Here is a 72,089-nt window from a genome sequence, read left to right as displayed (position 1 = left end):
GGTCCAGGACTGAAGAACAGTTTTGGAGCTAAGGGGCACGTTTGGCTTCACTCTGACAACTCAAGAACTGTGTTGAGTGATTTTCCTGAAAGATACAAAATTTCTGAAAGAAAGTGAATTCTTAAAGGACTAATAGCACAGAAGGGATTGTAATGAATACATTCTCACAGCACTGAAGTAAGAAAGCAGAACTATCTTGACTTTTTCCTTGTTTGTAGATAGTTTTGAAACTTAATTTTATTAAAAATAAACATTTTAAAATTACAAAGTAGTACACCTATATAGTAAACATTCACTCATATAAAACATATAAAATGAAAACCTAAAGTCTCTCTTCATTCTCTCTCAGAGCTTCACACTCACATCCATGTGGCTTCTTATAAATCCTTGTTATAGCCCACTTTTTACATATCTTTCTAGAAATTTCCTACATGCATTCATTTATCACAAGTGGGATTCTACTGTATTTAATGCCTGAACTTTAAGAAGTTTTTATTGTATCTTAGAGAACATTCTACTATCAGTACCTGAGAATTCGCTTACTCTCTTAAACCACTGCACACAATTCCATTTCCTAACCAGATCTGAAAAAATGAACATCACATTGTTTCCATTGCTTTTGTTCACTGGTTTCCTTTGCTAGTATACATACTCACTGTTAAACTAAGTATGTTCTTTGCTTAAGATGCCGTCTCCCTAGATCTGCTCATGGTCCTATGTTCCAAAATTTAGATTTTTGTTCAAATGTCAGCGTCTCAGAGGGAACCTCCCTCTGTCATTCTTTTTCCTAATTTATTTCCTATAGCACTTTTCACCATCTGAAATTATATTTCCTTACGTGTTCATGTAAGCAGCCTGAGGGCAAGGTTTCATCTGCTGTTCTCACCACTCTATCCCTGGTAAGGCCACCCATACTTTGTCATATACAGGGACTCAGGAAATATTTGTTTAATAAATGAGTAAGACTCTCACACACATGTCTTCTCTGTAGGACAGAGTTTTAAATGTGGCAATACAAAGGCAAAGGCTATGTGCATTAAATGTTTTGTTAGGTAGTGGCAAATTGCTTTAGGAAGGTTGTACCAATGTATGTATCTGCTAACATTCCTGTTTCCTCTCCCTCTTATCAACTTCATGTTTAGAAAATACTTTTTCAGTCTTCAGCTGTTTTATTTGCATTTTTAAGTATGACATATATTACTATGCAGGGCTAGTTTTCTGTTGTATGAAGTTTGGGAAGAGGGGGAGAAAGGGAGTCAGAAAGTGAGGTCACATTACAAGTTTCCTTGCTCCAGAGTTCTCCATGAGCTACTGGCTGGATCTGACAGTTCAGTGCCACCACACTTGTGTGACGACTGCGCCTTTAACCTGGAGATTTCATCACCCCTCCTCTCCTATCAACATCCCATGCATTCTTCATTCAGGACCAGCTCAGAGGCCATTTTCTTCAAGAAGACTTTCTCTGTCCCCCTTCTCTAATCTCACCCAGTCAGAAGGAACCACCCCTCCTCAGTGTTTCCCCAGCATATCACTGGGCACCCTAGCTGGTCTGATGTACCTTGCATTAAGGTCCAGTCAGTTGAGGGCACACCTGACCTTCCACATGACTATCTGGTCCTTGTGTGTTAGGAGAAGATCCTATCTATAATTCCTCCTTCTGTGAATGTGTCTTCACGTGATGACATGACGTGACATTTTGAGACCAAGGAGCACTTCTTCTGGGCTGAGAGTCCTGCTAACAGACAAGCCCCCAGGCTCTCACTCCACTCTTCCTAGAGCACCAGCCACCTAACCTGGCCCTGGATGGCTCTACCAAGCTCTGAGATAAGCAAAACAAATACAGTAGCAGGCCAGCCCCAATGTCACCTCCCCCCCCCACACACACACTTGTCCCAGGCAAGAGGAGTCATTGTAAACCCACCTGGGGCTTTTGCCAGCCCCTTATCTTTGTCACCCATATCTCCTCAAAGTAAGGCAAACAAAGCCCCAGTGCTTTATCAGGAGTTGTAATTCCTTACATCTCTCTTATCACCTAAGATTACCCAATCCTACCAGAGCTTTCAGGATCTGTGTGGAGGATAACAGGACCTTCTGGTAGCAAGTGGTCTTATCACCCTCACAGCACTTGAAGGGTTGGGGGAGGTTTCATTTCCACCCTGGTATTTTTCCTGACTTTTCTAAAAGGCCTGGCTTTGTGACATGGTTTAACTGTCTTTAGGAAACTTCTCAACTCATATTTCTATGGCGTTTATGTCTGAAGCAAGTAAATAATAATAGCTGTGATTGAGCAAGTTTTCTATGTTTCCGACTCCACAAGATCTCATTTCATCCTTCCTGTGAGAAAGATACCACTGCCATTTTATAAATCAGGAATCTGAGGCTCAGGATGGAGAAATGATTCCTCCAAAGTCATAGAGCTTTTAAATGCTGAAGCATGAATTTGAAGCCAGGTCTTCAAAGCCTAACATACATACTGTGCTTTGCAAGAAGCAATACCAAGTGGTGGCTGAATACTGGATTCCAGAACCTGGCTGCCTGAGTTTGAATCTTGACTCTGCTACTTATCAGCTGTGTGACTTTGGGCAAGTACCTTAACATCTCTGTGCATCAGTTATTTATTTGTAAAATGGGATTCACTAAAGCCTCTATTTCATAGAGTTATGAAAATAAAACATTTGCATGTGTGTGTATGTGTGTGTACACTTGGGCCAATCAATTTCTACTCTGTAAATGATACCTATTAATAATTCTATTTCGATTATAACTGCTGCCTCTCTGAAACTAGGCAAAGGATAAATGAACAATTATCTCACTGATTTGAACATTAAATATAAGGAAGACAGGAGAAAGATATAAGACAAAAGAATACTGTTTGCTTGTTTCATTGTCTTGTTTGTCTTTCTTTTGTTCTTCCTTTTCCAAATATATCTAGCTTCCTTTTTGCTTTGATAATAAAAGTCTGTCCTTCTTTTGACCTTAGAATGCTCTATACATTGAAAAAAGTTGCAACACCCTGAAATGTAATTATTTACACATTCATGTACTTTTCTCCTTGGTATCTCCTTCCCTCACATATATATAGACACATAAAATATATAAAGACACACATGAAGGCATACCCTGTCTTAGCTCAGGTTATGCCACTCAACTGAGCTCCAGTTATCCCACTTCCACAAGGGTGGGTGGGTGTGTGCGTGTGTGCGGGTGTGTGGTGTGTGTGTTCATGATAGGAATCAACTCACTTATTATCACTGGTGCAGTGGCTTACCTATCATGAAGTTTAATATTTGTCTCACAAACTTCTATACTCTTAGGGTTGGAAGGGATCATAAAAGTCACCCAGTCCAACCACCCTTATGATGTTTGACTCACCTCTTACAATATCCTGACCAAGTGGCAAAATAGCCTATATTTGAATATTCCCAATGACAAGAAGTTCACTAGCTCCTAAGGTAGCCAATTCCATTCTTCCCATCTCATTAGAGTCTGTAGACAAAGATGACATTAATATTAACTCTTTTAGGCTAATAAGGAACACCTACTTAAACTAAGATTTAAAGCCATTTTTGGTAGGAAAAACTATTTTCAATATATCTGATAAAGGATTAATGTCCCTACAAGAAGAACTTGAAAATTATAAAAAGATAACAAATATTCCAACAGAAAAATGAACAGGTACATACGTAAGTAATATACAAAAGAAGAAATAACCAAATGTTAAAAGATCTGCGCAAGATATTCAACCTCATAATAATCAAATATATGCTTTCAAATTGGCAAAGATAAACTCAGGATACTCAGTACGGAGGATCAAGGTGTGAATGAGGGAAAGTGTAGTCTCCATCACAGCTAGGGGTGGATTTTAAACTGATCAAAAAAAAAAAAACTTCTAAAAGGCAATTTAGCAATATGGATCAACATTAAAAATGCACATTGAGGAGTTCCTGTCATGGTGTAGTGGTTAACGAACCTGACTAGTAACCATGAGGTTGTGGGTTCAATCCCTGGCCTCGCTCAGTGGGTTAAGGATCCAGTGTTGCTGTGAGCTGTGGTGTAGGTCACAGATGCAGTTCTGATCCTGTGTTGCTGTGGCTGTGTTGTAGGCCGGCAACTACAGCTCTGATTTGACGCATAGCCTGGGAACCTCCATGAACCATGGGTGTGGCCCCCAAAAGACATAAAAAAAAAAAAAAAAAAGCACATTGACCCAGAAATCTCACTTGTGTGAATTTATCCAGGAGATTTTTGTTCAGCAGATAATCTTCTTTTTATGAATGGAGGTGATGGGTATGTAAGTTGAAAAAATGAATATAACTTGGGTCCTTAAGAATAAGACACATTTTCATTTGCACTCAACAAATGTCTCGTCCCTTCTTGCTACATTTAATCCCTTCACCAGTACCTTGGATCTCACCCTTTTTAGGGCCAGGAGATCCTTTCTCTTTCAATACGAGGTCATCCCCACTCTGCCCTAATCTCACTCCAGATGTTCTATTTCTGCAAACTGTTGTTCAAAGGAGTTGCTAGCCCTCTCCAGGCCTGACTCAGCCTACTCACTTATAACTCTGAAGAGCATGGATGAAAGCCAGGGGAAAGATGCATCAAGAGAAGGAATATAATACACTGGCCACAAACTTAAGCCATGGACCCTGTCTTACAGAATTAATATCCTGGTTTTACCATTTACTAGCCTTGCCTCAGTGTCTCTGTCTATAAAAAGTTCCAGATGCAGGGATTCACAGCTTTAGCAGTGGAAACAAGGCATATTTGTTGAAAACAATTAGTGGCAACTGTTTAATAGTACACCTTCCTAAGGCTGCATTAACAACTGAGGCAAACAAAAAGTTGATCCCCCCCACAAAATAGTAACAATCTGGAAATAAAATGACAAGAATGAATTTCAAAGCTCTAACATATTCTTGAGAATCTATAGGCTATATGAATGTCCAAAGTTGTGCACATGTTCAGGGCTGTGCAGTAACAAGGAAAGACCTAAAAAAGCCTAAACTCTCACCTCTTGCTAATCTTTAGGCTCTGTGCAAAGCAGGACATACAGGCTAAGGCAGAGGTGTAAACTGCCTGCCAGAACGTTAGAAGGCACACACCAACACTCACATAGAGCCTCTCAATAAAGCCTGGGAAAATTATTGGTTCCAGGCATTTAAGGAATCTTTGTACCATCAGCTGACCACTAATCTAATCAAGCAGAGACTTCTGGTGGCCACAGTGAAAGAAAATACAGACTTATAGAATATTTTAGGAAAACCACTTTAAAAAAGGCAACAATAATAAATAGCAAACCCTGGAGTAGGTGTAAATATGATTTCCAGAGTTGCCACATTATTTTAAATGTCTGCTTTTCAATAAAAAATTATGAGACCGCTAAAGAAAGAAGAAAGTATGACCCATACACAGGAATTTATATCCACATGTAAAAATAAAGACCATTAGTAAAGGTAACTAAATATGTAAATATAAAAAACAGTATTGAGATATTTTTGCTTGTAACTCTATTTTTCTCCTATCTGATTTAAAATACAACTGTATATAGCAATAATTTTAAATCTTACATTTATAGGCATGTAATATATAAAAATGCAAATTTACGACGATATTAGCACAAAGGATGATAAAGGGAACAAGCTCTATAGAGGCAGTTTTTGGATACTATTGAAGTTAACTAAGGTTTTTGTATACTATTGAAATTAACTACTATTTAATAGTCTTGTATATTATTTAAATTAAAATTAAATTGGTATTTATTTATCCAACCTAGATTGTTATGTTAATTTTAATCTCCAAAGGCAACCAAAACAAATTTTTTCATTATAGTAAAAGAAACAGGAAATTAAAATGGTACACTAGAAAATATGTATTTAGCATAAAAGAAGCCAGTAATAAAGGAATAAATTAATTTAAAAAATACATAGAAAGATAGGCCAAATGGCAGACACAAAGACTACCTTATGAATATTTATATTAAGTATATATGGATTAAACTCTCCAGTCAAAAAGCAGAGATTGGCAATTTGTTTTTTTGTTTGTTTGTTTGTTTGTTTTTGGTTTTTTTTGTCTTTTTGCAATTTCTTGGGCCACTCCCACGGCATATGGAGGTTTCCAGGCTAGGGGTCTAATAGGAGCTGTAGCCGCCAGCCTACGCCAGAGCCACAGCAATGCAGGATCCCAGCTGCATCTGCGACCTGACCTACACTACAGCTCACGGCAACGCCAGATCCTTAACCCACTGAGCAAGGGCAGGGATCGAACCCGAAACCTCATGGTTCCTAGTCAGATTCGTTAACCACTGCACCACGACAGGAACTCCTGATTTTTTTTTTTTTAATTATCAAGCTATACACTATTTATAAGACACACAATTTAGATTTAAGGACACGAAAGGTTGAAATATATGAAGTAAAAACTGACATAACTGAAGGAAGAAACAGACAATTCAGCAATAGTTTAAGGCTTCAACAGCCCACTTTCAATAATGGATAGAAAAACTATATAAGAATTCCTGTCATGGCTCAGTGGTTAGTGAACCCAACTAACATCGATGAGGATGTATGTTTGATCCCTGGCCTCGCTCAGTGGGTTAAGGATCCGGTGTTGCCATGAGCTGTGGTGTAGGTTGCAGATGCGGCTCGGATCCCGTGTTGCTGTGGCTCTGGTGTAGGCCAGCAGCTACAGTTCTGATTGGACCTCTAGCCTGGGAACCTCCATATGCTGTGGGTGTGGCCCTAAAAGACAAAAAGACCAGAAAAAGCAAAACTATATAGAAGATCATCAAGGAAATAGAATACTTAGAAAACACTATAAACTTATCACTGAAATGCCTATATAAAAAAGATGAACGATCTCAAGTTAACTACCTAGCATTCCTCCTTAAGAGACAAGGAAAAAAGAGAGCAAACCCTAAAGTCAAAACAAGTAGGAAGAAGGAAAGGAAATAAATAAAACAGTGAATCAAAAAACAACAGAGAAAATTTATAAACCATTTCTTGGTTTTTTGAAAAGATCACCAAAATTGACTAGTTGTTTGCTAGACTGGCCATGAAAAAAAGAGAGACTGTCCAAATTACTAAACTCAGGATGAAAAGAGAGGACATTACTACCAACTTTGCAAAAATAAGAAAGAAATTATAGGGGGATAATATGAACAATGTGTGTCACAAAATGTAGTAATCTAGAAAACAGACAAATTCCTAGAAAGACACACACTGATGAAACTGACTGAAGAGGAAAATATAAACAAGTAAAGAGCTTGAATTAGTAATCTGAAACCTTTCCCCAAAGAAAAGCCCAGACCCAAATGTCTTCACTGGTGAATACTATCAAATAGTTAAAGAAAAAATTAAAACCAAACCTTCACAGACTCTTCAAAAAAACACTAAAGGAGAGAAAACTTTCTAATTCATTCTATGAGGTCAGTTAAATGGATAAGACAGAAAATAAATTAGTAATTGCCAGGAGCTGAGGAGAAGGGGCAATGGGGATTGACTGCCAATGAGTGTGGGGTTCTTTTGAAGTGCTAAAAATATTCTGGAGTTAGAGGGTGGTTATGCTATAGGCTTCAAGTCCCCTTCAGGGAGATTAAACCCAAAAGCCTCTGGCCATGTCTCACTGTAATGCCTTCCCCGACCCTGACCAGCCTAGGCTGCTCACTCCCTGCTAGAGAAGGAATGTCACCCATTCCTCACCCAACCACCTAGAACTGGTTCCCCAGGCAAATACGGTATCCTGCCCAAGTCCAATGAAAAGATCAAATTGGGTCTCCACTCAGGTGGCATCATAGAGTATAAAGACTATTGCAGACCAATCAGGCTCTCTTTTTTAACCTGTGTGCATGTGAATTCTCTCAATCCCTCTCTGAAAATGTACTTCCACTTTAATAAATTTGTAAAAGTCTGCCATTCCAATGCTTTGTTACAGTGGGACAGGAACCTAGGAAGCTGTGACAGTATCAGTTATGTCTGCACAGTTCTGTGAATGTAGTAAAAGACTTTGAATTATACACTTTGAAAGGGTGAGTTTTATGATACGTGGATTATACGCAAATTTTAAAAATTAAATGACTTGAAATAAAATTAAAAGTTTTAATTTCTCAATAGCACTAGACACATTTTAAGTGCTTAATAACCATATGTAACTAATGGCTACTGTACTAGTGCAGATATAAAGCATGTATACCATCTGAGAAATTTCTACAGAATATGCTGCTGGAAGGACTGCATATGGAAATGGACTTCAAGAAACACCAGGGCATGGTAGGCACTGTAATATTCCACCCCGATACCCTTTTAGAAATGAAGGACTTACTCCCCATGTGCTGGGAGTGTTTCTAGTAGACACTCTCAACTCTCAATCCATATGTATATATGTCTCAATATATATAGTGTTTGCTGAAGAGAATCACTTAGCCCAAGCTTTCACCTCATCCCAGATCAGAACACATGCAGGGGGAGGAGGTATGTATGAAGGTCTGGCCCCTTATTCCAATGTGGGAAACTCTGAAAAGTCCTCCCACCCTCTAAACTCCCCATAGGATCAGCTGGAGCCTATACTAACACTGTACCACAATCCAACCTCTTTCACATCCTGCTTTGTCACCTTTCTTTTCCTAGGTGTTAATAACAAAAGCAGACTCTTAAATTCCTACATGCTAATCTCCATCTCAATGCTTGCTTCCTGGGAAAACCAATCTGCAACACTCAGACCAATTCACACAGTCATTCATTGTGAAACAGGATCTCATAGCTAAGACCTCATCTCGTCATCATCTCATGATGATGGTGCCTGATTTCCCAGATAGAAAGGATAACGCTGACCTGAAAAATATCTGTATCTGCTTCTTGGATGAGGATTCACAGGAATCCCCTAAATGAGCATACTGAGACCAGCTATAAAACCCTGGCTGTGGGCCACCTCAGGTATAAGTCATTATCAGCTTGAGCATTGTATTGGAAGCGCTGGAGTGGGAAAGTCTGGATGATCCAAGAGGTCCATGTTGCTGGAGTTCCCAGGGCTCATCAGGAATGATCATCTCCCACTTCTCAGCCACAACTGCCCCAATAACCAGTCTCCTTGGGAAAGGGAAGACGTTTACCTGATTCTTGGTCTGGTTCCATCTTTCCAGCAGCTAACTATCCTCTCCCATTCCCCAATCAACTTAACCACCCAACTCAATCAACTACTCAACCCAAACCTACTCCTGAAACCAGTTTCTTAGTAGGGAACTGCTGAAGTGAGGAAAAGTATCATGCCATCAGCTAAAATCTCTGAAGAACTGGCTTGCTTGATGTGCTGCTGGTCACTGCTTTATACATAACTGCAACTGCTCTTTCAAAAATCCAATGAATGTTCCTCAGTCCTCACATTTAAGGGCTTCCTGTGGTTGGAATTCATGCCTCTGAAATCTATAGGGGAAGCTTTGTGATTGTTGGTGACAATACAGTCACTCCATTGTTCTCCTCCCAATGTTGATCCACTCATGTTAAGAGGAGAGGGTAAAGGACATGGACCTTTCTAGGGAATACTGCACAGACACTCAGGAACTCCGCTCTTGGATCCTCCCAACAAGCCCTGAAGGAAAAAAATCACAATGGGAGTGAGGTCATCCATTCATGGCATTGCCTTCGCTATTATTATATTTTATTGTTTGCTGCTGTGCTGATGTTCCAACTAAAAGAAACAGCTTGTTCTCTGAGATGTTGTATTGTCTTTGAGGTGACTGGAGTCATCCAACCTCCACAGTTCGAGTGGAGTGGAGATAAGAGTCCTTGGTTGTTGGGTGCTGTTTGAGGTGGGGGGTAGGAAACACAGGGCAGGTAATACCTTTTCAAGACTTGGGGCTGGGCTGAACAATACCAATTCCTCCAGCTCTGCGTGAGACAGCTCTCCCTTTTATTACAGAAGATTTTCAGCAACAAACAAATCCTTAGCAATTCTGACTAGATTTCCAATCATTACAATAGCGTGTGAATCAAACAAAAGGAACACACACGTCCTCATTACGTGCACATTTTTTTTGCCTAAGAGCAACAAACACATCTGTGTGTTTTCCACAGAAAAGAAAATACCTGGAAACAGTAGGGAAAGTCTGGTGGTTTCTTAAAATTCCCCAGACAAGGTTTTTCAGACACAGCTATGATTGCATGTGCATCATCTCTGTTCTCTGGCTGCAAGTGTACCTACTCAGATTTTATACTTGCAAACCTGTCAAAATTGTCTTGGATTCACAACTGAGGTCTCCATTTATATGTTGCAACATGCTCCATCTGTACCCAGGATAGTACTTGTCCTTATCAGGTCATAAATGGAAACTCACCTAGTCATTGGTGGCTTGCCTACCATTGGTGGGTGTGTTTGACATCACTCACTGTTACCATAATGGAAATCTTCCATGACACCTCGCTTACTCCACTGGAAAGTAATCAGGGAGGGTCAGGGGAAAAAAAACTGTGGATAAGGTTGCCTTTCTTAAAGAAAGTCAGGATCAAGAGCCAGCACTCCTTATTAACATATTGCTTGATTCAAATGAAGTATAGAAATGTAAAAGAAATTTTAGAATATTCTAACACACATGGCAGATAGAAGGCTATAGATTATTTATTTATTTATTTATTTATTTATTTGTTTATTTAATTTTATTTTTTGCCATTTCTAGGGTCGCTTCTGCAGCATACAGAGGTTCCCAGGCTAGGGGTCTAATTGGAGCTGCAGCCGCCGCCGGACTACACCAGAGCCACAGCAAGGCGGGATCCAAGCCACGTCTGCAACCTACACCACAGCTCACAGCAATGCTGGATCCTTAACCCACTGAGCAAGGTCAGGGATCGAACCCGCAACCTCATGGTTCCTAGTCAGATTCGTTAATCACTGAGCCACGAAGGGAACTCCAAAAGAAGGCTATAAATTTTTATGGTAGAAAGGAGTCTAATATGCACTTTTACCAAAATCTTTTTTTCTTCAAAAGGGAAATTTCCGCATGTTTATATTTTATGTTTATTACAAAGGTAAGATTTGAAATTATATGTAGATCTTATTTTAGGGAAAAGTTTATGGAAAAGATGTTTTCATCTATAAGATAGATTTGATAGATAAAAATTCACTTGGCAAAATAGATTTTTGTATTTCGAATTTACCATGAGATTTCTTCTGAAAAAACACAGATAAAAGAGTTAACAAAAATGGGATTTGTGAAATGACAGAAGAGAATAGAGAATGGCATCCAACTGCCTGGGTTCAAGTTCCATCTTTGGCTATTCTTCAGTTTTCTTATCTTAAAATAGAATTAATGGAAACAATGCCTAACCCTTAGAACTGCTTTAAGGATTAAATAAGTAAATAGTTGTAAAACCCTTAAAATATTTCCTGATACATAGGAAGTGCCATATAAATGTCTGCTAAATAAATAAGAAAGTTTTCAATAACACATCTATTTCAGAAATTAGGGAAAACTTATATGTTATACCTAATTGTGTGTTAAGATGTCAATATAAGGATATCTCATATTTTTTAAATTCCTAAATCTACCCCTGTATTTGATTTTTTCAAAAGATATCTCTCAGACAGTAATAAGTCTTGGGGAAGTTTTCTTATTGTGCTACTGAGATGACTTTTTTTACTACAATCATAAGCAATGAAAGGTAACACTCTTCCAAATATTTACATTTCAGGGGATTAGAGCATGTTTTCCTATGACCCTAAACACAGTGGTGCTTGCTTTAATGATAATAATAGAGTTGCATTCATTTATTTTGTTTGTAAGCTCTGCCTCTTTGCCTCTCCAACCACTCCCCCTACCTTTCCTATTGTTATCTGAAAAATAAAGAGGGGAGGGAGGGGCAGAGGAAGAAAAAAAGTGGTACAAAGCAAAGGAGGAAAGCAAAGAAATAGTTTTCAGTAAATGGGTACTAGCATTGCATTAACTATCAATATGACTAGAAAAATAAAATTTAAGCTTACATATTTTGTTTAGCTAGATAGCATATTTCTGGAATACACACACACACACACACACACACACACACACACACACACACACACTTTTTTTTTGTTTTTTAGGGCCGCACCTTTGGCATATGGAAGTTCCCAGGCCAGGGGTTGAATTGGAGCCACAGCTGCTGGCCCACACCACAGCCACAGCAACACTGGATCCGAGTTGCATCTACGACCTACACCATAGCTCACAGCAAAGCCATATCCTCAACTCACAGAGCGAGGCCAGTTACCGAACAGGCAACATCATAGTTACTAGTCAGATTCATTTCCACTGCGCCACAACAGGAACTCCGAGAACTCATATATTTTTAAAACTACATCCTTCAGTGGTCCAAGGACACACCAAAGGAATCCAATCCTCAGTCTCACATGGGAACTTGGAAGAATAAGGAACACTTCAGCACTCAGAGGGAGCAGGAAGTTCAAGCGTAAATCATCATCTGCTTGAGAGATTCAACTTGTCTTTTCTCCTTATAAGAAGACTTTGAAGTCTTGTCCAGATTTACTTTTCTGAGGGAGAAAGACAAAAAACAAAAACAAAACCAAAAACCTTTCTACCCTTATGTGTTCACTTGTGAAAGGGTTAAGATTTATCCTGCAAAAACTGACCTAAGTGAACAAGTGAGCAAAATTTAGGAACTTGTCATGAAAAACAAGTAAGAAACTGAGTTTCTATACTATACTCAGCATGTAGAAATTATGATATAAAAATTCCCTTTCTAAACATAGGGTTGCTGAAATTGGACAAGGAAGCTTTCATTTGTGTACTCATCTAAATCATGGTTTTCCTGTCCAACTTCTATTTATCTTCATCTTATTCACTCATCTAGACTTTTCTTATCCCTTAAGGCTTAAGAAATTCATTTTTGTTACCTTTCACATAATCATTTCTCATTTTTATCCTGTTCATTGTTTGTTTATTTAATTGCTTTTTTTAAAACCCTATTTCCAAGCCAATGTTTCATCTTTAACATACTACCTTAAACCATGAAAGGATATAGGAGAAAAATGAATTAGTACAAAAAGATGTGTGGTAAACCAAGGAAGTTTCAGGAAAGTTGGGCTTTGACAGAAAAATAGAGATTTAGGAAAACGAGGAAGAATCTCTATGGGTATAATTTCTATTCTATCAAATCTATAGGTTTTGCATTACTGTATTAGTTTCCTAGGACTGTTGCAATAAAGTTCTACAAAACAAGTGGCTTAAAATAACATAAATGTATTCTCCCACAGTTTTAGAAACTTGAGATCCAAAATCAAGGTGTCACTGGGGCCATTCACCCGCTAAACCTTTGGGCAGCATCCTTCCTTGCCTCTTACTGCTTCTGGTAGTGCCCAGAAATCCTTGGCATCCCTTGGCTTGCAGCTCCATGACTCCCATCCCTGCCTCTCCTGCCAGATGGCCTTTTCCCTCCGTGTTTGCCTCCACACCTTCCTTCTTATAAGGACATGAGTCATATTAGAGTAAGGGCCCACCCTATTCTAGCATGACCTCATCTTGGTTATCTCCACAGTGACACTATTTCCAAGTAAGTCATATCTTATGAATGTTTCCATCAATGTCACTAAAAAAGTAACACAAGAGGAAGTTCATTTTATGTTTTGAGTTTGCACATTTTTATGCATACTTTCTGTAAAACATGAAAAGACAAAAAAAGAGTCATATCTGAGGTACTGGAGGTTATGATTTCAACATACCTTTTGGGAAGGCAGGGACACAATTCAACCCATAACAGTTATTAATAGTGATAATAACCAAGATTGCATATGCTCTACATATTTATCTCACTTAAGCTAATAATAACAGGTATTATCTCTTATCTTAGAGACTGAGAATCTTCCAATATAACAGGTTAGGTCCCTTGCCCCAGGTTACAGAGCTGATAAAGGGTGGAGTCAAGATTTGAGTAAAGACACTGGAGCTTGAATCTTTAACACATTTTATCAAAGGTTGTGGTTTTATCATGAACAACCCTCAGTACTGGCTGGGTTTAAGTGTTTTATTAAGTCTTAAAGGTCTCTAACACTGTTAATATAACAAGTTGACCCGTAACAATAATAAATGAGATGGGAGCCTAGGGTAGTCTCTAAATGTGTCTGCTTTGTTGGGGAAGAGTCAATACCCTTTAGTCCCTGGGCTCTGGGGGTTTAGATCTTACAGTTGGAACAGCTCTCATGCCTATAAAAGAAACTGAAACAAAAGAATTTGAAGACTTCCAGATTCTTTGAATGGTGCACACATACTCTTGAGCTTTCAAATGCCCATCTACATTTTTTTATAAGTCAAGAGAAAAAAACTCCGTTAAAAAATTTTATGATTATTTTCCCAAACTATTATATAGTACTTCAGAGTAGTCCAAGATTTCTAAAATATGAATCATTTATGTTTAAACTTCAAAATCTTGTTTTATCAGCCTACCACCTATTCTGATATTTTTCTTATTCACTTATTTTATTAATTACTTTATTTTAAAAAGGTAACTTTTAACACTTTTATAAATTGAAATCCAGTATTACATACTTTAAGTAGTAGTGTAACTTGTAGTTATTTTCAGACATAAAAATGTAATTTAAGTTAATAATATCATCAAGTTTTTAATAAAACTAAAAATAAATAATGGAATAAAAGTTTAAAGAAAAGGTAGTCAATTTCGAAAATGTGCATCTACACTATAAATTAAGTTTCTCAATGAGAAGACCTGAAAGGATGTAGCATCAGTAGTATAGGGTTTGTTAACTCTGTGTCATGTGGTTCAAGATCAGGATGTGCTCTATATCAACAATAAAATTCATTTTTTAGTTTTGATGACAGCTGGTAGGAAGAACCTTAAATCATATGAGTAAATATTTGGAAAGGGGAAAAGATACTTAGCCAACTTTCCTGATAAATTGGATACTCAATACTAATTCCTAATCAAAATCATTTAGGTGACTTTGCTCCAACAAACCTGTGTTTCAAGAAACCACACAAATACACCTCCAATGTCTATTTTTCTAATGGTATCAAAAGATTTACTTATGTCCCCAAAATGATAGAAAATGGATTCATGAGATATCCTGACAATGGGTGCTGCCTCAGCCCCAGAATTATTCTGGGATATAAAATCAGGTGGCCAGGAAGCCTGTGGGTAAGTTAGTGCCTTAGGGACTGTAAGCCCCAAGGGAGACCCTCAGAGGCCCACTGTAGTTCATCCTGCTTCCTCCATCCTCAGCTTTGACTCCCCTCTGACCACAGACCCTGCTCTGGCAGTCTGAGCGATTTTCAACATGTTCTCTAATATCAATTCATAGGCTGCTACTGTTACAGGTGCCACAAAGCTGTGTTCTAATGAACATCCTATTTTATTAGAGGAAACAAGCTTTCAGTGATTACTTTTTCAGGATTATAGTCATTCTTGGCGCCATTCAACTCAAAATTTACAAGCACTTATTATGCACCAGCCATGGATCAAAAGACTGAGTGTACAGCAGCAAATAAATTATATTTGACCTCACTCTCCCTTTTTATTCATCATAGCTTATAGTCAGGAAAGGAGGATAAGCATTGAAAAAATAATCAATTATAAAGATAATGTGTCTTGAGAGGTATAGGATACTATGGTCACTCATAGGAGGAGACTAACTTAATCTTGAGAATGGGGAAGATCTCCTTGTAGGAGTGCTCTCCAGGTGATAACTGCAGAATAAGTAGGAATTGGACTGATAGAAAGGAAAGAGTGGCTCCCAAAGCAAAGAAGAGTAAAAAAAGATCACTAAGGGCTATGTTAAATAAGAGACCGATGCTAGAAGCAAGGAAAAGCCATTGAGAGCGGGCTAAGTTGGGTACTGTCCTACACATTCTACTTGTGTTGAATCAAGTAGAATTTAAATCATTAGGTTTAATCCTGATGACCACAGGGTAAATATTATTACCACAATTTTCTTAATGGAGAATAAAGATTTTATTAGGTGGAATTAGTGAATGCACAAAGCATCATAAGCTAAAATTCTGGCTCCATATTTTCTAAACAACTTAATTGCAAAAATCCTTTTAAAAAAATCTAGCAAATTCCCACTTCATTTCAAAGAGAACTTAAAATTTTTTTAATAAAAAGGATTAAGAAAATTGAGATCCTTATACCCAAGTAGAAAAAATTCTTTCTGTAATTTCAAAACACTACAAGTTGACAATGAAAAGACTAGGGCAATTTATGCTTGAAATTTTTTGTATTTAATGATCATTGTGATGGACTGCTGGAAATTCTTTTTTTCGTGTTTAATGCATACAACAGGAAATACAGTTGAATCAGTCATAAGCACAGTCCTCAAAACCTTATGTTAACACCTAGCCCCAACCCATCCTCTCAACCCCTGGAAGGCTGCTTCAAAGCAAAAAGAAATAAATAATGCTAGGAATTGCTCCTTACTCTCAAAAGGATTTACTTCCAAAACACTTTCACACAGTTGTTATCACCACCAGTCTCACAACCTCCTTTTCAGTCATTTTTATCCTTTAAGGATACTGTTAGTCCCATTCTATGGATGAGAAAACAGAGACACAAGACTACACAGGATCTTCCCAAGATCAGGAAGCTATGATGGATTTAAGAGAGAGGCAGATATCAGAAGCATAGCCTTGTGATCTTTCTGCCGGGGTTTCTCAGTCTCAGCATAATTGAAATCTTGGGCTGGAACCTTTGTCCTGGGTACTATGGAATATTCAGCAGCATCCCTGGCATCTACCCACTAGACACCAGTAGCAATCCCCAATCCCTAAGCAAAAATGTCTTTGGACATTGACAAATGTCCCCTGGAGAACAAAAATCATACCTTAGTGGAGAATCACTACACTCAATGATTCTGCCTGCACAGAATCCCTCTAAGAATATCTATTTCTATTGTTACAGTTAGAAAAGTATTTTTTCATGGTCTCCTTATTTGTACTATAGATGCATATTTTTATCATTCCACTTTTCATTCCACATTATGATTACAAAATTAATATATATCTGAAGAAGATTTGGAAGAAGAAATTCATAAACACCCCCTTCGAGATAGCCACAATTATCAGTCTGATGCATTTCTTTGGCCCTTGTACACATTAGCATTTATAGTTTTTGATAATATTAATAATAAAACATTTTATAACTAGCATTTTCTAATCTCATTAGATATTTCCAAATAATTTTAAAGGATATCTAGCATTCCATTATATTAACTGTACTGCATATATAAATATATCACACCTTACTTCAAAATTCTCGAAGTCCCATTAGTATAAATAAGTTTGTTGTGAATATGTTTGCACTGAAATCTTTAAGGAGATCTCTGATTATTTCCTTAACATAAATCCCCAAAGTTGAGTTGCCAAGTTAAAGGGAATAAGCCAGTTTATTGTCATATTGTCAAATCAAATTACACTCCAAACAGAGAGAATAAAATACTCCTTTCCCCAAACCTCTGCCAAAATTCAGTTGTTTGTTCTTACTTTCACCAATGTTAGCATTTGAAATTTTTAATTGTGTTATTATTTAATTTGCCTATTTTGGATTATGAGATAGAAGATTTTTTATAATACATTTATTAGTCATTTTGAAAATTGCCTGTAGTACTTGTTCTTTGTCATTTTTTTCTAATGAATTATTCATCTTTTTCCTTCAAGATTTGCAAAAACTCTTCAGAATTAAAAAACTGCAGCTGTTTATCAAAGATAATGTAATTTTTTTCTTCAAATTTTATTTCTTTCAACTATTGGAAATGTCATTTGATTTTAATTTGGGACGTAAATTTTTTTGAAATTCCATTTTGAATTATACCTGAAAATTGATTGTGAGGGAACTGGAATTGGTATAAGACTGAGCTTCCCCATCTATAAATATTTGTTCTTTTCCTTCTTTTTTGAAAATGTCCTTCAGTAAAGCTGTCTTCTTCATAAAGGACTACATATATCCTAATGACTAAAATTTATTTTTCATTGATCTTGGTAACTGGTTATTTTTGCTATGTTCTTTCTCCTTTATCAAATTCTTTAATAATAAAAGAACATCTAGTCCTCTGCACACAGTGGGTATTTTTTAAATGACACTGACTTGCAGTTGTTCTTAACATCTCAAAGCTTTTAAAATTACATTGGCAGTTGGTATGTAGGTGGCCTTTTAAGAAACTGTTCAAATTCACATTCTTTCTTGCCTTATGCTATAAGGCACTTATATGACATAGTACATATCACTCCAATAAAGGTATATTTAGCAATAACACATTAAGAAATCTTCTATAGGAATTCCTGTTGTGGCTCAGTGGTAACAAATTTGACTAGTATCCATGAGGACACAGGTTTGATTCCTGGCCTCCCTTAGTGGGTTAAGAATCCGGTTTGCTGTGAGCTGTGGTTAGGTCAAAGATGTGGCTCAGATCCTACATTGCTATGCCTGTGGTGTAGGCCAGCAGCTGCAGCTCTGATTCTACCCCTAGCCTGGGAACTTCCATATGTCACAGGCGCAGTCTTAAAGAAAAAGAAAAGAAAAAAGAAATCTTCTACAACACAGTTTGATTTTTTAAAAAGCAAACAAAACAGGACTTGGAAAATAAATAAGTTACAGATTTATATAATAGTTTGTTGTTGTTGTTGCTTGCTTTTTAGGGCCACACCTGTGGCATAAGGAGGTTCCCAGGCTAGGGGTCAAATTGGAGTTGTAGCCACTGACCTATGCCACAGCCACAGCAACACATGATCCAAGCCACGTCTGCAACCTACACCACAGCTCACAGCAGTGCCAGATCCTTAACCCACTGAGCGAGGCCAGGGACTGAACCTGAGTCCTCATGGATACTAGTCTGATTCGTTTCTGCTGAGTCACAATGGGAACTCCATTTCTTTGTTATTGCTTCGTTTTTGTTTGAGGACCTATATATTGGTTTAGAAAGTAAATTTTGTATTACCTCCTTGTTATGCTTATTTAAACACTGATGGATAAAAATGGAAATACTAATTTTATATACCAATATAGACTGTTTATGTCAAATTCAGAAATCGTCAAAATAATGGTACTTTATCCTTTTTGGAGGAAAGAGAGTAGACAAAAGCAAAAGTTCTTCAGGAACTTTATTTTTATTGCTTATAATTTTCCAAGTAGAAACCTTTTGATTAGTAAATCTAAATCTCTTCTAATTAGCAAATTTGATGCTTTATATAAAAGGGTGTGACTAAAGGGATTTTAAAAACTTGGAAGCAGGTTAGCCAGGCAAAGTGTTCCTTTTGTAGTCTTGATACTTTGGAAATGCCTACTGTTGGAATCCTTTTATTTTTCATATATGGTGCAAAGATAAAGCAGCTCCCACTCATTAGCATGATCCAGTTGTATGGTACTTACTGCCTCCATGAGCAGGTGCTTTAAATCACTAACAACCTGTGCAACCTTGAGTAAATCACCTAATCTCTCTGGACCTGTCTCTTCCTTCATTACAGGAGAAAGTTAGAATCAATGATTGCTACAATTCCTTTTAAGTTTAAAATTCTAAAAGTCTATAACAATATTGCATGCTAAGGGCTATCTTTTAGCATGCAATTTGTACTCTGCCAAAAATAAACAGGTAAGAGTTCATAAAATCAAACACCCTGTGGGAGTTTTCATGGTCACTCAGAGGAAACGAATCTAGCATCCATGAGGACGCAGGTATGATCACTGGCCTCACTCAGTGGGTTAAGGATCACAGCATTGCTGTGGCTCTGTCGCAGGCCAGCTGCTACAGCTCCGATTTGACCCCTAGCCTGGGAAATCCAATATGCTGTGGGTGCAGCCCTCAAAAGACAAAAAATAAAAATAAAAATAAATTGAAAAATAAAATAAAATGGTGCATATTTTTTAAAAAAAAAAAATCAGACTGCCTAAAATGTGAAACAAAAGGTTAAAAATATGAACTCCGAGTTTTCATTTCAAGATGTGCCTGAATAGCTGGTACTAGTCTGGCTCTCCCACCACCACAAAACTAGACAAATACCTGAGATGTTGGAAAACAAGCAATAAAGGACTGTGATCCTTGAGAGTAGAGCAACTCACAAGGGGAGTTCTGCAATAACTGAGCCCTCTACTGAGGGGCAGCTTCCTATCTGTGGTACATGTTTGATATAAATAAGTTTGGTGGTCCCACTGAAGTAAGGAGGCAGAGATCAGAGCTTGGAGCAGCTGGAGTGACCAGAATGTACAAGGCAGGCGATAATGGATCCCAGTGAGAGGTCCAGAAGTCTATGTTGCCCTAAAAGCCCTTGGTTAAGGACACAGGATGAAACTACTTGAGGCCAACCAGAGAGCAGCTGCAGTGAGGCTAAGAGAGAAACAGACACACTAGCAGTTGAGTAATGATGGGGAAGTTGCATTTCCTGCCAGTCAGAGTGGAAAAATATGTTTAACATCATGTAATACCCTTTGGTATTCAGTTGAAATATTAGCAAGGAGTAAGGACCATGTCCTGAAATAAGTCCCTCTTTAGATCTTCCCATTACAATGGCATCAAAAACATAAAACACTTAGAAATAGGGAGCTCCTGTTGTGGCTCAGTGGTAAAATCGCAGCAAGTATCCATGAGGATGTGGGTTCGATCCCTGGCCTCATTCAGTGGGTTAAGGATCCAGCATTGCCATGAGCTGTGGTGTAGGTCCCAGATGTGGCTCAGATCCCTCATTGCTGTGGCTCTGGTGTAGGCCGGCAGCTGCAGCTCCAATTGGACCCCTGGCCTGGAAACTTCCATATGCCATGGGTGCAGCCCTAAAAAGCAAAACAAAAACAAACAAAACAGGAGTTCCCATCATGGCACAGAGGAAACGAATCCGACTAGGAACCATGAGGTTGCAGGTTCAATCCCTGGCCTTACTCAGCATTGCTGTGAGCTGTGGTGTGGGTTGCAGATGTGGCTCAGATCTGGCATTGCTGTGGCTGTGGCTGTGGCTGGCAGCTACATCTCACATTATACTTCTAGGCTGGGAACCTCCATGTAATGTGGGTACAGCTGTAAAAAGACAAAAGACCAAAGGAAAAAAAAAAAAAAAGAAAAGAAAGAAGAAACAAAACAAACAAACAAAAACCACTTAGAAATCAGTGTTTCCACAAAAAATGAACAAGATTTCTCCACTGAAAAATGGGAAATATTAGTGAGATAAAGTTAAGGCAACCTAAATAAATGGAGAGATATGCCCTATTCATGGACAGGAAGATTTAGTTTTCAGATGCCAATTCTCCCCACAGTGATCTAACAGTCACAGCAATCTCAGGCATAGTCTTATGAGTCCTTTTTGTAGAAACTGATGAACTGACTCTAAAATTCATACAGAAATGCTAAGGGCCTAGAAATACAAAACATTCTTTAAAATATAGTTGGAGTACTTAAACTACTCAACTTTAGGACTTATAAATTAACAGTGATCAAAAAAGTGTAGTACGGGCATAAAAGTAGATAAATAGATGAAACAGAATATAGAGTCCTGAATGGAACCACAATTACACAAATGACTTTTGACAAAACCATCAAAGCAGTCCAGTGAGAAAATGGAAGATTTATCAACAAATAATGTGAAAATAAATGTATATCTATATAAGAAAAAATAATGAAACTCTAACCCTACCTCAAATTGTACGCAAAAATTACTTAGAGATACAACACAGACCTAAATATTAAAATCTAAACTTATAAGCCTCCGGAAGAAAACACAGGAGAATATTTTTGTGACTTGGGATCTGGCAAAGGTTCTTTAGATTGAACACAACAATAAATATATAAGAGGAAAAAAACCTGAAAAATCAGATATCAAAAAATTTTAAATCAGCTTATCAAATAAATAACTATGGAAATAATAGGCAAGCCAAAAACTAGGATAAAGTATTTGCAAAATATATCTCAGGCAATGTACTGGTACCCAGGGTCTATAAAGAATTCATACAATTAATAACAAAATGACAACCCAAATTTTCTTCTCAAGTAGCAAAAACTTGAATAGATGCTTCACAGAGAAAAGAAGCATATGAAAAGGAGATCAACAGCATTAATCACCAGGAAAATGTAAATTAAAACCTCAATGAGATACGACTTCACCACCACTGGAAGGGCTAAAATTAGAGACTGACAACACCAAATGCTGACAAGGATGCAGCACAATCTCAAATTCCACACATTGTTGGTAGGAGAGGAGAGTGTTCAAACTGTTTTGTGAAACAGGCCTATTTCTCATATAACAAAAAATATACCTATTCCAGCAATTCTACTCATAGGTATTTACTCAAGAGATACTGAAGTATATTTCATAAAAGGATATGTACAGAAATACTTATGGTTTTACTCATAATACCAAGAACTACAAATAGCATGGTGTCCATCAATAGGAGACTGGATAAGCAAACTGCTATGTTCATATAATGAAATACTACCAGCAATTTAGAAATATATATGCATGTAACAACACGGACAGCACTCAAAAACATCATGCTGATTGAAAGAAGTCTTCCTCCCAAAGAGTACATGCTGCATGGTTGTATTTATATAAAGTTCTAAAATAAACTAATCTGTCACTTAAAAAAAAAAAGAAAAATCAAAACAGCAGTTGCCTTTAGGGTTGTAGGAGCCAGGATTGACTTGGAAGGAACATACAACACCGTCAGTGTTACACATTTGTCAAAAGGTATCAAATGGTACACTTAAGATTTGTACATTTCACTATAGGCAAATTTTACTTAAAACAAAGAAAATATAAACAGTAATTGAATTCCAGTTAATGATACACATTCTGAAGTGCTTAGAGTGAAGTATATTAAATGTACAACTTATTTAGAAATACATCAAAAAATAAGAATGAAAAATGGATGGATATAAATGTGATAAAGTAAATACAGCAAAATGTTAATTATATTACCTATGCGGTGAGTACTTGGGAGTAATGTAGTTTTATTTCAATTTTTCTGTCCTTTAAAAAATTTTTATATTAAAATGTTAATGTAGCAAAGTTGTAGAACACGAAGTCAATATAAAAATCAACTGTATCTCTGTATATAAGCAAAAATACAATTGCAAAATACAACTGTATTTTTATAATAGCATCAAAACTCATAAAACAGGAGTTCTAGCCATGGCTCAGTGGGTTATGAGCCCAACTAGTATCCATTGAGGAGGCAGATTCAATCCCTGGCCTCACTCGGTGGGTTAAGGATCCAGCATTGCTGTGAACTGTGGTGTAGGTCACAGATACAGCTCAGATCCCGAGTTGCTATGGCTATGGCATAGGCCAGCAGCTGCGGCTCTGATTCAACCCCTAGCCTGGGAGCCTCCATGTGCCACAGGTACAGCCGTAAAAACAAACAGGCAAACAAAACCTCATAAAACACTTGCAAATAAATTTAATGAAAGGTATGTAAATCTATACACTGCGAAATACAAAAATATTAATAAGAGAACTTTGTAAAAGTTTGAACAAATGGAGAAATATACCATAATCATGAATTAGAAGATTAATATGGATTCTCTCATACTGATTTATAGGTTCAATGAATTCCCAATCAAAAGTCCAGCAAGGATTTTTTTTTTTAAATTAACAAGATGATCCTAAGACTTAAATGGAATTTCATAGAAACTAAAATAGCCAAAACAAAACTAGAAAAATTGAGCCACCTGATTTCAAGATTTATTATAAATATTCTAATCAAGGCAGGGGGTAAAAGCAAACACAGACACATAGATTAATGGAACAGAATAGAAAGCCCAAAAATAGATCCGCATAGATCAGGTGATTTTTGACAAAGGTACCAACATAATTCAATGGGTAAATGATGACCTCATCAATAAATGGTGATGAAACAATTGGATATTTATATTTAAAAAAATAAACCCTGACCCTTACATCATCACACACACAAATTTTAATTTAATTTTAGACCTAAACATACAAGCTGAGAAAATTTCTAAAAGAAAACTTTTAGGAAAAAAAATCTTCCTGACTTTGTAGCAGAAGCAAAAAGGCAGCAATTATTATTTTTTTAATTTCTAAGTTGGACTTCATCAAAATTTATACCTTTTGCTCTTCAAAAGCTGTCAGTAAGAGAATGGATTAAGAAGTAAGTAGCATACTGGGAGAAAATGCATATATTTGAAAAAGAACTTGTATCCAATATATATATAAAGCATTGCTACAACTCAATATTAGAAGAAAAACAATTTAATTTTAAAAAGGCAACGAGTTTAACAAAGATTTCAAAAAATGATATATGCATGGCCAATAAAAACATGAAAAGATGGGCATCATTCCATGAAATACAAATTAACACCACAATGAGGTATCATATAACACTCTTAAGAACAGCTGAAAGTTAAAAGCTGACCATGCTGGTCAGAACTCACACACCGCTGAAGATAATTAAAGGCAAGCATCAATCTCTTTAGAAAACAGCACAGGAGTTCCCGTCGTGGTGCAGTGGTTAACGAATCCGACTAGGAACCATGAGGTTGCGGGTTCGGTCCCTGCCCTTGCTCAGTGGGTTAACGATCCGGCGTTGCCGTGAGCTGTGGTGTAGGTTGCAGGCACGGCTCGGATCCCGCATTGCTGTGGCTCTGGTGTAGGCCGGTGGCTACAGCTCCGATTAGACCCCTAGCCTGGGAACCTCCATATGCCACGGGAGCAGCCCAAGAAATAGCAAAAAGACAAAAAAAAAAAAAAAAAAAGAAAACAGCACAGTAGTTTCTTACAAAGTTAGACATAGATTTACCACATGACCTAGAAAAAATATGCCCATAAAAACTTTTATATGCCACAGCAGTTCTTCTGCAATAACCAAATACTAGAAACAGCCCACACTGTCCTTCAAAGGTAAATGGATAAGTAAACTCTGGCATATTCATACAATGGAATACTAGTCAGCAATTAAAAGGAACAACCTAATGATACACTCAGCACCATGGAAGAATCTCAGTAATGTTATGGTGCGAGAAGTAAATCAGACATAAAATAGTGCTCTCTAATTATATAAAGTCATGGAACTAGCAAAATTGATTTGTAGTCATAGATTATACTAGTTGTTCACTGTGTAGTTGGGGGCAGAGGTGTTGTCCTCAAAGGAGCAAAGGGGAAATTTCTGGGACGATTTTTTTTTTTTTTTTTTTTTTGCTTTGGCTAGGGGTCAAATTGGAGCTGCAGCAATGCCAGATCGGAGCTGCATCTGTGACCTACACCACAGCTCAGGGCAACACCGGATCCTTAATCCACTGAGTGAGGCCAGGGATTGAACCTGCATTCTCATGGCTACTAGTGGGATTCATTTCCACTGAGCCACAACAGGAACTCCCTCTAGGATGATCTGATTGGATTGGTGGTTACATGAATACGTATATTCTTCAAAACTTATCAAACTGTGCACTTGCAATGTTTGCATCTTATCATATATAAATAGCGTCTCAAATGTTTAAAAGATTATTTTATTGAAGAAAAACTATTAAAAATTATTTGTTGATGAATAAAAAAGAAAATTCAGGAGTTCCTATTGTGGTGCAGAGGAAACAAATCTGATAAGGAACCATGAGGTCTCAGGTTCAATCCCTGGCCTTGCTCAGTGGGTTAAGGATCTGGTGTCAACATGAGCTGTGGTGTAGGCCGCAGACCCAGCTCGGATCTGGCGTTGCTGTGGCTCTGGCGTAGGCAGGCAGAAACAGCTCCAATTAGACCCCTAGCCTGGGAACCTCCATGTGCCACGAGTGCAGTCCTGAAAAGACAAAAAAGCCAAAAAAAAAAAAAAAAAAAAAAAATTTAAAAAATAAATTTGCTAACGACAACTAAGATTGATTTTGGAGGCCATTTTTCTTGGTAATATTTTGAGAGAATTTAATGGTTTTGCATCCATTTTTCTAAATGTGTATTTTACTGTACTATGTAAAGCTTAAAAGCTTATTAATGCTCAAGTCACATCTTAACCTCTCTGACACGTTAAAACTGTCAATCAACTTTTACTACATGAATGAAGTTCTTTACCTTAAATCTGTCAAGATAATTGCTAAAATTAAGCTAAATGGAAAGGAAAACAAAGGTAAAATGTGAGAAGTTATTCTTAAATTAAGAGCAGTTTCTATAAGGAATTATAAAGCAGTATGACTATATGATATATTGATTTTTCCATATCTTTCCATCTTGGCAAATATTAGGGAGAACTTAACTCCCACAAACATACTCAAAGAACCAAATGCATCCATTGCTGTGCCTTCAACTGCAAAGAACAGGAAACCCTGATTCTACTGACTTAAACAAGAAGGCATTTATTATTTCACATAACAAGAAGTTCCCCGGGCAACAACTTAGCTCAACATCTTCCTTTCACTGTGCCTTTTTCCTCAGAGCAGCACACCTCACAGGTCCCAGATGATGACTGTGAGACTACTACCACATCCAGAGAAGAAAATACCCCATCTTTCTGCTTGCCTCCTTTGTATCAAGTATTCTTTCCTAACCCACTTCCACATTTCTCCAGCTGACATTTCACCACTTTCCCACACCTATACAATTCATCTGCAAGAGAAATGAGACCAACATGGTGGACCTAAACCAGCTCTTGTGAGGGGTGGCCCTGAAAAAATTGCAGAGGAAGGGCCAGGAGGGAAGGGAAGATCAATTGACAGTTTTAAAAGTGAGTGCAACACTGGGCAAAAAAGAAATTCTGTTCTCAAGTTCTATTAAGTGTTTGTGTTACCTTCCCATGAAGGCCTCCCTCTGGGGGCTTTTTCTACCAGTAAAGGAAAATCAGACTGAAAAACTCCAGCAGCCAAAGCCAGTCTCCGAAATCCTCTGCCCCTTTCGAGGGGCTCAAGAACATTTGCTGACTTTTTAGCACAGAGGAAATTAAAGCAATTCTCACTCCTTATGTGCTATTTACTGCTCTCTACATCACTAAACCATATTTATTTCTTGGTTTGTAGCACTGTGATTGTAGAGTTAAGTGCCAGGCAGCAAATAACTTCCTCGTCCCTGAAATTGGTCATGATTTTGCTCTCAGTGGAGCATATTACATGACCGTTTAATGCTGGTAAATGGTCATGGGCTTTTCCTCCACTTCTCATTGCCATGATGTGGGTGATGGGTAGCTGGTTCCATCTCACAGACAGTTAACAACTTTACATGGAAAATTTGTAGTAGTTTCTCTACATAATAGATGCTACTAGCCAATGTCCAAATAGTCTTTGTCTAGCAGAATGTTTATCTTGCAGTTTCACTTACTATTTTTCCATGAGCCAACATGCCTTCTGCCATTATGGCACCACCTCTGCTCACACAGGAAGTAAATATTTGCAAAATTCCCACACTCGAGGTTGTGTCACATGCTATTAATCAATGCTGGTGTCTGATTGTGGTTTGAGCTAATGTGTAAGTCAGTTCATTCCATTTCATTTTTGCCCTTGAAAAAAGCGGGAGGCCACTCCACTATTATCAATATCCCAGCCCAACCAAACTTAGGACAACTTCTAGCTCCAATGTGTCCAGTTACTTCAGACTGTTAAGGTATCCTTATCCCCCGTGGTAGAGAAGTTATGATTGGAAAATCATATCAGTTTCCTCATCTATAAAATGTGATGTAGCTAAGGGATGGCAACAAGTGGCATGTAATCATTTCCCACTAACTCAAGACATGGACCAAGAAAGCTTTCTAAGAACTTTTTCTTGAACATGGCTGTATGGGAGTCATCTAGAGAGCTTTAAAGACTTCTCAAACCATAGTCCCAGCCTCTAGTCATTTAGGCTTAATTAGTCTGGAATGAAGCCTGGGCATGGGGCTGCTTTTTAAGCTTCCCAGGTGATTCTAACATGCATCTAGTTAAGAATCGTGCGTTTAAGTAGTGGTTCTCAAAGTGTGCTCCCTGGAGCAGCAGCAGCAGCATTACCTGGGAACATGTTAGAAATGCAAATTCTTAGGCTTTGTCCCAGACCTACTGAATTAGAAACTCTGGAGCTGAATATCAGTATTCTGTGTTTTACCAGTTTTCCAGGTGGTTCTGCTACACGTCTGAGTTTGAGGAACACTATTCTACAGGTAAGTCTTTCTACTTCTAAAATGTTATGATTCTACCCTGCCTGATAATCTCTACCAACTCAAAACTGTTGTGGACTCAATATTGTTTCATTAAGCAGATATCATGGCCTTAAAAGGAGATGTAAGTCCATGAAAACAATGAATGATGTGACCATGGGATTCCTTGGTATCAGTGTCTGAGTCCTGCCAGCTCCTTGGAACAACCTGGCACCCACAAGACCAGTCACGTGTGGTCTATAAAAAGCAGTCTCTACCTTGTTGCTGCTGGGGACCCTCTCCCAACTCTGCCTCCCAACTGCCTGACCAGCCCCCCAGCCCTGGTGCTCTCTCTTTATGTGAGTATCTTTGCCTCTCTCAGCACCTATGATATTGATGCTTTTGTTCATTTCTTAGGTTACCAAGCCTTTAACTCCTTGTGTATCTTCATAGTCCCTATGTTCTACTGCATGAATTATCAAGGTCGCAAGGACCCACTCCAACCAGGCTCACACATCTGTTTTTCCAGCAGGTGAGTTTTGGTGATACCTTGATTGACTTGCATTTATTCCAAAAAAGAATCTTGAAAAGAGTTTAGGAACCTTCTTTCTCTGGGTTTCACCACTGAAAATCTGCTTGGACCTCTTCTGCTGGCACCCAGTTGTTGTAGCAAACCTCAGGAGTTCCCAGCACTGGCCCTGATCGAGTGTCTGTAGCAATAATCTACCCTCTGCTCCAATCACTGCTCCACTTTCAGCCTCCGGTCCTCTCCGTTGTGGGCTGAGTTATGTCCCTCAACATAGCACTCTCTCCCAACACATTCATAAGTTGAGGTCCTAACCCCCAGGACCCCAGAATGTGCCTATATTTAGGCATAAAGTCTTTAAAAAGATAATTAACTTAAATGGGGCCATTGGAATGGGCCCTGATCCAGTATGAATAGGGTCCTTGTAAGAAGAGATTAGGGCACAGATGCACACAGAGGAAACACCACGTGAAGACATAGGCAGAAGATGGCCATCTAAAAGCCAAGGAAAGAGGCCTCAGGAGAAACCAAGCCTGCTGACATCTTGATCTCAGACCTACAGCTTCCAGAACCATGAGAAAGCAAGTTTCTGTTGCTTCAGCCACCAGGTCTGTGGTACTTTGCTATGCCAGCCGTAGAAAACTAATATGTATTAGTGCCTAATGCTAGTTTCCTGGCCTATGATCCAGCTCCTGGCCCTATTCCCGGTAGTCCCTTAAAACCCACGACAAAATCCTTAGGGAGGAGGAGGAAGCAGCAGTTTCCATCTTTACTGGCATGAAATGAAAGACTTGTGAGTAAATGACTCCTACAAAACTCCTGAGAGGGGAAGGCTTATGATAAGCATATATTGGGAATATTTCTGCTTGTTTTATGCCACTCTCTTCTCTGCTTTGCATTTTCTGCTAAACACAACACCAGCCTCAAGTCCTCCAATGCTATGTGGCTGTCTGCACAAACTGGGAATTGAGCTCTACTGTAGCCAACAAACCCTGTCTGAACATATACCATATGCAAATCCCTATGCTAGACCCTGTCGTTAGGGAGAACTGTTTGCCTATATGAATGTGAGTGTGCACATCTATATATAATTTCCTCTCGTGGGGAGATACTGGATATATACCTAGAAAAATAACTATTAGGCTAGCTGGAATGGGAAAACTTCTAAATAGTTATAGTAATCAAACAGGATTGTAAGAAAGAAGATCCAATTTAAAAGTGATATTTGGGGAGTTCTCATTGTAGCTCAGTGGAAATGAACCTGACTAGCATCCATGAGGATGCGGGTTTGACCTCTGGCCTCACTCCATGGGTTAAGTTGCCATGAGCTGTGATGTAGGTCACAGATATGGCTTAGATCCCACATTGCTGTGGCTGTGGCGTAGGCTGGCAGCTGTAGCTCCTATTCAGTTCCTAGCCCGGAAACTTCCATATGCTGCAGGTGCAGTCTGAAAAGTGAATGAATGAATAAATAAATAAGAGTGATATTTGAAACGGGTCAATTTTGGACAAGTGGATAGAAAATGAGGTTTTTTTTTTTAATTTAGGGGTATTTCTTTTCTATACTATGTTAAACATGTTAAAGAAAAGATTAGGGAGAGTGCATGTTGTCCCCCCATTGTACCATTCATATAGTCACATGACAGTATCATTGCGCCTTGTAAGGTAAAGAAACTAGGATATATTTTAAGTGTAGGATGTGTGAGAAAGAACCAAGTTTCCTTTGATTTTCATTTTCTGTGCTGTCTCCCCTGCCCACTGACATCTTTCCTGTTCTTTAAAGCCTAGCACCACTATTCTCCTCCACAAATCATATCTTCTTCCCCTAAGAAAAATCCCTTGCTCCGTTTCAATATTCTCAAAGCCTTTTGCACATAAGCACACAATTTGTCACAGTATGTTTTAGTAACTGTGTGTGTCTATCTTCCTGTTCTAGTTCATTGGGTTCTAGAGGATAAGTACTGTTTTACTGACCTATGTACTCAGTATCTCAGTATCTGAATCAAACTAGGTATCTAAAAAGTGATTATTTAATTTGATCAAATTGAAATTGACAGAATGGTTGTGGTTTAGAGCTGAAGGATGAGAAAATGAGACTTCAGTGGCTTTGCAAAGTAATACAAAATACTAACTACATTGTGGCAAGGACAATCTTTGAAGAACACAGTATTCAAACAAGGTTTCTCTTACTATGGATTTGAGTTCTACCGTCTTGGAGAATTACCACTTGTCCTTTGAAGAAGTGTGTGTGTGTGTGTGTGTGTGTGTGATCCAAGCGGTCCCCATAGGAGACCAAAATGACACAGGAAGAAGGGTAGGCACAGATTTTTGCCTCCTGCTAATGGGAAGATGCTTAAAGAATCACAGTTAGAATGTAAGTCCCACTCTGCACTGTTCTGTTCAAGTCCCTGTTCTTAACCAAGTGACTCAAATATGTGGACTTTTGCTACTGTGAATTATTGTATATATACATTACTCAGATTACAGGAAGATGTGAGACCATGCCAGGGTGTTGAAGATAAGGTTTTCAAAAAGAGGAATGGAAAGCTGTGTCATGAAGAATTTAAGAAAGATCAATTTCTCTCTCTCTCAGAGGAGGAGAAGGGGGAAAACAAGGAGGATGAAGTGAAAATAGTGAGATTCTTAAGACAAGGAGGCAAAGCTTTTCCTCTTCTCTTGGCTTCTAGAAATAGTCATACTTAGAATCTAAATTTAGAATTTAGTTTTTTCTAGAGTTCCCATTATGGCTCAGCAGAAACAAACCTGACTAGCATCCATGAGGATGCGGGTTTGATCCCGGGCTTAGACCTAGTGTGGCTGTGGCTGTGGCTGGGGTGTAGGCCACAGATTCAACATCTAGCCTGGGAACTTCCATATGTCACAGGTAGGGCCCTAAAAAAAAAGAGAGGAAGAAAGAATTCAGTTTTTTCTATACTATAATTCCCCCTAATTACTCTTCTACTCACCCAACAACCTTTAATAAAGGTTGGTGTATAGAAAACAACTTTGTGTTAGTTGCATGGGGATAATTAGAACCCAAGGCAATGAAAGGCATTACTTAGTTGGAACCTACGGCAATATTGTATTATGGGTAATTATTTATCTCCGAGTTCCAAGAAGTAGATGTCAGCAGTAAAACAAGCAGAGACCCAAGGTGAGCTGAGAATAGGTAGTAGGAACAGGCTGCAGTGGTCAAGCGGCTGAGGCATCTATTCACTTAGGAAAGAGGGGAAGGAAAATTATCTTAACCCCAAGGGAAAAACAATTCCTGAATGTGGAGCTTGAGTTATAATAAAGACAAAGGCAAATGATGCTTCCTTTAATGAAAGACTCTTCTATCAGCTACAAAAGTTTTGAATATTGGGTCATATGCATTGTTACCATATATCTCATGTACGATTTTTGTGAGGATAGTATGATAAGCATTAGTTCCTACAACTAATTTGAGTGGTAAAATTTGGACTTTTTGGGGTGGCAAAAACCTATCAGAAGAAAATTTCTAAGCATGCATTTCCAATACCCGTAAAATTTTGCAGATATTTTCTACACGTGTTGATGTTTTTTCTTGTCTTGAGCATTGTACCACAGACTGAAATTTCAAAAAGATAAGACAATAGATATCCAAGTAAAAGTTCTACCACGTTATTCCCACACCCCATTGTATTATTTAGAACAGCCTCCAAGGTGTATGCCCCATCTAGAGCCCCTGACTTAGAAATGAAGACGACGGGATTGATAATCTAGATGAGAATCCCTGTTTAGCCAGTTATAGGCTGTGAGATTCCGAGTCCATCTCCTGGACTTGAAGGGGGTAAGAATGCCCCTCAAGGGGTTTTTGAAATGATCTGCATAAGACGACATTTACAAATCATTCAGCATTGTCCCTGAGCTTTTGTGCCTACCACATAGTAAGTGCTCAGTGAATCCCAGCCATTGTTACTAGTCACCATTACGCATTTAAAACCAGGGTTAGCGGAACCAGGATAAAGTCTTTATTAAAAACAGGCACACATGTCCACAAGGACATGCGTCTATGCAAGGAAAGAGTTAATTAAAAGTTCTTATTGATAGAGCATAAAGAAAAACCCACCAGGACAGACAAAAGTGATGGTCTAGGGGCTGGTAAGTAGTTACTTACTGTATTTATTATCCAGAGAAGAATACAGATTATATATTTCATGAGCCAGATGGGAATAGTTATTTAATCCACAGTAATGACGACTCCAAATGGCTCTATTGAATCTCTACTTTGAAAGTGTACTTCAGAAGAGTTGCAGGCTATGAGGGAATAAAGCAAGAAACAAATGTAATGGTTAAAGGATATTTTTGCTAAAGCTTAATTAAACTTGAGATTTTGTATCATTCTGTGTATAATCTTCAAACGATTTTTTTTCTGAAAAAGGAACCAGAAAGGGTGCTAAGAAATTAGCCTCAGAGCTATGTAGATTTTGAAAGGCCCTTAAGGGAAAAAAAATGCAAGAAAATATACGGATTTCAATCTGAAGCAAAGGATTGAAATTGCTTTCTGCATCCCACACTTCCAGCAGCATTGGTACCTACTTGAAATGAACAACTGCTAAAGGAAACAGCTGGTAGAAAGCTGTTACTGCAAAGCAAAGTGCAATATGCATGCTGTAATTAGTCTGCAATCATTACTCAGTCCACTGTTGGAGAAAAACCTTGATTTGATCACACCAAAAGCATTCCTATCACTGAACAAAATTCAGGACAATTCCCCACAAACCAAACAAAATCCTCGCTTTTACTGATAATAACATGACTTTTTTTTTTTTTTTAATGTGGTCAAAGTGATGAGTGGACCATAAAGAGGCGTGTAAAACAAGTATTCTTTTGCTTACGTGAAAGTGAGAAGTGCCTAAGAATAATAGCTGAACATTTCTGAGTGTTTACTGTGTGCTAGCTTGGTGCTGTCCAAAAGAAATATAACGCAAGCCACAATGTGAGCCACACAAGTAAAGTAAAATTTACTAGCAGCCACATATTTAAAAAACAAAAACAAAAACAACCCAGTATCTTTACTTAGGCTGCCATAACAAAACACCATAGATGGGGTGGTTTAAATAACAGACATTAATTTCTCACAATTCTGGAGTCTAGAAGTCCAAGATCAAGGTGCCAGCAGTTTGGGTGTCTGCTGAGAACCCTCTTCCTGGTTTGCAGATGGTGACATTTTTACTGCGTCCTTACACGATGGTGAGAGAGAAGGCTTGGTTTCTCCCTCCTCTAAAGATGCTAATCCCATCATGAGGGTTCCACACTCAAGACCTCACCTACACCTAATTACCTCCTAAAGGTCCACTTTCAAATATCATCACACCACAGGTTAGGGCTTCAGCATGTGAATTTGGGGGGACATGCAAATGTTCAGTCCACAGCAAAAAGTAAAATTAATTTTAATACCACATTTTACTTAACATAGTCTATCTAAACCATTCTCTTTTCAACATGAAATCAATAACAAAAACCTATAAATGAGATACATTACATATTTTTTCCTACTAACCTTCTAAACCTAGTGTGTAATTTAAAGTTTGGACTAGTCACATTTCAAGTGCCCAGGGGCAGCATACAGCAAGTGGCTTCCATATTGAATGCCACAGTTCTAAACGATTTATATGGATTACAACCTTCCATTTTCTCAACAGTCTTCTGATGGAGTAACTATTACCAATGTTTACAGATGAATAACTATTAGCCATTTTTACAGATGTAGTAACTATCACCTGTTTTTACAGGAGACTAAGTAACTTGGGCTACAGGGGCAGACTCAGGAAGAATCTGGGCAGCCTGATTTCAGAGCCTGTATTTAGCACTGCGCTGTCGCCTCAAGTTCTACTCAGTGTACTAACAGACTATTTTTCCTGACCAGCAAGAGAATTTGGAAATTATAAAGACAGGAGTTCCCACTGTGGTTCAGCAGCGACGAACCTGACTAGTATCCATAGACGCAGGTTGGATCCCTGGCCTTGGGTTAAGGATCCAGCGTTGCCATAAGCTGTGGTGTAGGTCATAGATGCAGCTTGGATCCCGCATGGCTGAGGCTGTGGCATAGGCTGGCAGCTGCAGCTCTGATTCCACCACTGACCTGGGAACTTCCATATGCTGCAGGTGCAGCCCTAAAAAGACACACACACACACAAATTATAAAGACAGCCATGAAAAGTTAACAATAGACTATAACAATAGCTTTTATTTAAGCCCTTTCCATGACAACCATCTTATAGGGCAACTACTCTTATGTGCTATTCCTGTTTTACAAATCTGGAAACTGAGGCACAAAGATATTAAGTCACTTGCCCAAGGTCACAGAGCCAGGATGTATGGGAGCTGTGATTCAATCCTAGGTTTTCTGACCCCAGACCCTAAGCACTCACCACGAGTTTGGTTCTATTGACAGGTCTGACTACCAAAAGAGACAGAGACATTCCACAGTAGCTAGAAATGATAATTTCTAAAGCCAATAGAGTGAGACAAAGAAAGTGAGCCAGATCAATTAATTTAAGAAATGAAACAAATGATAACATGTAAGATAATCACTCAGTGAAGATTAAAATGCGTCCCTAGATTTGCTGTGCATAAATACTATGTAGTAGAGAAAAAGACATTGGAATTTTCCACATAAGAAGAGACACTACTATGTAGAGGTCAGCAAAGGGAAAATGGACAGATAGCCTAGTAGCCCCTAGAATTTTCGTTCCATGGCCCACTGTGCTGTTAGCCTCTCTTGCTACTCATTACAAAATTTCCACCATTGGAATGGGCTATTTAGGATGAGATGATAAAATTCAGTAAAACAAAACAAGGTTGTTATTTATCACTGAAGACAGACATAGTGAAGATATCCCAAATACTGCAAGTGAATAAAACAAGTTAGAGAATAGTAGGAACACAGTATGATTAACCATTTTTGATGAAACAGTAAAAATAAAAAATTGAAATTCATACAGAAAAGAGTCTGGAAATAATGCTTATGAGTAGTTATGTGAGTATAAAGGCAATTATATGGAAACTTCATTTTCACATTATATATTTCACTAATGTTTGAAGTTTTATAACCAGCATAGACTATATTAGTAAACAAAATTAAGAGGTAACTGATAGTCGAGAGAGAGATTTTAAAGGAAGAAGAGAGACACAAGGATATATATTGAATGTTTCTATCCATATCAAGTTTTTAAAAAGGCAAAACTAATATTTGATCTTAGCAATCAGGGTACTAGTTACCTTTGGGTGGTTATGCTTAGAAGGGGACAGAAGGTGGCCTTTCGATGTCTCGATAGGAGTGCTGATTACATGGATGTGTTCAGTGTGAGATAATACAGATGCTATAGAGTCTGTGTGTGTATTTCTATGTGCATGTTTTAGATTTATAAAACATTTTGAAATATATTTGAGAGAAGATCTCACAAACTGGAAAACTTACATTCAGATAAAGAACATAATTTTGTTTATATTCCCTGAATAAGGAGAATTTTGCATCCTCTCTGGTCCTTTGGTCTCCACCTTTTTTGGTCTTAGAAATACAGGTCAGTAGCAGATACCTTTTCCATCTTTTAGGTACATTCCCTTTTTTTTTTTTTTTTTTGTTAGGGCTACATCTGCAGCATATGGAAGTTTCCAGGCTAGGGATCAAATCAGAACTATAGCTGCCAGCCTATACCATAGTCACAGCAATGCCAGATCCAAGCCACGTCTGTGACCTACACCACAGCTCACAGCAACGCTGGATCCTTAACCCATTGAGAGATCCCAGGGATTAAACCCTTTAGTTCTTATAGATACTAGTCAGATATGTTACCGCTGAGCCACGATGGAAACTCCCTAAGTGCATTCTTCATAATAGGGTCATCTGGTGCCCCTCCAACTTCTTCAAAGTCTGATACTTCAAGCAATATTGGTAAGCTGGTATGTTAATTTTATCCATGATGTTCATGGCAATCTATGACTGCTAACTAATTATTTCTTCTATGATTGTAGAGAAATTAAAACTGGATTTAAGTTTTATGATCCCAACTTAAAAGACAGAGAAATTGAGATAAAAGATTATAAACTGATTTGTAAATGGCTCTGGAAGGCAGGGCAGTGGAGAAAGAGTGAGAGGCAGAAAGGGGAAGATAAGGGGAGGGAGGAAGTGGAGAGATGCTGGAGATGGAGGGGGAGGAAAAATGCAACAGGGAGGAGAAGGAAGAAGAGGCGTTATGCCAGCCTACAAAATAGAATAGCAGATGCATTGGTTTGGAAATGCCTTGCAAATTGTATTTCTTGGTAAATGTGCTGGTTTCTTTCTCCACATATGATCTGGACTTAAGGATGGAGCCATGAGAATAAAATTAGAAGCAGAAGGCTATGACTCAGGGACAGTCAAACAAAAGTCAAATGCCAAGAAGAAGAGGTAAAAGAAATGTCCTACATGCCTCAAAGCCAAGCCCTGAACTAGGGAGAGGGCTGTAGAGACACGAAGGTGGGTAAAAAGAATCCTGAAAACAACGGGGTTGGTGGATACTACAGGCTCCTGGAAATATTATTACCGTTGGCTGGACACTTTGTTCAACATGGTGGTGGTGGAGGGAAGAGGAATGAAGAAGAGGTCCTGAGGCAGTGCAGAGAGGGCTAGAGGGCCCGCCTAGATGCTTGGAATGAAAGCACGGAGGCTGCAGTGTGTGCAGAGACCAGAGGCAAGTGACAGAGGCCACCACTATCCAGCATCAGGGGCCCACTCAGTGCCTAAGGTCGCCTGCTCAAACCAGCAAAGTGCTCAAAGTCCAGCCTCTCCAAAACAAGGAGATGCAAGGGTCAGCTCCTCCATTACCCCCAAGTAGACACCTTCGTACTGGTGCCATCTTGCAGAAAAGACAGCGAATGGGGCAGATCTCTGAAGGTCCTGCTCTCTTTCCTGAGAGATCAACCACAAGACTATTTAAACAAGGGGCATTGAACTCTGAACTGAAAGGAGGCTGTTAAAATCAGAAGACACTGAGCTACTTAACCAACAAGTCTAAATTTCCTGAGACCCCACAAAGGTGTGGGTCCTTAAGAAAAAACAGCTTTCTTTGGAGAAAGTACAGAGGCTCTATTTTCTTCACACATGTGAACGTAGCAGGAGCACACTGGGGACTCTACCACACTGGAAAAGGATACCCCAAATAATTCACGCCTTACTAAATATTCCAAACAGGGAACTCTTTCTAACCAAAATGCATGTGAGATCACCAATTTTTTAAAACGGTATGGCTTTTATGGAAGATTATTTGATGAAACCTTCAGAAAACAATTTTCTTTGATTTCTTTTAACAAAACAGATTAGCGACCTCTATATATTTTCCTCTATCAACCACAATTTTCATCAAAATGACAGCTAGAGGAGATAAGAAGCTTTCCGAAAGAAGACACTGAATACAAAGACACACATCTAGGATGAAGTACAGTTGTGTGGACCACGGAGGGAAAAGACGATCTCTCTTTTTAACACTGTTGCTGTGAAGTGTATATCTTTGTATATCATAACTATGATATACATTCTGCTAGGAGTAAAGCTGAGTTGTCAGATAAAAGGCTTCAGTTTCTTCAACTGTAAAATGTATGGTGTGGAATGGCGAAGCACGAAGGTCCCTTCCCCTTCTAAAATAGCCTGGCTTGATGATGTGAGAGGATTCAAGATGGAATAACCATAAAAATAGTGTCAATGTTATTGCATCTGATTAAGGTGGGTGGATGCACTAGATCTACCTTTGGAGCCCAGTCAGCACCTAGCAGACTATCCTGCACATAACAATTACTGGGTTAGTTTTATGGAAACACCTAAGAGTAGTGAATACGTCTTCTAATGTGCACCTCTAACCAAATCCCACAACAAAATACTGTGCGCTTCTGGGAAGGAGAACTCAGCTCGAGGGACGTTAAATGCTTGACTTGTATCAAGTTTTATGACTGCTGAATTTTAAAAAAATATATTAGCAGATAAGCTAATGGATAAGCTCTTTCACAAACATGCCTGTGATGTCAATTTGCTAGTGCAATTTCATTCATAAAATCAGAGAATCCCAGAGCTATAAGGCAAGACAGAGATGAACTAGTAAAATTCCTGAATTTGAAAGATGAGAAAACCCAAGAGGTAGTTACATTTCATGATTCCAACATTGCATGATGGAATCAGGTTTTGGCTCTTAATCCAGTGCCTGGTCTCTGTTCTCTACCGTTTAACTCAGTCATCTCATAAGCATGAGTTATTGGCCAGGCATTTCCACCTGAAACCTATTATGATTGATTACTAATAACCAGAAACCAGGATACTTAGGACCTAGTTGTATTACTAACTAGTTGTGCGACCTCGGGTACTCACTTACCTTCATGGTATTTCAGGATTCCAGTTTCCCTTTCTATCAAGTGATAGATTTGCTTTAGATAATCAATACTACATTGATACATTTTTAGGGTTAGAGATACAATTTTATCCTTAAAAATAGCAATCTTGTCCTTATGAGTGCAGAACAAGTCTGTGTCTACAGGGATAAAGTAAAATTTAGCTTTCATCAACAAAGACCTTCACATGGCAATTTTAAGCAAAATAATCCTTTCCTTGTCTTATAAGCTTATAGGTAGGAACCACCGTTCCATTATCCTCATCTTTCCACTGAAACACTGGAGTCTAGATGGAACAGTTATCGGAGGGATTTATAGTATATAAGCTAATCCACAATGCTAGGCACAAGATAAGCACTCAACTATTTCTGATTGCTTAAATTTCTCAAAATTCTGAATTTCTGAGTACATTTGATGCCATATAGACAGCCCTTGCCTTTGAATGCTTCAGTTATAAGGGGAAAAACTGCATAGGAAGAATTATATACTATTTCTATATTTCTATATTATATTTATTAATATAAGCTCTGAATGACATTTATCCAATAAAATTTTAAAAATCTTCCTAGACACAGGATAATGTAGACTGTTCTCATTGCAGTCTACCTTTCTGAGCTGCTGTAAACAGCCCAATTCTTGAATACTATATACTAGTTTACTTGGATAACCACATAAATCAAAACAGCCTATTCATTTTGCATTTTATTGTTATTCTAATTAATATAAGTCACACATGTGCAACGTGTGATGGGAGCCATTTATAAATTAATAAATAAACATTAAACACACTTCAAAAGGACTGTGACATAAAAATAATGACTCGCTTAAAAAAAAAAGAAAGAAAGAAAAAAGAGGCTATTGTTCAAAAGCCGTTTGTTAGACTATTGGTTGATAAGCAAACAAATAGAAAAATAACAGTGAGAAATTTCAAACAGTAACCCCTCTGGAGGGAAACAAAGCAGTTCAATAGACATATATAGCTATACACAAAAGACTTGAGTTAAGGGTAATTAAAAAAAAAAATTCTGAGAAAGTGATAAGCTCAGTGAATATCCTCTCAAAAGAAAGGAAGGGAAACAGAAACCCAGGATTTAAATAGTATCTCGTGACTTTCCAAAGCTTTTTATCCCAGGACCCATCCACTTTACAAGAATGAATTCATTAACTTTCCACATATTCTTTTGATTGTAGGTACAGGCTATGTTATCCCAAGGTTTTGAAGACAGAAGAGATGGAAGCAGAGGGAACACCCATGGCATGGCATCAGTAATCAGCCTTGGACTCTTCTCTCAAATCTAACTGCTCCTGCAACTCTTCCAAGTGCCCATCTTACCTGGATGAGTGCAGACCAATGGATAACACAGATGAAAGCCATGTTACCACAACACTTGATATTTCAAATAGGACTCTTCTTCTGGCCTATGAGCTAGCTTTGTAGACGCTGCCTCACTGATCATTACAGCACATTTGAGGAAGGAGGGAGTGGCCTCCGCCCTCATGTAATGGATGGGGTAGCAACTGCTTAAGGCCAGTACCTGATGTGGCTGAAAACAAAGCCATATGCCCCAAACTCTCAGATCACGGCACCAGCCACCACTTCTGGAATTAAGTGTGTCTCTTTGCGGGTAGCTACCAGTAAAGAGAGCTGATTACCAAGGTCGGCAGATGTGGAAGCAGATGAGAGTAAGATGCTACTCACTGTTACCCAAAGCAGCCAAAGGCACTCCTCATTTGTTACTGAAACATTTATTATAACAGGGCTTCTAGAAGGGGCAATGGAAGGAAAGGGGAAAACATGGAAGATGAGTCAGATATGAACATGCCACTCAAAAATTTACATGCATTCATTCAGCATTCATTCAACAATTAGAAGCCTCCCAGGTGCCAGTCACACCATGGGGGACATAAATGCAAATCAGACATTGCCTTCAAGAAGATGACCCTAATGGCCTGATCAGATACTTTGAACTTATATAGCAATACATATTAAATACAAGTTATGCCCAGGTTGTTAGGGACGTGTAAAAGAACACTGGTGTCAGCTTAAATAAGTCAGGGGAGGCTCCTCAAAGTACTTGTGCCTTGTGCTGAGACCTGCAAGATAAATAGTGATTAATTAGCAGAGGGGTGTGCAAGGAGAAGGATGAGTTCCTGAGGGGTTGCTGTGCAAAACTGGAAGTTTTAACTTTAACAAGTGGCTCTGCTGGTTGAGGCCTGGGGTGTAGATGGAGGAAAGAAAAACAAAATGGAGTCCTTCATGCTTCAAGGTCAGGTGTTTGGACTGCAAAGACTTTGGGGACCTATGAGGATTATAAGGACATTCTGGAGGACCGACGTAATAGGTAGCACATGGGCCAGTATGGGATGTAGCAGCCAACACTTTCGCTGTATGGTGCCTGGGTATTCAAAGCATGGTTATCTGGTCCCATGAAGGCTGGGGATGATGGAAGCCCCAGGAAAGAGGGGCAGAAGTTCAGGAGACAGAGGTTAACTCCTCTGCTCTCTGCTCTGACCTCCATGCCTTCCTTAGCTAGACCAGACTAGAACTTCTGGGGTTAACACAAAGCAACACTCTAGGATAACAGTGCAGTAGTTGACCAAGCATCTCCCCCATTTTCTATCCTGAAAGGGATATGAGGCATTCAAAGAACTCAGCTTCCTGCCCAGGACTTTGGAACATCTTGTTGCATTATGAGCACAGCGTTGGCACACATGTTCTCCATGCTTGTCACCACTGCGCACCAAGACAGGGCAGGATACGTGTGGTGAGTACCTTCGTGCCTGTGTGTACACCTGCATCATGAGATATAACCATGAACTTGTGTGACTAAACACCCTATTTATATAGAAGGGTTTGTATAATGTTTTATATACTTTTCAGACATGTTGCCCCAAGGATTATCTCATTTCAATCTTTACAACATGCCCGGGAGTATGCAAGACATGTCTGCTGATGACTAGAGAATATGAAACTTGGAGAGTTCAAAGACCCACCTGGGTTAAAATAGAAAATGTGATAAAGAGCCAGACTCTACACAAGGCTTCTTGGCTCCTTCCCTATCCAGACATAACCTCAGACCCCCTAATGAGGCTGAGCAAGTCTGAAAAGTTGGGTGATGGATAAGATCACTGGTGGACCCAAAACAGGTAAGATCCCTGAGAAAGGCAGAGTAGCATCCCTCCCCCCTTAGTCCATGATGTGTCCCAGCAAGTTCTTGGGTGTGTCAATGACTGAACAGAGTTAGAAAATCCTCAAAGGTAGCCTACAGATAGGATCAGAACCATGTCTTGTCTACTTTCAAACTCCTTTCCTATCTTGGTGGAAACAGGAAGTCAGTTCTGCCTGAAGACCCCCGACCCAGCGTTTCTAGTGCCTAAGATTCAGGCCCACGTGTGCGTCCAGGAGGAAAAACAGGAATATCTCTTTTGATTGCACTTTGCAGATACTTCATTTTTTACATATTGAAGGGTTTTGGCAATTTTGCATTGAGCAAGTCTATCAGCACCATTTTCCAACAGCATTTGCTCATTTCATGTCTCTGTGTCACGTTTTGGTAATTTAAATATTTCCAACTTTTTCATTATTATTATGTCTGTTATGGTGATCTGTGATCAGTGATCTCTGATGTTACTGTTGTAATTGTTTTGGTAATTGTATAAGACAGCAAACTTAACTCATAAATGTGTGTTCTGACTGCTCCACCAACCAACTCTTCTTCCATCTCTCTCCCTCTTATTGGGTCTCCCTATTCCCTGAGAATCAACAATATTGAAATAAGGTGAATTAATAACCCTACAATGGCCTCCAAGTATTCAAGTGAAAGGAAGAGTCACAGATCTCTCACAATAAATCAAAAGCTCGAAACGATGGAGCTTAGTGACAAAAGCCAAGACAAACTGAAAGGTTGGTCTCCTGCACCAAACAACTACCCCAGTTGTGAATGCAAAGGAAAAGTTCTTTTTCTCTCTCTTTTTAGGGCCGCAGATGTGGCATACGGAAGTTCCCAGTTTAGAGGTCAAATCAGAGCTACAGCTGCCAGCCTACACCACAGCCACAGCAATGCCAGATCCAAGCTGACTCTGTGACCAACATCACAGCTCACGGCAATGCCGGGACCTTACCCACTGAGTGAGGCCAGGGATTGAACTCACATCCTCATGGATACTAGTTGGGTTCCTTTCCACTAAGCCACAGAGGGAACTCCAGGAAAAGTTCTCAAAGGAAATTACATTTCTACTCTCGTGAATGCACAAAGGATAAGACAGCGAAATAATCTTATTGCTGGTATGGAGAAAGTTCTCATGGTCTGAATAGAAGATCAAACCAGCCACAACCTTCCCTTAAGCCAAAGCCTAATCCAGAGCAGGGCTCTAATTCTCTTCAGTTCTATGAAGGCTGAAAGACATGAGGAAGCTATAGAAGAAAAGTCTGAAGCCAGCAGAGGTTAGTTCATGAGGTTTGAGAAAAGAAGCCATCTTCATAACTTTATGGTGCAGAGTGAAGTAGCAAATGCTCATTAAAAAGTTGCAGCAAGTTATCCAGAAGATCAAGCTAGGATAATAAAGGTGGCTACACTAAACAACAGATTTTTCAATGTAGGCAAAACAGCCTTCTGTTGGAAGAAGATGCCATTTAGAATTTTCATAGCTGGGGAGGAGAAGTCAATATATCTGACTTCAAAGCTGGAAAGGACAGGCTGACCCTCTTGTTAGGGTAGCTGCTGACTTTAAGTTGAAGCCAATAATCATTTACCCTTCTGAAAACCCTAGGGCCTTCGAGAATTGTGCTAAATCTCCTCCGCCTGTGCTCTCCAGATGGAACAACAAAGCTTAGATGACAGAACATTGCTTTACAACATGGTTTACTGAATATTGTAAGCCCACCGCTGAGACCTACTGCTCAGAAAAAAAGAGATTCCTTTCAAAACATTACTGCTGACAATGCACCTGATCATCCAAGAACTCTGATGGAGACGGACAAGGAGACTAACACAACATTCATTCTGCAGCCCATGGCTCAAGCAGTAATTTCAAATTTAAGTCTTATTATTTAAGAAAAAACTTTTGTAAGGCTATAGTGGCCATAGATAATATTTCTATGATGGATCTGGGCGAAGTGAATTGAAAACCTTCTGCAAAGGATTCACCATTCTAGATGTCATTAAAAATATTCACAATTCATGGGAAGAGGTCAAAATATCAACACTAACAGAAGAACCTGATTCCAACTCTCATGGATGACTTTAAGGGGTTCAAAACTTCCATGGAGGAAGTAACTATAGATGTGGCAGAAATAGCAAAAGAACCAAAATTAGAAGTGGAGCCTAAAGATGTGACTGATTTTCTGTAATCTCATGATAAAACCTCAAAGAATGACTAGTTGCTTCTTATGGGTGAGCAAAGTGGTTTGTGGAGATGGAATCTACTCCTGGCAAGGATGCTGTCAAGACTGTTGAAAAGACAACAACAGGGATTTAGACTATTATATAACCTTAGCTGAAAAGCAGCAGTGGGGTTTGAGAAGACTGACTTTAATTTTGAAAGAAGTTCTACTGTGGGTAAAATGCTCTCAAACATCATTACATACTACAAAGAAATCATTCACGAAAGGAAGAATCAACTGATTTGGGAACCCTCATTGTTACCTTACTATAAGAAAGTGCCAGAGTCATCTCAACCTTCAGCAACCATCAAATCAGTCAGCAGCCATCAACATCAGGGCAAGATCCTCCACCAGCAAAAAGATTATGACTCATTTGAAACCTCAGGGGATGCTTAGCATTGTTTAGCAATAAAGTATTTTTTAATTAAAGTATGTACATTGGTTTTTAGACATAATTCTATCGCACACATAACAGACTCCAGTATAGTGTAAACATTACTTTTATATGCACTGGGAAACCAAAAAATGTGTGTGACTTGCTTCATTGTGATATCTACTTTCTTGTGGTGGCCTGGAATCCAACTGGCAAGATCTCTGAGGTGTACCTGTACCACCAACACCAGACTGTATTATCTTTAATTGTGAATGGCAATAGTTTTTGGAGAGAATTCTATGCCACCAACCACCATATTTGCTTAAATATGTGCTCATACAAAAGTCAACATGGAGAAGATGAATACAGGGGAATGAAATGACTGCATTCCACATCTTAGAAAATTAAAGGAAGAATACAGTTTCCTGGGGACAATGCAAAAATACATTCACTGCTGATCTGACTGTGCCTTTTGGATTGGATTCTAACCAAAAAAATAAATCCTCATAAGTGCTAAAGTTAAGATTTCTCTATGCCAACTTAAATTGAAACTCAAAACCAGAAAATTTCAGAAGCCTACTGTGGATACTGAAATGACTTCCCAGGGACCAGGTTTTGCTGGAGCACCATCAGTGGAACAGCAGTGGAAGTGTGCTGGTGTTCAGGCCTCCATCTCCTGCCTGGATCCAGTTCCTAGAGTCCCACCACCAACCCCTCCTCCCTAGTTTCATGCCTTTTCAAAAATACTCTCACAAGAATTTCCTTGCTGTCATTCAGGAACCTCATGAGACAAGCATTCTAATGGAGCTCAGAGGGTGTACTGTGATCTATCTACTGTTAGAACTATCCTACTCCTGTTTTCATGGTGAGCTCCACTTCATCCATCTTTATACCTCCAGTTCTTAAACCATGTATGAGGTAAAGTTCTTTGAGGGTCATCAGAGGAAGAAATAAAGGAAGAGAGGAAACAATAGGTATGATGTGATATACCTGGCTCACAAATAAACACAGAAAACTTAATTGGCCTGTGGTAGTCACAGAACTGTACAGCAGCAGATCTAGCCACAATCTCAACATCTCTGAACTGCACTTCAAACTCTACTGCCAGCCATCTGGGTGATGGCAGAATTCTAGCTCCTTCACAGTAATGGGCAGTGGGAATGGGACGTTTATTGGATTTCCGGTTCCATCTTCTCTGTAACTTGCCCTAGGTCTTCCATCCTGCACTTTGTTCCTATTGCTCCTCTCAGACCTTGCCCTTAGATAATTTATGTTTGTGAGTCCCTCACAAAGCTCATCCCATTCCATTAGGGCTCCAAATGGATGAATAAGGAGGCAGAAGAAGAAAGGCAGAGGTAAAAAATAAATAAATAAATAACATGCCTTTTCGTTTATTTATCAAGCAAGCATTGTTAAGACAACACCCATGGCACTATCTTATGAAATAATACTGCCAAGAAAATCAGGAAAAGAGTCTCACAAGTTATATTTTTAGAGTGAAGTATACATCTGAGCTACTGCTATACAGTATTTCAGTATTAAACACATTTCAGAAGATGACAAAAACAAAGACATGTAAATCAAACCCTCAAAAATACATAAGCATTTGTATTAAAATGGTGATACATTTTCTGCAAACAGGTAGCAGAATTGAAGCATCTAAACCAGCTCTTCCTCCACACACCTGAATTCCATCCCATCAACACTCAGATCATAGGGAACCAGTCATGGGGTTCCCAAGAGGAGACAGAGTGCACAGTGCTACAAATACGAAGCAGGGGCTTTAACCAACACCATGGTGCCCAGGGCCTTGGATTTCAGGGCCCAGTAAAATTCCATTGGGATAAAAGTGGGCTTCTGGTAGAAGGTTAGACATAGTTTATTTTCCCCTCAAATGTTCTATTTTATCAATGCAGTAAAAAATTCATATAAATATGAAAAAGCAGGAAGGACATAATCTCAGAGGAAAAAAAAGAATTTTTTTTTGTGTCTTTTTTTTTTTTTTTGTCTTTTTGCCTTTTCTGGGGCCACTCTCGTGGCATATGGAGGTTCCAAGGCTAGGGGTCTAATCAGAGCTATAGCTGCCGGCCTATGCCAGAGCCACAGCAACGCGGGATTCTAGCCGTGTTTGTAACCTACACCACAGCTCATGGCAACGCCAGATCCTTAACTCACTGAGCAAGGCCAGGGATTGAACCCGCAACCTCATGGTTCCTAGTCAGATTCGTTAACCACTGCGCCATGACGGGAACTCCAAAAAGAATTTTTTAAAGTTGCATAAATTTTGCTTTGTGAAAAATCACTTAACAGGCCTCAGTTTCCTGTTTTGCCACAGACTGGTGCAAACATTGCTAGGGACTGTGTACTAATTTACAAACAGGCGTCAGGGAATTAATGCCCTAGATCATTACATCCAAGGGTATTAAAAGGATGAGATATTAAGCTTAGGAGAGAAAGAAGCAGCATTACACAGTGTAGAGAAGTCGACGAGTTCTACAAAGACAGTAAATGCACAGGATTCATCTTCTCTGGAGTATTAGAGACCCATGACATAGTAACTGAGCTGTGGATGTGGATGGTGGGATAGCTGCTGTGGCCTTTCCATGTAACCCCATCTGTGGCACTGGACCCACCACCAGGGATCATCCAGGGGAACATCCTCAATCTTCATACACAGTTTATCCTCAGGAACATTAAGCATGTGGCAGAGAGAGTAGATCCTCAAATAACCCAGGACAGTGATGTTGTAATAATGTACACTAGAATGGGTTAGTAAGAATGTGCATTTGCAGAAAATAGGAACAATAGCCATGAAAAACAGAATGGTGGTTAAATTAAATCTCTCTCTTGCTTTTTGTTTGTTTCTTAAACATGGAACGTTTGATTGCCCTTAAGGCCTTTGCACTTACAGCTCTCTCTTTCTGGAGCTATAGCATCCCATATTGAGGAACTGGTTTCTTGAGGTTCAGATCTCAGTTAAAGGTTGCCTCCTCAGAGAAGTCCTTTGGACCACAGTATCTGAAGGAGGAGCCTGCAAACTTACTCATGCATCACTAAATTTTGTTTCTTTGCAGAGCTCCTATGACAATTTGATATCTTTCATTGATTTTTCATTTTCTTATTGTTGGTCTCTGTCCAATAGGACATAAGCTCCATGAGGATAAGAACTCTGTCTGAATCAACACCACCCCACCAATCCCTGGAGTCTGGAACAGGGTATGTTTCATAGTAGATGTTCAATGAATATTTGTTGAAAAAATGAACATCTAGTCCAGCATAACCCTCTTTTTACAGATAAGGAAAATAGGTTCAGAAAGGTGAAATGATCTCAACACACAGCTGTTTGGTGGAAAAAAAAGAAAAAGAAAAAGATAAATCACTTCTTTTCCAGATCAGTGTTACCTCCCGTAGTTTTGTGTTCATTTTACCCTGATTTTGTCTGTATATTCAGGAAACAGATATAACTGAGAAAAAATGGAGGTATAAAGGGGGTATGGAAGGATTTTCAATATAATTTGACAGGGCCTTAATCCACTGAGATTATTCTGCCTTTAAAATTCTTTTTTTTTTTTTTTTCCTCTTTTCATGGCTGCCCCAGTGCCATACGGAAATTCTCAGGCTAGGGGTCGAATCGGAGCCATAGCTTAGCCCTACACCACTGCCACAGCAACACCAGATCCCAGCTGCACCTGCAACCTATGCCAGAGCTTGTGGCAATGCCAGGTCCTTAACCAACTGAAAGAGGTCAGGGACTGAACCTGAACCCTCACAGAGACAATGTCGGGTCCTTAACCCACTGAGACACGACAGGAACTCCTGCCTTTAAAATTCTGACTTAAGTTAATAGACATGATCATCTACATAGTATAAATTAGGGATCATGAAAAAATACCCTTTAAACACTTCTTTATAAGCTAGTTAATCTGTAAGTTTTGATCAAAAGTAAATTCCCCCTGGATGCTGTTAGTTGATTAAGCCAACACCATTCTCAACTTCATTCTCCCCTGAACTCTTTAAAGGCTGAGAAAGCTAAATATTTATATTCCCAGCATCCCTTGCAACCAGGGGATCATAAAACAAAGAACTAGCCAATGAAACAGTAAAATCTATGGATTCTGAGAAGTCTCGGGAAATTTTTCACTTTCCTAACAAAATGTCAGACACTGAAGCTTTCTTCCCTTCCTCACTTCTTCTGTCTTGAACATATATATGATGTCTGGAACTTTGGAAGCCATCTTGTAACTATGAGGGAAATATCAAGGAGACCTCAGAGATTGCAGCTTGACACCACTGAGCCACTAAAATACCACCAGCAGCTACTTGCCTTCAGAGTCTTGATATGCGATAAAAATTAATATTTATTTGCATAGGCCACAGTTGGGGTAACCCATAGTAAGTTGGGGTTTTTGTATACACTGCTAATAGACTTTCTTTTTGACACAAAATTTTTAATTGCTTAATTTTTAATTACTTAAACTGTTTTGAAAGGAAAGAGCCAGGGGACTAAATACCCCAGCCTCACTCTCCTGCCTTCGGTCTCTTCTCAGGTCTTCAGAAGCCAGAGGGCAAGAGAGCCCATGGATGTCTATCAGTTTCCAGGGACCCAAAGCAGGGAGGAGAGAGACAGAAATTGGATCTGGAGAAGCAATCTGAAGACAGACAGGGCAACCAGAAGTTTTCACACTTCTTTTCTTAGCAACAAAACCTTTACATCAAATCAAATCAAATCCCCAATGCCAATATGCAAATCAGATGAGAACAGAAAGATTCTTCAGAGTTCCCACTGTGGCGCAATGGGATCCTCGGCGTCTTGGGATCACTGGGATGAAGGTTTGATCTCCAGCGGGGCACAGTGGGTTAAGGATCCAGCGTTGCTGCAGCTGCAGCTAGGTGGTAACTGTGGCTTGGATCCCATCCCTTGCCCAAGAACTCCATATACCAGGGCGACCAAAAATAAATAAATTCACTAAAGAAAGAAAGAAAGAAAACTTCTTTAGCAGAGGAAAAGTCAGTGTGCCACGCCCTCCACCTCCCTCTTACCTCCACAGCAACTCTCATCCCCAACGTCCAAAACACCCGCAAATTCACCTCTGCTGAACTTCAGGCACGCTTGAAAATTTGCAAACCATCAATTTATAAGATGGTCAGATAAGATGTAGGACATCCTTTATTAAATCTGAATCAAGGATATACAACAAATTATTACTGCATTGGACATAAACTAAATTTTTATTGGTTGGATACCTGATATGAAAACTTAACTGGGCATTCAGTTATTTTTAGTTGCTAAGTCTGGCTACCGTGCTAATTCACAACATTAACATAGATCTGGAGGGACAGGACACAGGAGAGTCAACTCTTTATTAAGGACAGAGATGTATAAGTAACACAGACAAAAAGCCTAGATAGAGGTGCTAAAAGTGGACGACAAATACAAAAAAAGTAACCTCAAAAGGCCTGAAAAGAGAGTCTATCTATTTATCATGATTTTGTTCAAGATGGTCATTCCCCCCTCAACTCCATCCTTCTGGCATTTCCAAATGACTGATGTATCGTCCATTTCCTCTTTTCAAAGTTGAAGATTCCAAGACACTCATAGGGAGGAAGAGGAGGAGGAGGGACACGAAACACCTCTCTTGACGATGTCCTCAGAGCCTGGCTTCTCGACACCCAATCTGGGACATTTGGCTGTTTTCACAGGCAGAAAATGTTCCTCATCCAATTAAATAAAATGAAGCAGAAGCCAGGTGGAATGCTTCCAGTTAAATACTTGCTCCTCTTATCTTCCCGTTCACACCCTTCCCCTCATTATCACGACACAGCACATCAAGCGCGCGCTCCGTTTCTAATGAAGATGTTCCCACTGTATTCCTAATGAAAACAGCACGCAGATAATAAATAGCCTCTTTCCTTTATGAAAGATAGGAGTGACACGGAAGCCCCAAAGTTGCCTGGGAAAGCTGGCACATTGGTCGGCCTCCCTCCAGGATTCCTGGTTAGAGTGAAAGGGGGACATAGTGTTTAGAAATTCCTTTATTAGAAAGTCAGTTGAGCAGACATCATGTCTGATCCCAATTTGTGAAAAACTTTAAAAGAGTCATAGAGAAGTTAGGTTTAGAGTCTTCTTTAGAAGCTAAATGGAAACACATAATCAGAACAGGGTACGGAAATCTATACCTGTAGGGATACCTAATTGTTCCAGCTTGACAAGTGGAAAACCTAAGCAAAGATGAAATTGTGCTGATTAAAAAAAGGAAGACAAATTGGAACAAACAACTGAAAGTATTGCTCATCTTTATGAGCAATGTGGTTTATTATAAGAAAAGCCAAGCCCAAAATACTAAGTGACTCTGACACTTGTGAAACAAATGTTACCTGTGCAGGAAAACAGAAGAAAACTCCTTATAGAATTAATGATTCATTTGCAAGTAGATTTTTTTAATTCAGTGATGGAGAAGATTGGGACATATGTGGGAGGTGGAAAAATGTGAAGCCATCTCCATGTTATCCTATTTTTAGAATAGGAGATGAAATCACTCTGGGAAATGAGAAAAAGCCAGAATACATCATTTGGTACAATTTCCTTTGACTCCTAGTTCAATGACTGTACTACTGTACTGTACTAGTCTAGATACTTAGAGATTATGCTCCTCTATATGGAATTTAAAGTGTATTTCCTGATGCTACAAAATAATCACTTCAAAAATAAATATTTAAAAGCTGAAATTTGATTTGTAGATATGCTGGAGATTCAGGTATGTATAAAGATACATCCATATATCTCTATTTCTATGTCTCTCTCTCTCTCTCTCTCTCTCTATATATATATATATATATAGATAGATAGATAATCTATATATATCCAAAATATCTATCCTCAAAGCAGATAGATAACGGATAGATAGACAGACAGATAGACAGATGTATCTGTTTCTAAGGGAACAGTCTTCATCTAATGGTAGAGGCCTCTCAAAATTCCTAAATAATAAGGAATTTTAAGTTGTAACATCCACTTGATATGAACTGCTCCACCAGCCAAGTCCCTTTGGCTTTTTAATGCCCTTAATGTGAAAAAGAGTTTCTCTCTTTTTATTTTCGTGCATGTATTTCTATTCCGAACTAGATACAGTTTCGTTAAACTAACTTCCTGTGCCCTGCTGGGGGTCTGTGTGATGAGAACTATTTTACCCAAACTTAACACAATTACCCTGCTGCTGGTCATGCAAGGCTGGAGTAAACAAAAACATTAAGGGGAGTTAGGATGTTATTAGCCAAGTGTTTGCCTCCATTTCTGGCTATGTGTTGAGGCAGCCACCCAACCTAAAAAAGATCAAATGTGTTCAGGCACATTTCTTAAACCAGCAGACATCAACATTCAATGACTTAAAAAGTCACTTTCTTCGACATCGCTTTTGGGATTTTCAAAACAAGGAGTTCCACTTTTATCATGAAGTATTATTATATCGACAGCATCATATCATGGGTCACATTTCACAAACTTGCAAAGGGAAATACCCATTATCTTTTTTAAAGAGTGGTAAAAAGTGATGCAGTTTATTTGAAATCACCATGGCAGCAAATATCTGATTTATTTACATTCTTATAAATGCAGTCAATAAATATTAATGAGCTGCCTACTAATGTGTGAGTTATCAGGCAAGGCCCGCAGGAGACTCAAGAAGGAAATTTCTATTAACGAGCACATCTGTACTTTTACGGAATACTGACCTTCACATATGTTCATTGATTTTTTTTTTCAATATTCCCAGGTTGCCTACTATGTGATAATCCTAGGCAAACTGAGGCAGCAAAAAATTCTAGAGTTCCCTTTGCATCATAAACTGTAAATGCACTTAAGCTGAGGTGCCTCCCATTTACCTCCCAAACTAGCAGACTAGTCAACCTGGAATCTCTTCTCCAGCCTTCCCAAAGCACCTCATTCCCATTCTACTTATGATATCTGGAGCAGTTCATTTTGTGGTCACTGAATTCTGACGGATACAGATGTGTTTTATTATATTCTAACTTGAAATCTATGAATGAAAAGCATGGCCAATCCTCTATTTCATTAAGCAGAATATTGTATTAACTGAAAGGCTGAACGAAAGCATTTAGTCTCTTGCCTGTGTCATACGCAACCTTTATATTATTCCAACAAGTTCTCTTATCTTCAGACCTCCTCGTCTTTGACCATCCTGATTTTCCACCAGGCTTGTATGCCCTCTGGCCTACTTTCTCAGGCTGGAATTTTCTTTTCCTTATTTTTTTTTTAATTTTTTTTTTTTTTTTTGGTCTCTCTGTCTCATTTATTTGTTTATGTATTTATTTAGGTTTTTAGGGCTGTACCTGTAGCATATGGAAGTTCCCAAGCTAGGGGTCAAATAGGACCTACAACTGCCAGCCACAGCCACGGCCACAGCCACAGCAATGTGGGATCCGAGCCACGTCTGCATGCTACACCACAACTCATGGAAATGCCAGATACTTAAACCACTGAGCGAGCCCAGGGATCGAACCCACATCCTCAAGGATACTAGTAGGGTTCATAAGCTGCTGAACCACAATGAGACCTCCCAGAATTTTATTTTCTTTACAAGATGCAAATCAAAATTTTCACCTCTGGTGGGGAGGGATCAATTAGGAGTTTGAGATTAATACATATACGCTACTATATATAAAACAGTTAAACAACAAGGACCTACTATATAGCACAGGGAAGGCTACTCAGTATCTTGTAATAATCTATAATGGAAAAGAATTTGAACAAAAATATATACACACACGTATATATTTTATTTTTTATTTTGTACATACACACTTACTAAATATATAGCTAAATTGTTTTGCTGTACACCTAAAACTGACACAACACTCACTGTAAATCAACTACACTTCAATAAAAAATTTTTTTTAACTAAAAAAAAAATTCTCCTCTTTTTCTCTCTCCTTCTTGATCTTGGCATCTGTTAGAATACTTCGGCTCCAGTGCCTACACTCACAATGCACCCTTTTCAAAATCTACTTAGTGTTCTTCATTCTACCTCACCTTAAGTTGTTCTGAAAGCACGGCAAACTCAAAATTATGATTTCTTAAAAATGGAAAACATTGAATCTCACTCCCAGTATCTGGCACTGGGACCTGAAAACTCCAGAAGCAATTTGGTTGCCTCTGGTGTGTAGGAAGAGAGAGGCTTAAAGGGCCTTGATGCAAGTTGGAGGCGTCATTGTTGCTGCAAATCCCAAATCCCATCGTCTTGCCCCTGATTGTTGCCCTGACATTGCAGCTAGTCAGCCTCCCCCTTCTATCCAAACTGTAGGAGAAGTAAGTTGCCTATCTTATCCCTGAGTCCCTCCTAAGAAGTGATATCTCCCCTACAGAATCTCCCCCATACTGCCAGTACAATATTTATAGCAGAATTTACCAGCGCTAAGCCAGATGCTAACATAGGATGCAAAAAGAGAGAAACAGTTTCCTTCGGAGACTCATCCATGTTGTAGCATACATCAGCAGCACATTTCTTTTTACTGCTAAGTAGATTTCTATGATATGTATAAACCACAATTTGTTTACAGTTCATCTTTTGATGATCATGTGAGCTGCTTCCGGTTTGGGGTTATTACAAATAAAGCTGATATAGACATTTGTTTACAAGACTTTGTCACGTCTCTTGGGTAAATATCTAGGAGCAGAATGCCTGGATCTTGTGGTAGATTTGTGTTTAACTTTTTAAGAAGTTTCTGGTTTTGTTTTGTTTTGTCTTTTTGCCTCTTCTAGAGGCCGATCCTGTGGCATATGGAAGTTCCCAGGCTAGAGGTCCAGTCGGGATTGTAGCCACCAGCCTACACCCCGCGGATCCGAGCAGCGTCTGCAACCTACACCACAGCTCAAGGCAACGCCAGATCCTTAACCCACTGAGCTAGGCCAGGGATCGAACCCGCAACCTCATGGTTCCTAGTCGGATTTGTTAACCACTGAGCCATGACAGGAACTCCAACTTTTTAAGAAGTTTCTAACAGGTTTTCCAAACTGGGTGCACCATTTTACAGCCCCCAGTGGTGTATGAGAATTCCAGTTGCTCCAAACCTTCATCAACATTTGGTTTGGTCAGACTTTTTTTTTTTTTTTTTGTCTTTTTAGGGCCACACCTGCAGCATATGGAAGCTCCCAGGCTAGGGGTCGAATCCAAGCTGCAGCTGCCAGCCTATACCACAGCCACAGCAACACCAGATCCAAGCCATGTCTGTGACCTATGGCACAGCTCACAGCAGCGCTGGATCCTTAACCCACTGAGCGAGACTAGGGATCAAACCCATGTCCTCATGGATACTAGTCGGGCTCTTTACCGCTAAGCCACTCTGGGAACTTTTTATTGTCAATAACATCTGACATTGTATATTTTAGATACAAATCCTTCATCAGACACTAAATTTTAAAATATTTTCAGGAGTTCCCGTCGTGGCGCAGTGGTTAACGAATCCGACTAGGAACCATGAGGTTGCAGGTTCGATCCCTGGCCTTGCTCAGTGGGTTGAGGATCTGGCGTTGCCGTGAGCTGTGGTGTAGGTTGCAGACGCGGCGCAGATCCTGCATTGTTGTGGCTCTGGCGTAGGTTGGCAGCTATAGCTCTGATTCGACCCATAGCCTGGGAGCCTCCATATGTGGCGGGAGCGGCCCTAGAAAAGACAAAAAAAAAAAAATAAAATAAAATAAATATATATATATATATATGTTTTCTCCCATTCTGTGGCTTGTCTTTTGATTCTCTAATGGTATCTTTTGAACAGCATATGTTCTTAATTTTGATAAGGCCCAGTTTATTAGCATTCTAGGTTGACATGTCTTTTTTTTTTTCCCTTTACTTCATTAAAGATGTGTTCCACTGTCTTCACTGTCATGCATTGCTTCTGATGAGAAATCTACCATAATTCCCATCTTTCTTTGTACATAACTTGTTTTTATTTGGATTGCTTTTAATATTTATTGTTATTTCAAGTTTTAAGCAATTTGATTATGTTGTACTTGGTGTCATTTCTTTGTGCTTGGGATTTGTTGAGCTTCTTGTATTTGAGAGTTTATAGTTTCCATCAAACTTAAGAATTCTTCAGCCATAATTTCTTCCAAAAATATTTTGTCTCCTTTCCCCAATTAAACATATATTACACACAATGTTTCCCCACCCTTTTTATATCTGCCATGTTTCTATTTAATATTCAATTTCTCTTATAGCTCTTTAAACATATGAGATAGAGTTGTAATAAGTGTTTTTGAAGTTCCTTTCTGCTATCTATCATCTGTGTGGTTTCTTACTGAAAACATTTGATTTTTCTCCTCATTATGGGTTGTTGTTAGGGTTTCTGGGTTTTGCGTTTTTTTTTTGTTTGTTTGTTTTGTTTGTTTTTGTCTTTTTGTCTTTTTGTCTTTTCAGGGCCGCACCTGCAGCATATGGAGGTTCCCAGGCGTGGTCCAACTGGAGCTGTAGCCATTGGCCTACACCAGAACCACAGAAAAGCAGAATCCAAGCTGCTGTCTGTGACTTACATCACAGCTCACAACTATGTCAGATCCTTAACCCATTGAGCAAGGCCAGGGATTGAACCCACAACCTCATGGTTCCTAGTTGGGTTCTCTCACTGCTGAGCCACAACAGGAACTCCAGGTTTTTGGGTTTTTTGCCTGTTTGTGTGCCTTGTAATTTTTACTAGCTGCCACTTACTGTGCCTTTTATCTTGTTGAGTGATGGATCTTTTTCGTATTCCTATAAAGATTCTTGAACCTTTTCAGATATAGTTAAGTTACTTGAAAAGTACATTGAATACTTTGGGGTCTTATTTTCAAACTTTGTTCAGTGAGGGCAGAGCAGCATTTAGTCTCAGGCTGGTTCTGTCTTGCAACTGACCCAATATTTCATGAATTATGAGGTTGTCCACTCTAGTTTGGAGGAACAGGAACTATACCAAGCCCTGTGTGAGTCCTCGGGATTGCTCTCTTTATTCTTATCCAGTAGCTCTGTTCCCCAGCCTCACCTAATTCCCTCACATGCACAAATTAATCAGTACTCAGCTGAAGACTCAAGAAGGACCTTTTGGGGAGTTCCTGTTGTGGCTTGGTGGCAACAAACCCAACTAGTATCCATGAGGATGCAGGTTCGATCCCTGGCCTTATTCAGTGGGTTAAGGATCCAGTGTTGCTGTGAGCTGTGGTGTAGGTTGCAGATTCAGCTTGATCTGGTGTTGCTGTGGCTGTGGTGTAGGCTGGCAGCTGCAGCTCCAATTCGACCCTTAGCCTGGGAATTTCCATATGGTCCAGGTGCAGCCCTAAAGAGGAAAAACAAAGCAAAACAAAAACAAACAAACAAAAAAAAAAAGTGGGGAGGGACTCGTAAAAGCAGAGGCCTGACTGGGTGTTCACGTCCCGTCATTTTTCATTATACTTTACCCCATGCATGCTTGCAGACCACCTGCTGGCCCTGCCTTTGGGATCTAAGTGCTTATCTCCAGCCTGTCCTGGCCACCACCAGCCTTGCTTGTTACCCTGGTCTTTGCCACTAGCAAATGAATACAGGTAAGTCGTCAGAAAGCAACCAAAGGAATCTTCATTTCAATTAAGAATTCTTTGGGGGGAAGGCAACACGTTTTTCTCTCTGTAACCATAACTTTATAAAGATAATAGCTTCAATCAGTGAATTATCTCCTAGAAAATTTCTGATAATTATCACAAGAAATTATATTTTCTGTCATTTTCTCTTTAGAATGTACCACTTGGTAAGGACAATTTTTTTACCTGATGTAATACGTATTTTCTAGAGGTTAATAAAGATGTTTTAGCATACATACCATATAAAATAAAATATACCAGGAAGAAATTTTTATCCTTCTATGTCAAGAAACCTCTGATTTCTTATGCTTATTCTACATTATCTAGCACGAGTTACTTTGCCTCATATAAAGTTAATTTAATTTTCAGTTAAGCTTCAATAAATGGTAATTCTCACTTGCTCAAAGGAAATGTCCTGAGAATCCAAAAGTTATGGTTAGAGCAAGGTCGTGATGCCATAAAAATGTGAAGTATAAAGGAAAATGACTATAAGGAACCTCTGCTAGAACTTACCTAAATATGCCCATTTATTAGGACTTCATAATTTGGACAGTAGATGAACTGGGTGTTAAAACTGAGTCCCAGGTATACAGAGGGTTTAAGTTATTACAAAGATTATTTTAGTTATTTGGTTTTTGCCTTGGTGATATGTTGCTAAAGCACCAGCTTATATAAAAGTAGCCTGCTTTCAGCATTTTAATTTATAAACAATGTCTCCGCAGTACAGTTTTACCTGTATCTGCCCAGAAAAGGGCAGTTGTGTGGACTAGTTTGACCACATTCCACTCAGGGTCAGGGGGACACAGCAATATCGTTCCCAAGGCTCCAACAAATATTACAATTCTATAGCAATGAAGCTTATAAAATTCAAGTGAAAGGCTATAATCCTTTGTAAATAGTTTGTGCAAAATAAGTAGTCTATATTTTGCTCAAATAACCACTAAAAAAATCACATAATGAGAGTTCCTGTTGTGGCTTAGTGGTCACAAACCCGACTAGTATCCATGAGGATGAGGTTTTGATCCCTGGCCTTGCTCAGTAGGTTAAGGATCCGGTGTTGCCATGAGCTGTGGTGTAGGTTGCAGACACAACTCTAATCCTGAGTTTGCTGTGGCTTTGGTGTAGGCCAGCAGCTACAGCTCTGATTTGACCCCTAGCCTAGGAATTTCAATATGCCACAGGTGTGGCCCTAAAAAGACAAAAAAGAAAAAAGATAATATAGTTTGAATGTGGTATACATAAATAAATGCACACACATGTCCATGTAAAGTACCATCAGGCATCCTGTAAATATGTCTAAAACACTGTTACAATGACAATGAAGGACAACCAAAACATTGAGAAGTGGAAAATCCAAAGGCCTGGGATTAAACACTCCCTTTCAAGCTCTTTTCACATATTTTATTAGTTTATCCTTGAATAAATTGCTTATCCCTCAATGAAAATGTTTCCTTGTCTGTACAATGGGAAGCATAGTGCTTTCCAGGATCACTGCGAAGTTTAGAGCTAATACAGGCCAAGCAGCCAGCAGTACCCGGTTCCAAGTGGGGCAGCTGTTAGTGGAAGGCACAGTAGGGTGGGGGAAACCTACAGACCCAGGCTGGGATTCCAGCTCTAAAACTGCTTTCTCTGCATCTTAGGCAAATTACTTCAATTCTCTGAATTTCAATGTTTCCAAGAAGTCATTGGAGATAATCATCAAAATGTCTTCCTGGCAGTGTTGTTGTAAGAATAGACACAATATATACATTAGGTACATTCTTGTGCCCTACTGAGGGGTGGTGGAGAAATCAACTCTTCCAACTGTGTTGATCCTCCTTTCCCAAGGGAGAACGAGTGGCTCTCTGATTCCAACAGAGGAAGCCAGGCTTGAGCTCTAGATGGAGTAGGGCACTTAGTATGTTTTGTATCTGCAAATCCTGGATAGAGACATTTATTCTGTACCCCTCTCATCACTCTGGCTGGTGGGCCCTAATACCATCGTTGGGCCCAAACTCATTTGCAGAGGTCCTAAGTGTGCTTCTAAAACAGGACAGGCTCTCTCCTTTGTTCAGGCCCTGCCTGGCCTGAACAAAGCTGCCCTAAACCCACTTCAGAGAGACCTCACCCTTCTGTCTGGGCACATAGTACAAACCCAAGTCACTGGATGAAGTCTGCTTAACCGAGTCATTTCTTGCTAATGGCAAACCTCCATATATGTGTTACAGCGGAAATTTGGTACAAAAGCTAGGAGGCCTCTGTTTACCCATCACTGCATGTTGTGGGAATTACATGGTACTTGCATCCCATTAACACATTGATGTTTTTGTCTGCCGCCTAATAGTAGTTTTAACTATATCGTTTATCATTCTGAATGCTGGAAATAGTGGAAGTGTGACCCTTAGCCCCCAGACTTTAAAGGATAAAGCAATCATCACTAGTCAGTAAATGCAAGTATAACTACTAATGCAGTTATTTGAGTTTTGCTCTTAGAGGTAACATAATGGTTAAGAAGATAGATTTCAAATCAAGTCTGCCTGGATTTAAATTCTTCTTTGCCATTAACTAAGGATATGACTTAGGATGACATCCTTGGTGGCTATAAGACTCCGTGTCCTCATCTGCAAAGGGGTGCCATCATAGTGACCCCCTCCTGGCTGTTGTAAGGATGCAGTGGGATCATGCATGAATGGTGCTTGGGCATGTGCCTGGTACATAGTAGCTGCACAACAGATGCTTGTTGTGGTTTCAGCTGTCATCCCAGGAATCCAACCTGGCCTGTTCTAACTCTCAGCCTCAGCCTCCAACACAAAAGCAAATCTAGGAAGAATCCTGACTCCTGTCAAGTTTTCTTAATTCCTGTTACAGTGTCTGGCCAATTGTCCCTTCTTTCCAATCTCCATTTCACCAAAATAGTTCAGGTCTTCATAATTTCCCAGGTAATTTATTACAGTCACTTAAGTAATAGTCTTCCCTCTAAGTGCTACTCCCACAAACCATTTTACATGCCACTGTGGCTGAAATCTTCATAAATTCTCACCTTACCAACAAGTTCCCCACTGTCTAAGATTCCTCAGCCTGGCATGCACGGCTGCCAAGAACATGCCCTTGGCCTACCTTTCCAACTCAATTTCCTACTTTTCTTCTGTGTTTTATTAGCATGTATTTACTCTGTGCCAAGCAATTCACACACCTACTTCTCATTTTGTCTTCATGACCCACGAATAAAATAACACTCATACAGTCATTTAGCGGCTGGATCAGAATTAAACCCAGCCCTTCCTTTTAATTCTAAATTCCATGCCTTTCCCACTGTGTTCCTTGAACTCACATCTGGCCCTGAGGTTCTTGACTGACTATGCAACCAGCCATCCAAGCTTTAAAATTGGTCTTGCTTTATCCCTTGCCATTTCCATCCATCTCAATACCACCGCAGATTTCTGAGTCCTCTTATACACCCTTACCATTTTCACTTAACAAAATCTAGAAATGCATAAATCTTCCTTCGCCATATTACCTGGGCCACACCATAACATTTACTATCACACCTGGATTTAATACATAATTATACATCTTGTCCCCCTATAGGACTTTCCAAGAATGGGAATCTCATCCTGTGTTTTTGTCATCCCTCTTTTTTTTAAATGATTTTTAGTTTTCCCATTATACTTGGTTTACAGTGTTCTGTCAGTTTTCTATTGTACAGCAAAGTGACCCAGCCACACTTACATACATACATTCTTTTTCGCACATTATCCTCCATCATGATCCATCACAAGTGACTAGATATGGTTTCCAGTGCTATACAGAGGATCTCATTGCTTATCCATTCCAAAGGCAAGAGTTTGCATCTATTAACCCCAGATTACCAGTCCATCTCACTCCCTCCCTCCCCCTTAGCAACCACAAGTCTCTTCTCCAAGTCCATGATTTTCTTTTCTGTGGAAGAGTTTATTTGTGCCGAATTTAGAGTCCAGATATACGTGATATCATGTGGTATTTGTCTTTCTCTTTCTGACTTAACTTCACTTAGTGTGAGAGTCTCTAGTTCCATCCATGTTGCTGCAAATGGCATTATTTTGTTCTTTTTTATGGCTGAGTAGTATTCCATTGTGTGTATATATAGCACATATTTGTAATCCATTCATCTGATGATGGACATTTAGATTGTTCCCATGTCTTGGCTATTGTTAATAGTGCTGCAATGAACATATGGGTGCATGTGTCTTTTTCAAGGAAAGTTTTGTCTGTATATATGCGCAAAAGTGAGATTGCTGGGTCATATGGTAGTTCTACATACAGTTTTCTGAGGTACCTCCATTCTGTTTCCATAGTGGTTGTACCAATTTACATTCCTACCAACAGTGTAGAAGGGTTCCCTTTTCTCCAAACCTTCTCCAGCATTTGTTATTTGTGGACTTATTAATGATGGCCATTCTGACAGGTGTGAGATGGTACCTCATAGTAGTCTTGATTTGCATTTCTCTAATAATCATTTATGATGAGCATTTTTTCATGTGCTTGTTTGCCATCTGTATATCTTCTTTAAAGAAATGTCTATTCAGGTCTTTTGCCCATTTTTCAAATGGGTTGTTGGTTTTTTTTTGCTATTGAATGGTATAAATTGTCTCACTTCCAGGTTTTAGCAGTAAGGCTTTCAGCTTATATTTGCTGTGGGTTTGTCATAAATGGCTTTTATTATGTTAAGGTATGTTCCCTCTATAACCACTTTGGTAAGAGTTTTTATCATGAATGATGTTGGATTTTGTCAAATGCTTTTTTCTGCATCTATGGAGGTTTTTTGACTTTTATTAAAGTGGTTTATGACACTGGTTGATTTGCATATGTTGAACCATCCTTGTGAACCTGTGATGAATTCCACCTGGTCATGGTATATGATCTTTTTTATGTGTTGTTGGATTTGGTTGGCTAAAATTTTATTGAGAATTTTTGCATCTACATTCATCAGAGATATTGGCCTATAATTTTCTTTTTTGGTAATATCTTTGGTTTTGGTATTAGGGAGATGGTGGCTTCATAGAATGTCTTTGGGAGTGTTCCTTCTTCTTCAACCTTTTGTAAAAGTTTAAGGAGGATGGGTATAAGTTCCTCTTTGTATGTTTGGTAGAATTCACCTGTGAAGCCATCCGGTCCTGGACTTTTGTTTGTAGGGAGTGTTTTTTTTTTTTTAATTATATATTCAATTTCATCCATCTGTTCAGTTGTTCTATTTCTTCTTGATTCAGTCTTGGTGGGCGGTAAGTCTCTTGAAAGTTGTCCATTTTTTCTAGGTTGTCAAATTTGCTGGCATATAGTTGTTCATAGTATTCTCTAGTGGTTTTTTGTATTTCTGCAGTATCCACTGAGATTTCTCCTTTTTCATTTCTTATTTTGTTTATTTTGGTTTTTTCCCTCCTCTTCTTGGTCAGTCTGGATAGAGGTTTGTCAATTTTGTTTACCTTTTCAAAGGACTAGTTCTTGGTTGTATTGATTTTTTCTACTATTTTTTGAATCTCTTATTTAATTGATTTCTTCTCTGATCTTGATTATTTCCTTCCTTCTGCTGATCTTAGGTTTTGTCTGTTCTTCTTTTTCTAATTCATTTAGGGGTGGGTTAAGTTGTCAATTTGAGATTTTTCTTCTTTTCTGAGGAAGGCATGTATCGATATGAATTTCCTTCTAAGCACTGCTTTTGCAGGATCCCATAGATTTCGAATGGTTGTGTCTTCATTATCATTTGTCTCAAGGTATTTTTTAATTTCCTTTTTGATTTCCTCATTGACCCGTTGGTTTTTTAGTAGCATGTTGTTTAGTCTCCATGTAGTCAGTTTTTTCTCATTTCTTTTCCTGTGGTTGATTTCTAGTTTCATGCCACTGTGGTCAGAGAAGATATGTGAAATAATTTCTATATTCTTAAATTCATTGAGGTTAGTTTTGTGCCCCAGTATGTAGTCAATCCTTGAGAATGTTCCATGTGCACTTGAAAAGAATGTATATTCTGATTCTTTTGGATGTAATGTCCTGAAAATGTCAACAAAGCCTAACTTTTCTACTATGTCATTTAGGATATCTCTTGCCTTGTCGATTTCTGTCTAGAGGGATCTGTCCATTGATGTGAATGGGGTGTGAAAGTCTTCTACTATGATTGTATTCCCATCAATATCTCCTTTTATGTCTGTTAGTATTTGTTGTAGGTATCTGAGTGCTCCTATATTAGGGACATATATTACAGAGGACTGTAATATCCTCTTCTTGAATGGATCCTTTAATCAGTAAATAGTGTCCTTCTTTGTCCTTCTTTATGGCCTTCATTTTAAAGTCTATTTTGGCTGATATGAGTATTGCAATTCCTGCTTTTCTGTCTTTTCCATTGGCATGAAATATCTTTTCCCATCCCCTCATTTTCAATCTATATGTGTCCTTTGCCCTAAGGTGAGTCTCTTATAAATAGCATATTGAAGGCTTTTGCTTTTTTTAGCCAATCTCCACTATGATTGGAGTATTCAGTCCATTGACATTTAGGGTAATTATTGATAGATATGTATTTATTGCCATTTTAAACCTTGTTTTCCAGTTGATTCTATGTTTCTCCTTTGTTCCTTTCTTTTTTTGGTTGGATGATTTCCATTTATTTTATGCTTGTGTACCTTTTAGTTTTTGTGAATGTAATGTTTGGTTTTGACATGCGGTTGCCCTGTTTTTTAAGTATGTTAACCCCTTCCTATATCTGCTTGCTTTAGCCTGATAGTCATATAGGTTCAAACACATTATTTAAAAAAAAGTCTAGATTTTCTTACTTTCCTTCCTCACATTCCATGATTTTAAAGACCTTTTTTTAACCTCTTCATGTTTGTCCATTTGCTGTTTCTTGTATTTATTGTCACTTTCACAGCAGGGATTTTTTTTTTTTCCTTTTAGATCTGTATACTGGCTTATTTAAGTTATTGCTTTCCAATTGTGATTTCTTCCATCCTATTTCTTTTTTTTTTTTTTTCCCACTGTACAGCAAGGGGGTCAGGTTATCCTTACATGTATACATTACAATTACAGTTTTTCCCCCACCCTTTCTTCTGTTGCAACATGAGTATCTAGACATAGTTCTCAATGCTATTCAGCAGGATCTCCTTGTAAATCTATTCTAGGTTGTGTCTGATAAGCCCAAGCTCCCGATCCCTCCCACTCCCTCCCCCTCCCATCAGGCAGCCACAAGTCTCTTCTCCAAGTCCATGATTTTCTTTTCTGAGGAGATGTTCATTTGTGCTGGATATTAGATTCCTATTTCTTACTTCTTTTTATTTAGAGAACCCCTTTCAATATTTCTTTTAGAATGGGCTTAGTATTGCTGTACTCTTTTAGCTTTTGTTCGTTGGAGTAATTCTTTATTTCTCCTTCTGTTTTAAATGATGTTCTTTCTTGGTAGAGTATTCTAGGCTGAAAATTTTTCCATTTTAGAACTTTGAATAAATCTTGCCACTCTCTTCTGGCCTGTAGTTTTTCTGTAGAGAAATCAGGTGATAGCCTTATGGAGGTTCTCTTATAATTAATGCTTTGTGTTTCTCTTGCTGCCTTTAGACTCCTCTCTGTATCTTTAACTTCTGCCATTTTTATTATAATATGTCTTGGTGTGGGACTGTTTGCGTTCAATTTGTTTGGGGCCCTCTCCTTCCTGTATCTTGATATCTGCTTTCTTTAGATTTGGAAATTCTTCAGACATAATTTCTTCAAATATATCTTCAATCCTCTTTTTTCTTCTCCTTCTTGAATTTCTATTATTCTCTCAGCCCTCTTACTACTGCTCAGGGTGACTTGAATTGGGTGGATGTAGGAACCTTTGGGCCACTAGTTCCAACAGCCAAGCAGTCATTCAACGAGTATTTATTAATGCTTCAGTACTGTGCTAGATTCTTGGGGACCCAGCAGCAAACAAGGGATACATGATCTGTGCTCCCAAAGTTTCAAGACTAGACTTCTAGACCATTATATTTATGTTACTAGTCTAGTAGCCACGTTAGGGGTACATATCGGGTTCCTTACTGCCCCAGGCTGGTGGTAGTCCCAAAGAAGTACTTCTGGTATCCTAATATCTCGCAGAGTTTGACTCTTTCACCTTTGGCTTCTAGCTCTTCTTCTCCCAGTTAGAATCACACTAGAGTCCACAGAAGGCTGAGCTGGAAAACACTTTCAAAATATAGACTGCAACTTACACAGCAGCTCCCTACTCCAACATCTAAGTCTTTGTTATTGGCCGATTTTGTCTCCTGAGCTCATTCTATGCTTTGTATGACATCTCTCTCACTGGGGTCCTCAAAACATCATGCAAATAGCCTCCTGAGGGTCTATCCCAATTTTCTGCTGACCATGCCTAAGCAACAGCATTTGTTTTTGGTTTTTTTGTTTGTTTGTTTGTATTTTCAGGGCCACACCTGCAGCATATAGAAGTTCCCAGGCTAGGGGTCAAATCAGAGCTGTAGCTTCCACAGCCACAGCAACATGGGATCCGAGCCGCATCTGTGACCTACACCACAGCTCAGAGCAATGATGAATCCTTAACCCACTGGGTGAGGCCAGGGATGGAACCCGCATCCTCATGGATACTAGTCGGGTTGATTACCACTGAGCCACAACAGGAACTCCTGAGCAATGACATTTTGTTTTTAAAGACTATTCTTTTAGAGTAGTTTGGGTTCACAACAAAATTGAGAAGGTAGAGATTTCTCATACACCCTCTACTCCAAACATACATAACCTCCCCCATTATCAAAAACCAGAATAAGGAGTTCTCTGGTGCCCTACCAGTTAAGGATTTGGCATTTCCACTGCAGTGGCCTGGGTCACTGCTGTGGCACAGGTTTTAATCCCTGGTCTGGGAACTTCCACATGCTGTGGACATGACCAAAAAAAAAAAAAAGTGTATCTGTTCCCAAGGATGAACCTACATTGACACATCATAATCCAAGTCCATAATGTCCCATCTTGATATTGTACATTCTGTGGGTTTTGACAAATTCATAATGACATATACCCATCATCATAATATCATAGAGTATTTTCACTGCACTAAAAATCCTCTGTGCTCTGCTCGTTCATCCCTCCTTCTTACCTTCACCCTTAGTAGTAACTGATCTTTTTATGGTCTCTAGTTTCGCCTTTTCTAGGATGTCTTATAATTGGAATCATACTGCATGTAGCCTTTTCAGATTGGCTTCTTTCACTTAGTAATAATGCATTTAGGGTTCCTCCATGTCTTATTATGGTTTGATAGTTCATTTCTTTTTAGTGCTGAATAATATTCCATTATCTGGATGTACCACAGTTTATGTATCCATTCACCTACAGAGGGACATCTGGGTTGTTTCCAAGCTTTGGCAATTATGAATAAAGTTGGTGTAAACATCCATGTGCAGCCTTTTATTACATGGACACAAGTTTTCAACTCCCTTTGAGTAAATACCAAGGAGTGAGATTGTTGGATAACATGGTGTATGTTTGGCTTTGTAAGAAACTGCCAGAGTGTCTTCCATGTTGCTATACTTTTCGCATTCCCACCAGCATTCCTGTTGTTCCACATTCTCATCAGAATTTGGTGGTGTCAGTGTTTCAGATTTTGGCCATTCTAACAGGTGTGTAGCGGTATCTCATTGTTTTCATTTGCGTTTCCCTGATGACATGATGTGAATATCTTTTCATTTGCTTATTTGCTAAAATGTATATCTTCCTTTGGTGAGCTGTTAAAGTCATTAGCTCATTTTTTAACCAGGCATTTGTTTTCTTATTAGTGAATTTGATGAGTTCTTCATATCTTTTGGACAACAGCTCTCTATCAGATGTGACTTTAGCACATATTTTCTCCCAATCTGTGGCCTGTCTTTTTATTCTCTTGACAGATTCTTTCATGGAGCAAAAGTTTTTCATTTTTATGATGGCTTGTTGATCAAGTATTTCTTTTATACCTCTGTTGTTGTATCTAAAAAAAGAATCATCATGCCCAAAGTTGTCTAGGTTTTTTCCTATGTAACTGTCTAAAAATTTCATAGTTTTGCATTTTATATTTAGGTCTTTGATACATTTTGAGTTAACTTTTGTAAAGGGCATATACCCTTCACAAACTTTAAAGGTTTGTGTCTAGATTGTTTTTTTGCATGTGTATGTTCTGTTGTTCAGCACCATTTGAAGAGACTATCCTTTGCTCCATGTATTGCCTTTGCTTCTTTGTCAAAAATCAGTTCACTAAGTTTATGAGCATTTATATCTGGGCTCTCTACTCTGTTCTATTGATCTATTTGTCTAATTCTTCATCAATACTACACCGTCTTGATTACTGTAGCTTTACAGTAATTCTTCTTTTTTTTTTTTTTTTTTTGGCTTTTTGCCATTTTTAGGGCTGCTCCTGCGGCATATGGAGGTTCCCAGGCTAGGGGTCTAATCAGTGCTGTAGCTGCCGGCCTACACCAGAACCACAGCAGTGCAGGATCCAAGCCGCGTCTGCAACCTACACCACAGCTCACAGCAACACTGGATCCTTAACCACTGAGCAAGGCCAGGGATCGAACCCACAACCTCATGGTTCCTAGTTGGATTCGCTAACCACTGAGTCACTATGGGAACTCCTCTACAATAATTCTTGAAGTCAGATAACATCAGTCCTTCAACTTTGTTCTCCTTTAAATATTTTTTTGCCTTTTTTTTTTAGGGCCACACCCGTGGCATATGAAGGTTCCCAGGCTATGAGTCGAATAGGAGCTGTAGCCACTGGCCTACACCACAGCCACAACACCACCAGATCTGAGCCTCGTCCGTAACCCATAACACAGCTCACAGCAATGTTGGATTCTTAACCCACTGAGTGAGGTCATGGATTGAACCTGAGTCCTCAAGGATACTAGGCAGATTCGTTTCTGCTGAGCTGCAGTGGGAACTCCCTCTCCTTGAAATATTGAGTTGGCTATTCTGAGACCTTTGCCTCTCCATATAAAATTTAGAATTAATTTGTTAAACTAACTTGCTGGGATTTTGGATGGTACTGCATTGAGTCTATAGATCAATTGGGGAAGAAATGACATCTTGACAATATTTAGTCTTCCTATCCATTAACATGGACTATCTCTTCATTTATTTAGTTCTTCTTAATTTCAGTCATCAGAGTTTTGTAGTTGCCTTATATAGATCTTAAATACATATTCTGTTAGATTCATACCTAAGCATTTCATCTGGGAGGGGGCGAGGGAGGATTGCTAGTGTAAATGGCATTGGGTTTTAATTCAAATTCTACTTGTTCATTGCTGGTGACTGATTTTTGTCTCTGTGTGTGTCTTTTTGTTTTTTTATGGCATATAGAGGTTCCCAGGCTAGGTGTAGAATCGGAGCTGTAGCCGCCAGCCTACACCACAGCCACAGCAATGTGGGATCTGAGCTGAGTCTGTGACTTATACCACAGCTTCACAGCAATGCCAGATCCTTAACCCACGGAGCAAGGCCAGGGATCTAAACCACATCCTCATTGATATTAGTCAGATTCATTAACCACTGAGCCATGACAGGAATTCCTTGATTTTTTTTTTTTAATTAATGTTATATCCTGCAACCTTGCTATAATCTCTATAATCATTTTCTAGTTTCAGGATACTGTGTGTGTGTGTCTGTCAATTCTCTCAGGGTTCTCGTAGATTTACATAAGCAATCATGTCATCTGTAAACAAAGACAGTTTTATGTATTCCTTCCCAATTATTATACTTTTTCTTTTCTTACTGCTGAGGGTGGTGTGACCTCTGGTTTTTTGTAGACCGTCTTCATCAAGTTTAGAAAGTTCCCCTCTATTCCTATTGTACTGAGAGTTTTTTTTTTTTTTTTATCGTTTGTTTGTTTGTTTTAGTGAATGAGTGGTAGCAATTGCATTATATCTCAATGAAAAACACATTTCAGTACTTACTGTCCTGATGTATGGAGGCATTCTAATATACAAAAGAAAGAAAGAAAGAAAGAAAAAGAAAAAAGAAAAAAAAAGGAATAATTGTAGGACTGCCTTGAAACAAAAAATTCTTAGGGATTTCTAAACATGGGGGAACTGAACATTCACATTTATTTCTGCTCAACCAAAAACTCCAGTAAAATAATAGGGAAGGGTTTTTTTTTTTTTAATATAAATAAAACAGTGTGAAGGCATCAACTAAGAAGAGTTCTGATGGCATCCCAAGAGATGTCAATATTATGTTAGAATCATGAAAACAGAAGGTAGGTTATCAATAGACTTAGCAGAGAGGAGAAAGTTAAAAACCAGATGCATGTTAGAGAGAAAATCAACAAGAAGTAAGCCAATTAGCACCAAAAAGCTCCAGAAAAACTGAGAGATTGGAGGTGCTGAAAATATAAAGGGTTCTAAATTGTTCTAAGGAACACTTTCGACCTTGGATCTTTTCAGTCCTTCACCACCACAACCACAATGGTGTGGAAAATGTTTCCTGTGCCACAGCCCACAATCTTCACTATAACCAAAAGCTTCAGGATTTAGGAACATATGGCAAAGAGCATGATTAAAAAACTTTGATGAAAATAAAAGAGTCAGGTAAAAGACTACCTACTGAAAATTGATCCCCCCTCCACCCCATCCTTGTTTCTTTCTAATGATCAGAACAATATGATATTGTCAGCTCAAATAAAATTACTGATGAGAAATTCTATTAGAACCATCACTGTCTTCCATAAAATTAAAGGAGACCTCCGTACTAAACATATGAAATGAGGTAGAGAGCCTTCTGTACATCATTTACGTTTTCAAGTAATTACCCTGATTATAACTTAAACTTCTCTCATTACATCAGCTTGTCCAGAGGGAGTCCTCTAGAATCCTACCTCCTGTTGACATGAGTGATTAGGAGGCCACAGGAGGTCAGCAAGAAACAAACAGATCTGCCTCTCTACTAAAAAAAATTCTGTAACAAGAGGAATAGAGACCCCATTCCTTTGGCAAAGTGTCACCGAGAGGGCTTTTTAAAAAATCAGTTAAACTGATTCTAGGAAATATTTTAGCTGTGAGTGCTTTCAGTGTTGTCATGGTTGTTTTTTGTTTGTTTGTTTTGTTTTTTCACTATTCAGAAAATCTGCACATTAAAATACTCCTATTTGGGAATCACTTTAATTTTCCAAGCAAGTTTCAACATATTCAATATACTTGCTATTTACTATGCCTTATCTAGTATATCCCATTCTATTTTATTCTCCATTCAACTTTGTAGAATGTGGTGTTACAAAGGGATTTTATGCTGCTGTAATTTGCTGCTGTTGCCTGCATTTATTTCTTTAATGAAATAAAACTGAAAAGCTGGCAAAGTAACAAGTTTAGTACATAATTTAGAAATTTCTTTGTAAAAATAACCTTTTAGAAATATTCAGAATGATTTGTTATTAAAATGTTATCAGAACACATAAGCCTTCTTAATATACAAAACAATAGCCATGCTGTCATAGAGACAAAGCATTTCCTCCATAAAGCATCCAGTCTCAATTCCCAACCCCAGAGCACATAAACTTGGAAATGACCTTGGCAAATCTCCTTCAAACTTAAACTGGCTTCTCCTGATTGTATTGCTAAAAAATTTGTAAAAGAGCAACCAATTACAAAATGCACTTGGAATATTTTATTAACACTAGTCCAATTGTCTCAACCTAAAAAAGCTGAAATAAACTCTTTCCATATGGCAAAATTGTAACCTTAAAGTTTATTTAATAAACCTAATGTTGAAATACAATGGAGCTAGAGCAAAACCATCGCAGAAATTTTGATATTTCACTAACTAGCATCTAAGTTTTGGATATACTCTTAATTTTGGAAATCTCTCAACAAGTAAATGAAGCCATTGCATAGGAACTTGGCAAATATTCAGTTGAAGTTAATATTGATACGGTAGATGACCAAAACACTGAACCAACACAACTAACTTCTTTTGTTTGAAGGGAAATCTTCAGGGACTTAGCTTAGGATTATATTATTCTTAATATAGTAGTTACTAAAATGAAAACCAAATATCATTCTCAGACTTATCCACCTTCTATCAGTCAAAATCACTTATGTCCAATGCCTAAAAGTTCAGTTTTATCATGCTGCACCAATCTTGGCCAGAGAGGTCGTACTAGAACACCTCAGAGAAACAGAACTGATAGAAAAGAAAGAGGAAGGAAGGAAAGAAGGGAGAAAGGGAAATATTTCTTTGTTATATGGAATTGGCTCACACCATTATTGAGTCTGGGAAGGTTCCAGATCTGTGGCTGGCAAGCTGGAGACCCGAGAGAGCCCATGATGTAAGTTCCAACCCAAAAGCCAGCAGAGAGGGTCAAGATCAAGGAAGAGTCAATTTTCCAGTTACAGCCCAAAGGCAGGAAAAGACCAAGGTTCCAGCTCAGGGCAGGATGGGAGAAGGAGTTTCCCTATACTCAGCTTTTTTGTTCTCTTTGACTTTTCAATTGGATGTGCCTTTCCCCCCCCTCCCCAACACACACACATTAGGGAGGGTGATCTGCTGTACACAGTCTACTAATTCAAATGTTAAGCTCATCCAGAAACACCCTCACAGACACACCCAGAATAATGTCTGACCAAATGTCTGGTCACCCCTTGGCCTAGTTAAGTTGACACATAAAAGTAATCACAGAAACATACTGGGAATCTGAAATCTGGCCATTGCAACCGCTGAAAAATTCCAGACACCTTGGAGTAGCATCCATTCCTGATAACGATGGTCATCAGCATCACTCCCCATGCCATTTCACTCTCCAGTAATACTCAGCTCTTTGCATTTAATTCCCAGAGTGCACCACATTCTCACACCTTCCTTTCCTGGCACAGGCCACTTCTTCTGTC

At 38.8% G+C, this 72,089-nt stretch overlaps 1 long non-coding RNA gene across 1 annotated transcript; it reads left to right on the top strand.

Moving 5' to 3' along the window:
- LOC110256985 lies at positions 27,873 to 42,461 on the top strand. The gene is made up of 3 exons (XR_002339087.1): positions 27,873 to 28,025; positions 28,419 to 28,533; positions 40,099 to 42,461. It is a non-coding gene; the product is annotated as an uncharacterized LOC110256985 (long non-coding RNA).

Source organism: Sus scrofa, chromosome 1 (genome assembly GCF_000003025.6).
Source record: "Sus scrofa isolate TJ Tabasco breed Duroc chromosome 1, Sscrofa11.1, whole genome shotgun sequence".
Taxonomy (NCBI): domain Eukaryota; kingdom Metazoa; phylum Chordata; class Mammalia; order Artiodactyla; family Suidae; genus Sus; species Sus scrofa.
Note: the sequence above shows the minus strand (reverse complement) of the source record. Positions and strands in the feature narration are given on the sequence as shown.